Here is a 68,421-nt window from a genome sequence, read left to right on the forward strand (position 1 = left end):
AGGTGAAGTTTAATCTGTTCTTCTGGGAAGCTGAAGACCAGTTGAACACTGCTACACCTTTTGTCCAACCAGTGTCCAACTAATCAGATGCCAACCTGAAACACATTTGTTTAAGCGTGAGGGAGAACAAGTATGTCCTTTGTCAATGACTCAGATATAGGTGCGTTTGTGTTTTGAATATTTACCTTCAATTCTCCATAATAATTTAAGCAATTTTTAGTACCCTTAAAGGTCTTAAACATCTTACCACGTCATCATGTATCTTCTGGATGTGGGGCAGGTCAGATGCTTGTTTATTCACATTCGATGCAGCGGATTTCTGGCAGGTACAGCTATAAGGGGCTTGGTGTCTTCAGATCCTCTCCAGAAATAACGTGGGCCGAGCAGTTGCGTATTTAGCAAGCAGGCTACATGTGACTTTGTTTTTCATTGTAATTCTGCTGCAATCCAGCGACCCAAACAAAGAGCCCAAACACTGAAAACAGGCTGGGAATCAGACTGTGAGAGAGCGGTTTGTTCTGCGAGAGCCAGCTCTGCATGAGATTATCCTTCAGCAAAGTTTGTGTTTCTCTTGGATTCTCCAGGTCAAGCCTCATACATGTACCTCTAGGGAGGAATTCATACAGCCATGCAGAAAATCAATATTATCAAGTTAAATTAGTTAAAATAGAGTGCTGTACCCCCCAATGGACATGCCTTGCCGGTCTCAGAGGGGGAAGCTGTAAGTGGGAAGCATATTCTCTAGGCTGAGGTTTTACACTTAGTGTGGATCTACAGTAAACCACGTGTGGTGTATCTATCAGATAACTTCTCAGGAGAAAAATGTTTTACGGTTCATTCACTGTAGCTCTTTGAATGAGCTCAAAGAGTCAATTTATGAAGACATATTTACTGAAGATGAGTCTTAGCTGAGAACATGGCAGAATGTCATTGGAATTATGAAAAGCTACAGCTGTTGACATGGATCATTCTTGCTTTCTATGAATCAGCTCATATATATGATGCTTTGTGTATAGGTTAGGGTGGCTCAGTGGATCGTACCATTGCTTCCCAGCTTGGGGGGTATGAAACCTACTTCCGATGTGTCTTTGGAGTTCCCAGATCCTCCCCATATTGTGTAGGTTTCTTCTGGGTACTGTGGTTCCCTCTCACAGTTCAAAGACAGGAAGTTAGGAGAACTGACTTCTCTAAATTGCCCTGGTTTTTGCATGTATGTGTCAATGTGCCGAGCTCCTGCCCAAGATGTTCCCCCTGCCATGTGTCCTGTGCTCTAGCAGAAAGGCTTCTGGTTCACCACAACCTAGACATCCGTATAGTAAACAACGAATGGATCGCTTAGAGAATTTAAGAGCAACTAAATCTTCTTTCAGAACCCTATGTATACATCTATACATTCTCCACCAACTTTTCCTAGACAGCATCACAGGGCAATGTACTACATTAGGTGTGATATTAGTAAGAATGCATGTTACACTCAGGCATTTTAGGTAATATAGTGTGTCTGAAACCTTCTGCAGTCAGTCTCCAGCTGGTGACTCCGATGTTATGAGAAAGTGAGAGTGCCAGGGATCTCGCTCGTCTATGTGAAGCCGTGTGCTTCGGGAAACATATACTCTTGGATCAGAACTTCCTTACCAGAGGATGAACCCTTCCTTTGTTCACTACCCTGCCGGATACATTATCTCCCTTTGTCATTGTTTGACGCGTTCCATGTTTTCTCTATTCAATCTGATCAGAATGAAATCAGTTTTTACTGGCTTGATAAACTGTCAGTTAACCTTTTCTTCCTTTTCAAACTACACCTAAGCATTATTTCATTAGTGGTGGCAAAAATGATGCCTCATGAACCTTTTGATGTATTTTCTGACCCCACCTAGATGGTGCTGTCTGTTAAAAAAAAAAAAGACTCAAAGCATGTGCCAAGAGCGCCATCTAGTGGGCTTAAAAAATACTGCAAATGGTTCATGGGAAGTCCTTTTGGCCATCACTACAATTCACAATTGATAACCGCTTATCCAGTACAACATGGGGTCTTGATTAATCTAGAACCTAGGTGCTGGACCCGAGGCAGGGGTCACTCAGCATGGGAGGCAAGTCTACATAATCAAAGTGCTCTGAATTCTTTAATAAAGACAATGTAGTAATTTAAATATTCTTAGTTTTTTTTGTTTGGTTTGGAGTATTTCTCAAATGACAATTAACATTTGCAAAACAGTAAGTGTAATCCCCACGCCATAATGTCACGTTTGCATAGTAGAACATCATTACTCGCTGCCTCACACAAATTTCAAAATGTTTCGGTACTTGTATGCAAATTGTTTTGTACCATTGTCATCATTTTGCATGATTTTAAGTTGCTTTGCTTTTGTTGGTGAAAGTGGATTATGTACTTTTCCATTGTAATAATTTTGCACCCCAAATTATATATGTAAAACTATGAGCCACCAAATGCAAAACGGTTAACCCAATTTTCAAAAATATAGTCCTTAAATTGTAGAGATGCAGGATTGTTGTATTTCTGGTTCTAACTGTACATGATTTAGTTTTCATTATGCTGTTTTTGTGTTATACAGTTCTGTGTGACTACTTTGCTTACTGTTGTATTATCTGGATCATCTTAAAAATGCATGCAAGTGCTGTTTTTTCCAACAGTGAAATCTACATACTGTAATTTGGAGCTTATCAAAGAACGATCAGTCGGTGACAATGAGAGAGTTGGAACGGACTATCGTTAAGCAATGTGGAGCTCCGGAGCATACTTACGCTGACATACACTGACATAGATCTATGCATTTTGACTCTCATGGGTAAAGCAATGAGGACTGTACTTTTCATTTTGGTGGCACTGACTATTTCATTGGTGGAATTATTTGCTTTTCAGACATAAATCAATTGTTTCGCTGTATTAATGGCTTTGGGAGCGTTATGCTATATGCATGAGCTGTTTTTAGAAATGCACTTATAGTCTTGAGAATGTTAAGTATGTTTCATGAAATGTGCCAAAGCAACCGAGAAAGACTGTAAATTGCTTAAAGTATCAGATTTTAGCCATAATGCAATGCTAGCTGCATAAATAACTAATGTATGGGGAAAAAAAAACACTTTAGAAATGTAACATATTGTACTGATTTTATTAAAGATTTATACAGCACGACGGTGAATCGCGTGAGGTCAGCGTATTTTATAAGATATAACCGTCTTCTCCGCCAGATTTGATTGCTGCCGAATTAACGTGAGAAAAATTGAAAATATCAAGTATGCACGTGGTCCCAGTCGGCTGAAACCTTGTGCGCTTTAAGCACCGTCCTGGGAGCGATGCGGAGTGGATGCGGCAGACTGACGTGTGTGGTGAGGGGTTAGGGGCGTGCAAGTGGGGGTGGGGGCATATGTTGACTGCTTCAATGCCGCATGGCTGACCTAGTTTTTTAAATTCGATTGGCAAAAGGCGAAGGGCAACAATCTTCCGAGGGCATAGATACTACATCCATACTATATATCCATTCATTTTTCCAAACCGCTCATCCTACTGGGTCGTGCAGAACCTATCCCCGAAGCAATGGGCACGAGGTTGGGGGAGCAGTCAGGCGGAGACTCGAACCGGGGACCCAGAGGTGTGAGGCAACAGTGCTAACCACTGCACCACCATGCCGCCCCTCTAACACACGAATCCATGAAATAAACAGTTACTTTATCAATGTTATTAATGTTATTGATATACTTACTGCTGTTTCACACGTAGTTATTTAGGTCTAAACACACCAGTGCGTTAGGGATTCCTCACTGTGCTGTCGGGGCCCGGGGGACATTAGTGCCATTGTTGACATAGTGAGACACATGGCGATGGCATTAATTTCGCTGAACACTGGAATCCCTCGAGCTTATTATAGCCGTGGAGTTTCTTCTGGAAGCATGCAGTGTCCATTTTTGTTTCAATCGCATCCTTTCACCAAAACTATTTCAAACGATCAGCCAAGTAATTTTACAAACAAACCATGTGGATCCGTCTGGTACCTGCCTTATATTTTATTATATTATATTATATTATATTATATTATATCAATCATATCATATCATATAGATAGATCGTAACGTTATTAATTACTACGAAAATTACAGGTTAATAGTAGCACCACAAGAGCATACAAACACATACACAATGCACAGAATGTAACAAAGTCTTTGCACCAAACCACATATTTCCTGAACTGAACGTCATGTCAAGGGCTGCTGGCTGTAACGTAACACTGATTTCAGCTGTCATGTTTCTTTAACCATCGTTAATTAACGGGGTCAATCAATATGCCATTTAAACACATAATGACTGCTGAAGCATCATTGAATCTTGTAGCTAAGTTATACGTTTTTGTTTAAGAACATGGATGTTTTAAAAGGGCCTCCAAAGTCAGCTGAATTTCAGATGTTCAAAAATTATTAGTTGTCTAAACCGGGCTACGATCCATTAGCATAACAGACTTAATAAAAAATTACGGCGAAGCTTCCCAATTAAAAGCAATGTATTACTAATTTGTAATTAATCTATTATTAACTTGTAATTAAGTAATATTTACTATGTCAGCTACTTTAATTAACGATATAACATTGCAAAAGTAAAAATGACATTTTTTTCGATATCTAAGCATCTGAAAAACTAGCAGCAATCCTCATTTGACAGTAGTTCCTCTGCACATGGCTGTGAATGTCCTCCGAGATCTTTATTCTTTTTCTTCTTCTTCAATAAACTGTTGTCGCAAATTTACTGATATCTCGGTTAAATGATTTAGCTGCGATGAACACATAGTGGAAACATTTTTAGTAACCGATGAGCCGCATGTAGCAGGAGGTAAAACGGATGCCGCGGCTCATTTTCCATTTGTTTTGTGTGCATTTGCACTCCTCGTGTCCCCTCCCGCGGCTCCCTTGGCCGCCCCGCTCCGCCCCGGAGGCGTGACTTGGTGCCGATTGGCGTGTTCGCCGGAGAGCCGCTCAGGCTCCGCTCCCCCGGTCCCGTAGTACATCCGTGTGAAGCTGAGATAACTGGCCGCTCCGGCCCGAGCAATATGAACATCTGCCAGAGCCGCGCAGGTCCCTGCGAGTGAGGCGGCGAGGCGACGCGACGCGACGAACAGCGGCGCAACGGTGAGTTTCCGGAGGGGGCGTCCGGTTCCTTTCCGCCCCAGAGACTGATTTCAAAGGCAGACAGAGGCTGGTGTCCGTGCGGTGCACGATGGAAGCGTCTGGGAGGGGTGTGTGCATGCGTGCATGCATGTGCGTGTGTGAAAGTGAGTAAATGTGTGTGTGAGAGATAGTGAGTGCATGTGCGCGCCTGTGTGTGTGTGTGTGTGTGTGTGTGTGTGTGTGTGTGTGTGTGTGTGTGCGCGCGCGCGAGTATGCAGGGTGTAGGGGGTGGTCCACACTCTTACCTCCCTGTTCCCGTAGCGCTAACTGTGCCGTCTCTATCAGACAACTCGTACGCCATGCTTCCCGGGCCAGATTCCCCAGACAAGGCGGGACAGCTGTTGCAACACTTAGGATAAACGAGATTCGGGCAAAACACACAAATAATACAGTGAAACGGCCTCGGGTGGATGCAGGGGTTTCCATCACGCTGGTTAAAAGTGAGGCGGGATGCATGTTCGCTTACAAGCGGATCATTTTGCGAAGATCATCGCGTGTCAGTTTGGCAGGTGTGTCAGTCGCACGCACCGTGCACGTTATTACACAGTGCTGGTGAAAATCCTCCGAACTGCGATCGAGTTAAAAAAGCGCCACAGTATTTTTCCATCTTGAACACCGCAGCAGTTCTTTAATCATCACTGATCTGTTTAACATGCTTACAGTATGAGAAGAGGGTATATCAGTCTGCGTTTCTGTGCTCCTGGCGGGACGCATTTTCTTAAAATACTGCTGGTCTTTGGATGACTTAAACGCCAGCTTGTGAAAACTCAGAATATGTTTCCAGGAAGGCCCTTTTTTTCGTTGACGATCAGTTGACCGCTTTATTTTCTTACTTGACGCGCAACCGGGGAAATTCAGTTTTTTGATGACTTGGTGTCTCCTGCTAAGAAAGCGCAGTACGGCAGAAATGCGAGGCGCTTTTGGCGGCTCAGATACAGGCGTGCAGGGAGCACGATGCCTCCTTAGCCTGGAACTGGAGTAAGACGGTCTCCCAGCAAATGGCGTTACTCTTCCCCTACTCCGTGTTTACGTGTGCCCCGTTTTACAACCGCGCTGAAATTTCACCCTGATTTCTTATCCCTGAGCAGCACACGAATTATATTTCTGTAAATATACGAAATGCGTAGGGGTCAACTGCGTTTCGTGTCATAATACATGTAACTGATTTAAAACTGACGTCTGTGGAAATGCATTGTTTTTTGATCGCATTGTTGAAAAATGACATCCTTGAGTCATACCGGGATGTGATGTGGCGCCCAGGCTTAGCGGCAAAATGGACTTAATATCTGGGTGATCTGAAATTAAACTTAAAGCCGACGATGATGGTGGGTAGAGCTTTTTAATTCCCCTCTCTGTGCCGTTATCTCTAATGGAGGTCTGGGGGCCGGTAATGAGGTAGTTCCTGCTGGCTTCGGGGGCTTGTGAGGGATGGTCTGGGTCGGTAGCTGTGGAAGGGCCTGATCGTCATGCCTCCTCCAGTCTAGTGACACACGAACACCATGACACTTGCCGTCACTGGGGCACTTTCCATACATGCTGTGTTCACTCTCTGAGCATATATGGTGTCTCAGGGCATGGATCTGATCTGAAATGGACAGACACACAATGACATGAATGCTGAATATATTACAATACTCTCACTGCTATGAATTTTTTTTAATGTCTGAAACTGAATATTGTCATTTTACCGCGTAGTAATTGTGTAACATGGTTGTTTTGCTCCCGCTTTAAATATTTATGTTGGCAAAGAAACGAGTGTGACTGTGGCTCCAAACATGCAGGGGATCCTTTGTACTGGGTCCTGCTTGCATGTCGTATGTCGTACATCAGTACACCGGCTGAAATGTTACCATCGCACCCCGCTGGTATCTGAAGACATCACTGTGGCAGTGGGTGTCGGGGGTTGGGGGGGGGTGGGTGCGTGAGGTGAACAGTGGGTTCCTGACAGAAATGCCCGCCTCCCCTCCCTTGGGCTGAACTCATTTCCATGTATTAACTCTTATATCCAAGCTAACCTAAATCGCTTGTCCGCTCAGGCGAATGTGAGCAGCTGCTGGTCTTCAGGCTTTTTCGACTTGGGCTGATTTGAGGCAATCTTCCCCTCCGCCAGCATGATCCGATGACGGTCTGGATTCCCTCTGCTGCCATGAGCCAGGCGGGGGAGGGGGGGGGAAGGTTGGATGAGATCTGCTGTGGTGTGTTTTTTACTTTTGTAATCGGCGCAGGGAAACACCTGCCCGCATTCCACAACTTTCGTTGCCCCCCCCCCCGGCATGCTTGTGTCCGTTCCACACGTGAGGCGCCATGGTAGTTGTGTGAGTACGTCGCATTTCCCTACTTCCGTATTCTGCAGCACGTTTCTACACAGGTGGCGCAGTGGTTAAGGTCCCGTCAGCCTGCATTGTTGCAGTGCGGCGGCTCGGCGAAGCCACAGGAAGCTGCATCACGGAGCTGGCGGCATGAGGTCTAATAGCAGGAAGGCGCTGGCTTCCAGGGGCCATTGTGAAGGCCTTTCCCTACATTGTGGTAATGAGGAACAGCCCCTGTTATGACTGGGAGATGTTCCAGTCCCACCCTCACCACGTTAGAAAAGCCAACAGATCCCAGTGGCAAATGTTACCTGTATGTGTTTTGGCTGTAAGACTGTTTTGAAGGTTGTACTGACTGATGCTATTCAGAAATGCTGTGTGGGGAGGGGCTTGTGATGTTTAGCCCCACCCCCAATAGCTTGTGGGGAGGGGCCTGTCATTTTCACCCCACCCCCTCCAATCAGTTGAGGATGGAGCATGTGGTATTTTACCCTCCAGTATCCTACGGAAGGGGCCTGTGAGGTATGCCTCCCCCCTGATCGCTTGGGGAAGGGGTCTCTGTTTATCCTGTAATCAGAGCTGAGAATGGGCTGTGGTTCTTGGTGGTACCAGCAGGACTGTGTGTGTGTGTGTGTGTGTGTGGGGGGGGGGTTTGATGAGTCCATAGTGTTACACCAGCTTTATTTCTCGCAACCATTATCGGCAGACACTTCCTGTCTGCACAGATGATAACATTTTTAGATGTGGCACCCTCCCCCCCTTGGATAATCGCTCTGTTTTTTGTTTATCTTTGGGAGGGACTCTTATTCTGTTATTTCTTCTAGCTTTTCCATTATCCACCCACCCCTCTGTAACCCCCCTCCCCCCCCCAACCCCAAACAGCCATCTTTGTCTTCTGAAAAATGTACAAGAGGGCGTTTGGGATTGAAAGGCGCGTGTTTCGAGTGACCTGACGGGGCGGCTGGCCCACATTCTGACTCCACGGCGCCCCCGTTTCCTGCGACCGTCCCTGCATGCGTCGCACCCTGGACCTGCACCCCCCCCAGTTCCCCTAAACGTGTGGCACCCTTTGAAAGGTGTCGAAATTCATCCGAAACACCCTTCACGACTTTTTTTCCTTTTTTTAAAAGCCGGCTCACAGTGCCGCGTCTCGTTAGCTGAGTGTTTTAACAATTTTTCTTCATGTGTTTTTTTTTTTTCTTCTCTCGCCATACAAAGCAGACGCAGCTTGTTGATGTTTCATTAATTGAGCAAGAGTCGTCTGGAGGCTTCCGTCGAACCCTCTGAAGTGAATTTGGGAAGCGGAGGAGGGTGGGGAAAAAAAAGGTTTTAATTTGGAGTAAAACAAATTCACTCGGCGCAGAAAAATGCAGATGTAACTGGCCGAGGGGGGAAACTGAGGTGTTCAAAAAGTGCCTGGAAAGAAATGTGCATGTGTGAGCATCAGTGGGTGTGTGTGCATGCGCACCCAGACACACGTGTTGGCGGGAGTTGGCATGACGCCTCATCCCTGGATCTCTCTGAATGGGGCGTTTCACACTGTTTACACCCAAGGGCCAGCTGGAAATGAAAGCGGACATTAACCGGACAATGGCACTGCCACATCGCGGGTCACACGCCTCCTTTTTTTGTTTTCACCCAGAATCCTCGGAGGTGCTCTGTAATTTAAGCGGAGGCCCTTCCGTAATGGGTATTGTGATAGCCGTACTGTTTGCCCTTTTATGCCGCTGACAGATTTATTTTATGTCTTTAATGAGTACGGTCTGGAGGTGCTGTTGTCTTGCCGTGTGCGTTCATGGCGATGACGTGTTTGTGTGGAGCTTCCGGGGGTGGGTAGGTGGGCGGGGGAGGGGTGTCTAGGATATTCCAGCCATAACTGTAAGTGTCAGTAAGGTTGTGTGTTTGCAGTTTCCACCTGCTGCATTTAAAATAAGATAGTTAACTGATAGATGGTCTGCTTGGTCGTCTGGCTCTATGAGGCAGTAGAGCAACGGCAGGGGGGCTGGTGGGTAGCTGGGCGGCAGGAGCTGGGTGGCAGGAGCGCGGCGGGTGGAGGGGGGGTCGAGCACGTGGCGCGGCTACGCTATAAGCAGCTTGTGGCGGCGTCTTTCTATAGCTGCCCCGGTTTCGGAGCGACGGCTGGGGAGATGATGACCCAGAATTCGGCCTGGAGCGCTTTGCCGTCAGAGGAAACATGCTCCCGGCCCCCCCCAGGAGGTGGGGGTGTTGGAGGCTACCGACCGAGTGGGGTTGTTCGACTTGGGGTTTGGGGGTGAGCCAGCACCTCGTGGCTGAAGAGGAATTGGAGGTCTGCTGTTGCCGTGGGGGTTGGTGGGGGTTGGTTTGTTTACCCGCCATGAGTCACCTGAGACAAACACAGATGAGCATTGGCGTGGAGGGTCTTGTAATCCAGCACCCCCCTCTGCTCTCTCCCCCCCCCCAACACGGTTTAACTTGTAAGGGTTTTTTCGTTCATGTTCGTTGCCGGAACCTCTGGAGCAGACGGGTTTGGTTCTGTAGCAGTCGTGCTGAAATCTGGGGCGCGTATTTAAGGAGGAATGACGTGCAGGAGACGGTAAGAGAAAAGAGGAAGGAAGGGAACTAAGAAGAAAGTGTGAGGTCTTCCATTTTGGCGAATGAGGAGCCGGAGTGATACCCTGTGTTTGAAGATGAGAGCTTTGGTTTGCGGGAACTTTAAAGGTGCCGCAGTTTGGTCTGTTGCAGCGTAACGCTTTGCTGCTCAGATGGTGGGATGGAGCCTTTGAGTGTCTGCATGCTTCCCCGATATCCTCCCATATGGCCAAACATACGGCATTCCCAGTATTCCCAGTATGCGCGTCTCGCTTTCCTAAAAGGAGGTGATACTCCCCAGGCTTTCCCTTTATGTGTCTGGTGCAAGTTGGGGGGGGGGGGGTCACATGCTCTCTGGCCATGTGAGCACTGGGGCAAAGGTTAGAGGTTGAATTTCAGTTGACGTAAGTATCCTTAGGCCGTTTTTCGTGTGGTTGTGTCCACCAAGCCACTGGTATGTCAAATTGTAGCAGACCGGGGGGGGGGGGGATGGTTAATGGTTATAGATAGATAGGTAACCTTTATTGTCTTATAAGGATATTTGTCTTTGCAGTCTGTTCCAATACAAACAGAAGTACATTACCAGCCTCTAACATGTTGGGTAGAAACATATAAAACGACACACACAATGTGCACCCAGTCCCGTCATCCCAGGTGAGGCTCCTCTGGCCCCCGTGACCACAGTACGCAACCTGGTTTTCTCTGTTTAAAATACCTGCCTATGAGGAGGCAGGGGCAGGGGACGGAGTCCCATGACAGCGCTGAAGGCAGACCTTTGTGATGTCATAGCGGCTCTCGTCATGGCAACGCAACTCTGTCAAGCGTCTGCACTGGTGTCAGCATAGCATGTAGAGAAATCGAGGCCCGTACGCTTTGCTTATTTTCTCATAATAAGTTAATAGTCCTTTAGAGCGAAGCCAAGAGTTGACCAGTCTGAGACACGGACTGTAATTCCACCCCCAGTCCTGCCCCCTCCTACTGCTGCTCTATCTGTCGGCTGTCAATAAGTGTCTCAGGATTCCTCTGTCATGATCGGCTTGCCCCGCTGTTGGTTAGACAAATTGGTGGGACACTGTGAGCCCGGCTATGTACTGGAATAGGGCTGTTTGTGTTGTCCTGTTTTTTCCCACTGATTGGGTGAGAAGTGTGGAGCCCGCTTGGGGCCCGCTTGGGGCCTGCTTGGGGCCCGCTTGGGGCCCTGTGGTTCTCTGTTTAAACCCTCTAGCTAGTCCTGCCATGTCACCGGTGAGGTTTGACACCAAGCAGATAGCATCTGCGTCCCTTATGCTATTCCTGGAATCCATTTGGCTTCCAAAATAAGGAAGAGCGAAAATGGTCACTCAGATTCCGCGTCTCACTGGAGACCATGTGACTGACGGGGTCGTGAACCTCGGAGGGAGGTCTGATGCCATCGGAGCCCCGCGCCGAAGCTGCCTGCTTCACAACATCAAAGCCTGCGACTAAACAGGAGCCCTGCGCTGTGATCTGCCCGCGCTGGGGACACGTCCTGTCCTGCCCAGATGTCTGATTTCTCCAAAATGCGACAAAACGGAATTCCGTATGCCCTCATATCTCCAGCTCGTCAGGTCCTGAGACATTTTATGTGAATATTGATGCTTCAAATTGGTTACCAAATAATTCATTATGTAGCATGAATAGCGCAGTGTTGCATTAATTTTTAAAATTCTCAGAGTAGTCTGTTAAGAACCTGTGCAGGTTTCATCTGAGATTTTCTTTGATTATCCCATTGGGCCAGAGCTGACACTTCTCTCAGTATCTCTGCACTCTGTCTACCTCAGCTTTGATATTCAAAAAAGGTTTTAACGCAAAGTTTAGAAAGATTTGCTACCTCCTAAACCTTTCATGCCGTCATACCGTCCAGGCATTGTACCGCAGTATATGGTATTTTGGCGATATTTTCAAGAATAATGTTATTGTGGCATTTTGAAATCATGGCGACTTAAAATTTGCAGAGCAGAGGGGAAGTCCCTCAGGGTAAAATTGGCCGGGGGACCCTCATGATGAAATATCGCGGTATATCCATAATTCCAGAGTGTGCCGGATTACAGCGATGCAACCCAAACTTAATGGGAAATCTGTAAAATGGCGGAGCCTTGTTTATTTCTGCAGTTAAATTCGTCAGGTTGGGAGCAGCGCATTATCGAAGAGTGCAGTCTTGCTCAGTAATCAGGCGCATTTTCTCGCAGGTTAAAATGCAAAAGTAAACAAAGCACTAATGCCAAGATGCCAGATGCGATAAAGTGTCTTCCGGGCTGGTTTTAACCCGTCGTACTTTGCGGGGGATGCGCACACCGGGCCCTCGATGCGAGCTCTTACAGGAGCACTCTGCGGCGGAGATCCTCACGCACTCGGTGCTGCTTCGACGCGCTCTACGACGTGCTTATTTCTGCGCGTTCCTGTCCTCCTCCCCCTCTCTCTCCCGCGCTCGCCCAGCAAGTGCACGTCTCTCTGAGAAGCAGGTCTCGGTTTTGATGGATTATGCATCAAGTGGAATATCAGAGTTGTGGGGGGGGGGGGGGGTCGGGTTTAAGTAGATGGGAATTAGGGGCTGTGAAGGCACAGGGGAGCAGAGGCATTGTACTATCAGCCATGGCTGAAATGGCTTGGGGTTAACTGTGAGAGACTGCCATCTCTGCCCCCCTCAGGTCGTCAGACTCTCAGAATTCTCTCTGACTCGACATATGAAGTGGCAGTCTTGCCTAATGTGGGGGGAGGTGGGGGAATAGTGCTGGAGGGTGCAGCCCTTTTTACCCCCCTGTGCTCTCTTTAAGGTTTATCCTACCCTGGGGTATTATGTCTTTAATCCCAGGATATTGCTGAATTCTGGCTCTCTCCCCAACTTCACTTTGCAAGTATCATGACGTTAATTGCCGTTATATCTGCCACTGCAGTAGTTACGAACTCGGGTCGGGTTTCCTCTGCTGTGTGCATCCTGCTCCCGCAGCCTCCAGGGAGTCCTGTTGGGAAGGGCTCTGTGTATTAAAAAGAACCGCACCGTAAAGCGATGCGATGCGGAGTTTGGACGCATGCCACCCGGCTAATGCGGCCGCATATGAATTGACCAGGGCTGAGGAAATGGGGAGCTCCTTAAGGGCCGGATTGAAGTGTTTCCAGGCATTAGAGGATCCTCGGCCTGCCTGGCTTTGCTTTTGCGGGCTGATTCGATGGCGGAGTCGCCTGCTGACAGGATGTCGGTTCGCTTCGTCCCGCTTTTGCCGTGCCTCACTCCATGCGCGGTTTATTAGCATTTCTGCGTGCGTTAGCCTTTTCGCCCTGGGCATCCTGATACCGCCTCGGGGCTGAATGCCGCCCTGTACTGGATCATGTGCGGATTATTTATTATTATTATTATTATTATTATTTATTATTGTTGTTGTTGTCGTCATCCTACTCACGCCCCTCCCTCCGTACATCTCTTCTGACTGCCAGCGTCATCTGGATCTACGTCATTTTGACCTGGAAGTTCCAGATTTATTTGCAAGCACACAGTGAAAATGACTCATCACTAATTCATTGTTGTTATGTTATCTGATCTGTTTATTACAAACTTAATACTTTGTTAAATAAACATACCTCCTATATTTAATATTACGACAAAAGAATATGACTTTATTTTTGATGACTCAGGTATAATGTGTTTTTTTTCACAGGTGTACACCACACTTGCATTATCACTTCCCTTTTTTTGAGAACTGATGAGCCAGCCCTCTTTTCCTTAAGGTACACGGAAGGGTCCATGGCCCGATTGTGGGGGTGTGCTGGGACCAGGCTTCTGTAAACAGCCTGGCCGGCGGTACAGTTTGCTGCATTTTTTACACAGCCCCTCTCTGGCTTCTTGGAGGTGGTCGCTCACCGGGGGCTCTGGGCTTCCTGCTATTTCATTCCGGATACCTGTTTGGGGTAAGAGTAGCGGTGGCAGGGGGATATGGGGGGTGGAGGAAAGGCTGGGGGGTGGGGGGGGATTCCAGTCGGCTGCATGTGACGAATGCTTATGATGTCACACTGCAGCCTCCCCCCTCTCTGATCCAACCCCTCACCTTCTGGTTTTGATTTATCTCTCGTCTTCGTACGGCCTGCTGCCTGGCACAGGAAGTCTGCTTCCTTTCTGCATGCTGGAGAGAGTCCTCAGGTGCTCAGTGCCTGGTGCTCAGGGCTGCTATCATCTTGGGCTTTGCTTGGTTCCTTTTCTTGATGACCGACCATTTAATGACAGTGACGAGACGAGTGGCAAAAGGTTCAGATCTCAGCACAGAACGGTCCACAGCCAAGTGGCCGCGGTGTCTGCGTGGATTAATGTACCGATCAGGAGTTATTTTAGATCAGGCGTGTAAAACATCTCAGCGATACTCCTTTGGCGTCTTCGTGGTCCTTGCTGTTTTATGCCGGTGTGACAGGAGGAAACCGATCGTCTCTCGTTCATTTGTTTACGCCTGTCGTCCCACGTCTCCGTAAGCCTATCATCCTGGGGGCATGATGACGCCAATGTGGTGAGGTCATCGGGGCGGCTGGGGGGGGGGCGTCTGAAGTGGAATGTGCGGGGGAAAAGCGACCGCACTGACTCTTGACTGTCAGGTGCCCTCGCTGCTGGGCCCCTCGCCTCCACTGCGTGGGATATTTTATGCAAATGAAGCCTCTTCACGGATCCCGTCTGACATTCCGTGAATGCATCCCCGTCCTTCAGTCTAATATAAACCCGGCTTTTCTAACACGCCTCGCAAGTGGATTAATTGGGACGCGTAAATACAATTACCCTCGATTTCTGTAATTGCAGAGGTTCACATATTTTCCGTCAGTGGCCTTGATTATTTCAGCCATTTGTCTAACAGCTATCTGACTATGTCAAATGTCTGTCTTATTTGTTAAATGGCACTTTTTATTATTGTGACTGTTGTCAGGTCAGAATACATTGTAGGAGCAATTCATAGAGAAGTCCAGAGAATTCCACTGACTGTTTTTCTCTTCAGTGAATCAGATTTAATATTATATAGCAGTTATTAGGAGCAAAGGGTGGCTCTGTGTTTAATTTATAAAGTATAATACAATGTCCTCGGGTTTCAAAAGGCTTCCTCTCTTAAACGTCGAAAACTTACCAGATGTATAATAAATTATCTGGCAGTTAGGCGTTTGATCTCAAGCAGAGTTTATTTCCTTTTTTTAAAATCTTTTGTCCAGTGGACAGCCCCCATGCCAGAGTCAGTGGATTCGTGAATGAATGCAAGTAAGCAAACTGTTTGCTAACAGTGTTACTGACACCCCTACACTGCTTTAGTTTCAGACTTGGGTGACTGACAGAGAATGTGATGTAAATTAATGAAATCTTTCGGGTACTAGATGTCAACCCTGGCAAAGACCTCCGTATGAATGCAGAAACATTGGCTTCTACTATAGAAACAAATTCTAGACCAAGTTGAGGTCAGAAAGGCGGATCTCCAAACACATGCTCTGAAATGCACTTCTTTTCAGTGGAGAGCAGAGAATTTTTATTCACCCACTATGATGTAAACTAAAATTCTCTCTCTACTTGTACTGCAAATATCCAGCCAAGTGACCTTGGTTGACTAGTAGGGAGGCCTAACATCTCAGATTCAGGATCCCCAAGGGAAGATGTTTGTTTGTCATCCAGATACCTGTCCTTGACATGGTGAGCTTGTTTGGAGGCCAGAGCTGAGTTTGCTGCTTTGTGAGAAGCTGCGGTTACAGGAAGTGGTTTAGCGGAGCATCGAGTGCGAGCAGCTCTGCTCTGTCCGGTTTCTGCAGAACAGTGTAGCAGGTGAAAAACTGCCTGTGTGAGCAAATGGAAAATTTCAATGCAGTCAGAAAGTGTCTGAGGCTCTATAAGAGGCGTCCGTCCTTTTCGACGCTGCTAGACGTATAAAATTCCCATCCACGGTTCTACGGGAATGGTGGGAAAAGTGAGCGGGTGATGTTCGTTAATTGTGACGAATGTGCTTTCTGAGGATCGCAAACCGTTAATTTGCTCTGAAAGAAAAAGCCCCACCTTGCTGGCAGTGTTTGGTTTGGACGCTCTTATGTATGGGAGGCGCCATCCGCGATGTTTAATCCGAATGAGGCCCCGACGGGTGGAAAATGACGAAAATGTCCGCGCAGGCTGGGCAGGACAGGCGCCCTGAATTAAAAATGATTGAATAACCAAGGAATGTAAATTCCGAGGAAATATCTCCGAAGAATTTCCTGTTTGAGGGCAGGACCCCCCACCCCCAGCCTTTGATGTTTTTGTGATACGTGAATCGCCGCAGTTTCACTCAGCATAAACAAACTTTCTCTTGAATGTCAACTGGGGATGTAAATTTAAGCAGCTGATTTTTAAAGTAGCCTTAAAGAAAGTACCCAATGGACCTCGTCTGCTATCTGACTCCTGACACAGGTGTCGGGGGGGGTGAAGGTTCAGCCTGTGGGCAGGATGGGAGGAGGCTGTGTGAAGAGAAGCAGGCCCCGCTAAGACCCCAGCCCGCCCACCCCCGGCCCCAGCCATGGCCAACCACCTGGAGCTTCTCGGTGAGCTGCAGCAGCTGGAGAAGGTGCCCAGTCTGGAGCGGCTGCGGGCGGCGCAGAAGCGACGGGCTCAGCAGCTGAAGCGATGGGCGCTCTACGAGAAGGAGATGCAGAGCAAGAAGCGGCGGGCGGACAAGCGGCGTCCTGCCGCCGCCTCCGCCGGGGCCTGCAGACGGGTCTGCTTTGCCGCCAGCGTGGCCCTCCTGGAGGCCTCCGCCCGGAACGACGCCGACGACGGTAAGCGTCCGCAGGCCGTCCTGGAATATGGACCAATCACACTGCACGCTCTTGACCACATGACAGCAGCATGTAAAAAAAAACAAAGTGACAGGGTGTTCATCAGCATGCGTTCCATTGTTCAAGTTGGGTTCCTACACTCAATAACAGAAGTATGTAGGCCGGTGAAAATCCCCGGATGTTGTTCTTTCGCTGCCCCAAATATCGAGGATACAGCTGAATCCTCACCTGTGAGAACGATCCCACGATTCATTGCATCCTAAGTTTTGTTCATTTTTTTTTGATTAGCGAAAACACTCTGGCCAAGAGCACAAGTGCGTTCTTTGCAATCTTGGTATTGACAGGCACCCGCCGTTATTAATTAATAGTCTTAGACATGCTTGTTATGGTGGTTTTGACCAAACCAGCCCTAATCCGAGTGACGGCTATATATGGAATAAATCCACAGCTGCTCTGAAAAAGGATAATTTTTTTATTCCCGCACAGACAGTGCTGAAGGAAAGGCTAAGGATAATTGTGCCTGTCAGTGTGTCGGAAACGACTGGCAAATAACCGGCCTGACTGATAAAGTGGCAGACGTCTGTGCTGCGGGCGATGCAGGTTCCCCCCATGTCTGTAAGGAAACAGGGGACAGCGTGGACCGGGTCCCCCAACCCCCCCCCAATGGTTTTGCGCTCAGTGACTATGTGTTGGTGCTCTCGCTTCTTGCTGACAGACAGACAGCTTTACAGTCGCTGCCTGTCGATTTGCTGCTTGTGCTTGGAGCGAACGCTTTCTGCGTGTGTGAGTGCAGGCCGGAATTTCACGTTGAAATCTAGTAAAGACGCACGCAGTGGTGGGGGAGGCTTCCGAAGGTGCGTTAGACTAGCTGGTCGCGGTTAAAAGGAAACATTAGACTTTCTGGGCATTATCTTGACTAATGTAACCCGAAGTGTGATTTTGTCCTCGGATGGTTCATTTCCCTCTTTAAAGTCAGTCTGACTGCTTTTCATTGTCTAGCTTTGGTCAGTGCTTGAAGGGTGAGCAAACGGGTCCCAATATTCACCTTGTTATAGATACTTTATTGATCCCTGTGGGGAAATTCTCTTTACGCCACCCCCCCCCCCCCCCCCCCCCCACAACTTGCTCTCTGCTGGTGAGAACAAGCTGACTGTGAAGGGCAGCCACCTGTGGTGGGGCCTAGGGAGTTGGGGGGTTAAGGGCCTTGCTCAAGGACCCACAGATGTGCCGAGGCTGGGCTGGAACTAGCGACCTTCTGATTATGAGAGGTGCCAGTACGCAGGAAATGTTCCCGGTTCCCTGGAACAAAAACAAAGGGACCTATGTGTGTGTGTCGGCCTCCTCAGCCCAAGGCTTTGGCCAAATGAACCCACACACCTGACTGTGATCCCTGGACCCAACACTTACGGCCACGGTCCGGATCCCTCACTGGGATCACTGGGAATTATCCGTCTTCTTTTTTCTGATCCTCTTCTTCCAGGACATTTTCCAGCCCCTGTAAGTTAATGTGGTTTATGTCCATTAAAGCAATCAATCTGCCCACAGGAAAACATGCATTTTAAAAAGTCTAGCTCTCCCCCTCCTTTTATATTTACATTTTACATTTATTTTATTTAGCAGATGCTTTTGTCCAAAGTGACGTTCAAGTGATGCAAATATCACACTGCAAGCATTACGGCCGTTACGGGGATGACAGACATGAGTGAAGCGATGCTGAGCTTCTGATAAATTCCCAGGTGCAAGTGTAAACAGCAGAATGGTGTGTGAGTGTCCTTGCGATGGGCTGGCCCCCCATCCTGGGTTGTTCCCTGCCTCGTGCCCATTGCTTCTGGGATAGGCTCCGGACCCCCCGCGACCCAGTAGGATAAGCGGTTTGGATTATGAATGGATGGATGGATGGATGTAAGTGTAAACAGCAGAGGAGCCGGAGCTGCATGTCATCTAACGAAGGGAGAAGCTAATATGATAAAAAAGTGGAAATGATTTCAGGTAGTAAGGAGTGATGTTGGCCGCTGGTAGCAGAGAAACGTGTCGTTTTGTGTCCTTCTTCCCTGGTAAAGATGTTCGCATAGCAAGCTTGAGTAGGGTCTCCTTTCTCCTTTAGCACAGCTTTGTTCACACTCTGCTGGGAAGCCAGAACTGACACTATGGCTCTCGGCCAGATGACTAAGCTGGTTTAAAGGCCCTGAAACACCCTGCACTGAGCTTCACATTTCCTAGAAATTAGACCTGCCTGTCTGTCTGTCTGTTCCACCTGCCTGTCTGTCTGTCTGTCCCACCTGCCTGTCTGTCTGTCTGTTCCACCTGCCTGCCTGCCTGTCTGTCTGCGTGTCTGTTCCACATGCCTGTCTGTCTACGTGTCTGTTCCATCCATCTGCCTGTCTGTCTGCGTGTCTGTTCCATCCATCTGCCTGTCTGTCCATCTGCCTGTCTGTTCCACCTGTCTGTCTGTTCCGCCTGCCTGCCTGTCTGTCTGTTCCGCCTGCCTGCCTGTCTGTCCATCTGCCTGTCTGTTCTGCCTGCCTGTCTGTCTGTTCCGCCTGCCTGCCTGTCTGTCCATCTGCCTGTCTGTCCATCTGCCTGTCTGTTCTGCCTGCCTGTCTGTCTGTTCTGCCTGCCTGTCTGTCTGTTCTGCCTGCCTGCCTGTCTGTTCCGCCTGCCTGCCTGTCTGTCCATCTGCCTGTCTGTTCCGCCTGCCTGCCTGTCTGTCTGTTCCGCCTGCCTGCCTGTCTGTCTGTCCATCTGCCTGCCTGCCTGTCTGTCCATCTGCCTGTCTGTCCATCTGCCTGTCTGTCCATCTGCCTGTCTGCCTGCCTGCGTTCCGCCTGCCTGCGTTCCGCCTGCCTGCCTGTCTGTCCGCCCATCTGTGTGTTTGTCCGTATGTCTGTCTGTCCGTCTGTCTGTTTTCCCATTGTCTGTTGTGTTTGTCCGCCTCTCTGTCACCGTCTGTCTGCATTAATTGCCTTTGGCATTCAGAAAGCCAGCATTCCTGTTTGCCGCTTTGCCTTGGCGGGTGTCCTGCTTCGCAGTGTCCCACCTGGGCGACACACGTTTTATTAAACACCAGCCTGTGCTGATGTTTATATGTGGGGGTGGGGGGCATTGAACACTGTCAAGGACACGAGTCACATGCGAGGTGAAACGCCTGAGCGTGTCCCCACTGCAGAGGCAGCTGCCTGGCCTTGGGCTCCTGTTCTCTCTCCATGCCTCGGAGCTTCCCAGATCAGGCGGAGGTTGCGGAAGGGTTTTGCTGACGAAGATCATCGAATTTGGGCCGCAACTGATGACACTCAGGGCCCCCGAGGAGGGGAACATCCAGGCGGACATAATGAAGCTCACCTGCCAATTGTACATTTTAACACGGAAATCGGAATGTTCCACAGCGACATTTCCCAGGGCATCGTCTAGGCCATTCAAGGCCACTTGGTCCTACACGGTCATGGTAGATTTTGGGTTGCGTCAGAGAACTATCAGCTGCCACAAAGCCTTCTGGGTATTTAAATGGGGAAAAAGGACATGTGTGTGTGTGTGTGTGTGTGTGTGTGTGTGTGTGTATGGCCGTCCTATTTTAGAATGATCTATTAATATTCCTGTCACTGTAGAATGATCTACTTTTGAAAGCACCTGCTAGAATGGTCTCAATATGGTGTGTATGAGAGCCAATGTCCCAGTACTGCTGTGACCCTCAGTACTGCTGTGACCCTCAGTACCGCTGTGACCTCCGGCACTGAGAAGCGCAGACACCCCCGCTAGCCTGGCTATGCAGGGGAAGCCGGCCGGCCGCCGTTCGGTGGAACTCGCTGCCGCGTGTTGCCGACAGAAACTCGGAGGGAAATCCTCGGCGTTCGCGGGGGGGTTCACGTCCTCGACACCAACACCAGCCAGCTGGCCCTCACCTTTGTTATCACTCTTCCCGTTTTCTACTCCCCCTCCACCCAGATAATCTCATGATAATCAGCCAGAAAGCCGAAGTAGCGGGGAAATGAAGCTGAAGAGGGATATTAACGTTCTTCTGCTTCTGCTTCCATTGTCCGAGCTACAGACGTACATTCTTGCATTTTATAAACAGAATTCCAAAGCGGTATCTGCCTTGTATCTATGGTGCATGAACACAAGCGTTTAAGGTGTTATTTGAGATGGAATTATCACCCAGATGTGGACAGTTGGATGGTGATCGTAATAATTGCTTTGCTGTTATTGTAATTGATAAGAGCGTTTTAATAGTGGCAGTATTGCAGCAGCAGTAATAATGTTAGTAGCAATAATCACACCTTTTTTTCTTTTTTTTTCAGGTGTTCTGTTGCATATGGCAGCCTATGGCAGGTTGAATCCATTGCCTGTTTGTTGACAGTTATGCTAATCTGTGCTGATTAATGAGGGGCTAATTGGTGCACTTCTCTGGCCAGCATATCTGAGAATATCCTGCAGTTTGGCACCAGCGTGTCCCTGCTGTTTATGGACACCCCCCCCCCCCCCCCAGTGAGAGGATCAGCCCCAGGCCCCCAGCTGGCCATGTGCGCCGATTCATGTGTACGTTTGGCCGTTTGGGCTGCTGGCTTGCCTGGGGGGCTGGGGAATGACTTTTAAGCTCAGGTTGCCATTGTTCATGGGTCTAGATGAGAGAAATCAAATCAGTGGTAGTGCTGTGACCACAAACTACACCCATGTTGCCTTATCTGGAGGCTGGTGATGTGTCCCTAATGCTCTACGGTGCCATCCTGTGGTTGGAGGCCTCACTGCAGTTTTACGTTCTATTCCATGTTATTGTACCTTCCAGGGAGTCCCAGGTCAGGATAGGGCATAGGACTCTGTCACAGTAATGTCCCATTTAATTATTAATGATAATTATTCTCACTGTATGATGGTCCTCAGGGCTATTGGGCTATAACCGTTTTTATAATCGCTATTTTCCGTTGACGAGGTTTGGTTCTTGGTACGGAGCCCCTGGCTGAGAAGTTTGACATCTGTTTTCGTCTTCCCCAGATGAAGGCGCTTTTAAACGTGGTTAATATTTCCTGGCTTGGGACGCCGTAGGCGGTATTTCAGAATGGAATTGCTGAGGTATCGGTGAAACTAATAGTAGCCATAAACGAAACCGTAAACTTCAGATGCGAAGTAGCCGAGTCAGTCTTTGATGAATGCGGCTTGTTCGTTTGTTATAACGGCGTCTTATGTTTTTTTTTAATTTTCGTTGATGCTCATTGCGATGCATCACGCTGTGTTGGAGCCGTGGTGTAAATCCTGCGTCTTAATACGACACCTTTACAATCTCCAGCGTTTTCATAAAATCGAAGCAAATCTCCCTGCGGCACTTTATGTTGAGCTAGAGCGGTTAGGGGTGGGGGTGGGAAAAGCTGAAGTCGTCCCCCCCCCCCCCAGAGGGGGAACGCTTCCTATGAGCTGCATGAGCTGAGAGAAGGTCAGATGATGGTACGCTTTGAAAAACCAGACAGGCTGTAGTCTAAGCAAGAAGGAGCCAAGTCTGTGAGGACAATGTGGTTTGTGCTCTGGGATCACACGTTACATGGAGCTCTTTATTCAAACTCATGCAGATTCTTCTGGGTCTCGGAGATGACAGATGAGTTTCTGGGGGTGATGTGTTCCCAGGAATCTGAGACCTGGTGTGCGAGCAGGACATCCTACTCATAAGTTCAGATGTACATAGTAATTGGTCAGATGGTTGTAGATAAAGCTTGATTAAGTGAGAGAACGGAGGTGGGATGTTAGGTGGAGCTGTGTGGTGGAGGATTGTGGGAGATGTAGTGCCATGTAAGGATAATCGATGCACCCCGCTTGGGGTCCTGCCCTTCTTGGCAGGGATTCCAGGTTGATCGTGGTCCTGGCCCAACCCTGGAATATCGATTCAACGGTTTATCCAACCATTACTTATCATGCTCTGGGCTGTCGGGGATCTCAGGCAGTAAGAGATGGGATGATGTGGATGTGGTGGATGTCATTCCAGCACTCAGTCGGAGTCGGATCCATCCTGGAGCGGACAAATAAGGAAGTTTACAGTGAACGGGGACTTGGAGGATTCTTCGGGGAATGCACATGGAATACCGCCCTGAACCCCGTCCCCTTGACCGGCTTCCCTTCGGAAGGTGGCGCTATGACACCAGTCCGTCATGCTTCAGGAATTAATATCTAATCACATTCCCCAGAAACTAGGCCAAGGATTTTTGACAGTGACACGCGCTCCTTTGAAACTGGGACCTTCTGATCTCTGTGTCTCCTGCCAGACGCGCGTGAACCCTGCCTCAAGCAGCGTGAGGCCCGAGAGTCACTTCCGACAACAAAGGAATGAAGAGTCCTATTCTCTCGCTAGCGTTGCATTGAATGGAAAGGTTGGTTACATTTTTAAAAGGGCAGTTCGGTGCTTCTAATGGAGAATTTGTGAATTTTTTTTTTTCCCCCATCTGAAAGAGTAATTATCTCAATGTGAGATAAATTACGACATTACAAATTGCGGGTTTCTGGGATTGCAAATCCGTGTGTGGTGCACTTGTTCTGTCGCTGCAGATACTAGTGGGACATGGCTAATTATAAGGCTTGTCTTGCTTTTACTGTCCTACTAAAACCAGCATCTCCAGCAAAAGCCAGCCCGCGTTGCAGCTTATTTCAGGCATGGCTCAGGGGCATTGTGTATAAATACAAAAGGCATTTTAAAAACGCCTATGCAGTCTAATTTTAGGATCCAGTGTTTCCACTGGAACTTTGTGTGTAATTATGCAGTTCTGCTTTTTGCAGTGTGCCCGTTCCTGCTGCGTAATGCGCACCATCGGGTGCCAGCGCTATAGCTTTCCGTGCTGCTGATTATCTAGCCCTCATTCTCGCTCCTCCTCCCCCTCCCAGAAAAAGACGTCATTTTGAAAGGGGGACGATTGCGAGTGTTTGCGCTCATGGCCGCCTCGAGTCGCTGCCCTGCCATCCTGCGCCCTGACAGCCGTAGCTGCACTTTCGGTGTTATCGGCTTCTGGTCATCTGAAAACCAGAAATGCTTCCCCCCTCCCCTCAGAAATTAGAGTCCGGCAGGGTGGGGCCTCTCCGCTGTTGTTTTTTTTCCCCTCCTTTACTGATTGACGTCTCGGTTATCTGGTGAAACCTCCAGCCAGACGCCCCCCTAACCCACCCAATGTAATTGCCTCAGAAAACCATTTCAACAAATTGTTCCTTTTTCGTACACCCCCCCCCCCCCCCCCAACAAAGACTTGCTGGAGATCAGATTATAACAGTAATGATGCTCGATCTATAATGGCTATGATAATAATAACCGCTGTAATCATCGCGGGGAGCTCTCCTGGGACCTGCGGCTCATCTCAGACACAGATACGAATCGCTTTGAAGGCAATTGCATCATCTCTGTCTCACTCTGTCCCTCTTCGAATCTGCCCTCTGAATCTGCCTCTGCTTTGTTTGCTTATTCCTTCACATTAAAAGGAAATGAGGACTGATAAGGTGGACTATTGGCAGTGTGCGCTGATTGGCAGGTAAGGTAGCGGACAGGCACGATGGTAAAGAAGCGAATCGCTCCACGTGGCCCCGGTGCTGACCGTAAGGCCGAGCTGTAAATGGACTGGATGTGTGTCACTCGAATGAATTATTCAGACTCCTGGAAAGAGTTTGCAAGGGAAGAGGATGTCCTTGTGGTCGCGAGCCCATCTTTGTGGGGGATTTGCCGAGGACTGGCGATGTGGGTGGTCATCTGAGATCTTCACAGTTCCGCCTGGGAGTTTTTACCAGTCTGATCCGACCTGTCCTCAAAAAACTGCAAAACGCCTGGTGGGCGTGGGCCTTATTTAGGCTCCGCCTCCTTCCTTCGATCGCCCTCACAAAATCAGCCTACGTCATGTATACTCATTCTTTCTGGTTTTGATGCTGCACACTTGTAAATTTGTTCCAGTCCTTGAGGGGGCTGCTTTGGCCCTTTTTACATCCATGGATCTTTGTATATTTACATTCATTTTTATTTAGCAGACGCCTCTGTTCAAAGCGGAATACAAGTGAGGCACGTCGCAAACGTGCTAGTCAAAATGTTTATTTCTACTATTTTACATTTCAAAATAATTCTAAAGACATCAAAACTATATATATATAAAAAAAATAAACATGCAATTATTCACTGACCAAAAAACCCATTAAACAAGAAATAATCTTTGGTAGATGGGGCAGCTCTGTGGGTTGGGACTCAGACGTTTGCTGGTTCAAATCCCATAATCAGCCGAGTGATCCCACCATTGGGCCCCTGAGCAAGGCCCCTAACTCCCATTGCTCCAGGGCCTGGCTTCTTTCTCCTCTACACCAGTTCCATGAGGTGGCCTCCTGAGATGCTTTTCCAGCTGTCCTGAAGGAGCTCCCATACCTGGGCTAAGCACTATCTTGCCGCTTTCCTTCATTCTCTGGTTGAACACCTTCAGAACTATCTCTACTGTGTTTAGGTCAGGTGGCCAGGTCATGTAACGCGGCACTATCCCTCTCCTTTGTAGGCGGCCTGGTGTGTTCAAACTTTTGACTGGTGCTGAATGTGCTGTCAAGGAACTAGGTTGAACCTCTAAGAATGCAGTTACTAGAATAAGCAGCGTAGAGCAAGAGCAGAAGAACACCTTCCGAACAAAGGAAGAAAGTGCAACATTACTAACATTCAGGACTGTTGTGCAACAAACTTCCAATTTACTTTTAATTCATACAGAAAATCCAAAAAGAGTGATTTCATCTCTGTCAGTTATTGCGCAGCATCCTATTGGCTACCTCAGGTAATTGACAGTGCTAGATAAGCCCGCCTACCCTGGAGTACTGGAGGCCTCCTTTCCTTAGCATGCATTAGTGACTTATGTATCATTGTTATGTATTTACTCCTCCCTTTTCCTACCCTCCAGCCTTCCCATCTAGTCGTGTGGCTCAGGCAGCCTGTGGGCGGCTGATAAACTGACAGATGACATTAAGTGTCCCTGGGCAGCTGGAATAACCCATACCAGTGTTTGGGAAGTTACTCGCAAAAGTAATCCGTTACAGGCAGTTCAGGTCCAGAAGGTATAAATCCAGACCAAGGTTTTGTTTCAGCCAACCAGTTGAGTCCTCTGTGACTGTAACTCTTTATGCTCAACTGGTTGGTTCCAGCAACGCAGCATACTCTTCAGGAGGTTTACGGCATCAGGCTGTTGTGTGTTCACATGGCATGTGTATCCCCAGCATTTGAAATGAATTGGTGTTTAGTACATCGTCATCTCCTCCCTTTCTCTGCCCTGCAGGAGGGTGGACCCGTTTCCCGGGGGTGACTGCCGTGATCAGCGATTCAGTTGCACAATTGCACATGCAAATCGGTGAATTAACCTGGAAAGCACAAAATTTTGTATCTTGCTACTGTTAACCTACACCGCTGCTATGATGTGAAATGACTCGATCGTTACTTGGGAATTTAATGCGAGATATTTTAAGGGATTTAAGAACCCATCCAGATGTTCTCTGATGTACATAATGTCAATACGCATCTTCAAACCAGGTTACAGCTTAATAACATTCAAGGTCTTAATAAAACAAACATCATGTCCCAGCAGCTGACTATATAAATAGCCAGTAACTGAAGTGGTCTCCTCTGATGTGGGCCCTGATTGGCTGTTTGTAATTTCAGGGGGTGTGTCTGTACCATCTGTTGGCTGAGTTGCAGTGTGCTTAAATACTCAGAGGATATCCATCCCTGGAGGGTTGGGGCCATCTCCCAGATTATCTGGGAGGGGGTTCATTAAGCCCCCGCAATGGCTTATTATCAGTCTCTGTTCTGTGTATGTCTTTTAACAGCGATATAGTGTGTGACGTTAATTATTTGGGGGGCGGTCAGGGGGTTGCTGACGATGGCAAAAAAAATACCTCTAGGGGGGATGTATGTTGACATAAAGGATCATGGAGGGGTTAGTGTGGGCAGAGATGAAAGTGGGGTGGCTGTGGTGGTGGTGGTGGTGGGGGGGGGTTTTGTGGGGAATGTGGGCGGCTACTTCACAGGGACGGCCATGTGGAATTTGCCGATGACCATCCCAAATCTCCAGGTCTAGGATACAGAGCTTCTCCGAGGAACCGAGCAACGGAAAAGCACGGCAGGAGGCAGGAGGCAGGAGGCAGGGAAAAGCTACCCGCCATATTTACACTGTGTTCGCTACTCGTGCAGCCCTCCTTGATGAGGGGCTTATGCTGCCAGTGGGTGATGATAATTTATAAATTCCCTCCCACACGCTCGGGGTCTAATTCTTCACATTTGGCACAGTGAGAGCAGTTTTCCCAGAAATGACAGATATGTGTTGAATTTACGTTTAATACGGCTGGGGAAGCGGCAAGCCGAGGGAAGCGAGCAGGCAACAGCGGAGGGCAGCGTGTAGGGAAGGGCGTCCATTTTAGGAAAAGGTGGAGACTACGGGGAGAGCCGAGACCGAAGGATTTGCTGTCATTAAATTACACGCGACAAGATTGTGTTGGTGAATTCTGAAGCTGATGCAATACGAATATGAAGTAAATAATATATAAAAGACATAAAGATATACAAAAGGGTAAATTATACTTGAATCACACACATTTTTAGATAGTAAAACTATAAAAGACAATAACGAGGCAATGCAACTACAACAAAATGATCACAGGTTCTTGCACACTGCACAAGAAATATTATTGTTGTACTGCTAGTGCGATGTATCCTCCTTCGGGTCTTAGAGTTCGGCTCTGAGGTGGTCCTGGGAAAGAAGTGCAGGCATCTTGGGGGGTTTCGAAGGACATGCGTGTAGACGGAAGCCCATGTACGCTAATGACGCCCTTAATGCAGACCGATGGGGCAGAGGAGGTCATGCATCTCCCTTGGCTTTCTGTCGTTTAGGACAGACGCTTCTACTACATAAATGTCAATGTCGACTCCAGAATAATGACGTCTGAAGGCGTCTCTGTGGCCGAAGCTCAGTGTTTCCTTCCGTCTTCCAGTCCGATGCCTGCTGAAGGACAGCGTCAGCCCGGACCTCTGCAACGAGGATGGACTCACCGCCCTGCACCAGGTAGGAAGAACCCCCCCCCGCCGCCCTGGGCCCGCTTGATCTGCTGACCCACGCCTTCCGGATCATCTGGCACACGCGCATCACCATGAACGTTTCCGGCAAGACTATTAGTCTGCGGTTTACTGAGCTTAGAGGCGAAGTCATCAGACAGTTAAGGGACCTCAGAACCACCGTTAGTCACCTTCCTTTACTGCTTGGACCTTGGTTTTGATATGACTGTTCGCCAAAAATTCAGGGAAAGCATGTGCTGTGTCAGGCTAGAGGCCGGGTGCTTGCAGTCGAGGGGCCATCTTTCGCTTCCTGTCGCATTTCAAGCTGGCACGATCTTCCTCCCCCACCCCCCTATCGAGGTGTATCTTCATGTGGGTGCCTTCCCCCCCCCCCCCCCCCATTTGATGGGTAGCTTGATTGTTGTCAGTGTCGTGCATGTGATGAGCCATTCAGGTGCTGCCATTGTGTGTTTGACTTCACCGCATTTACTGCGACATGCAGAGGTCCCCGGAATGGGCCCGTTTAGCAAGGTGACGTGTTAAAACAGGCAGGCTAGGGGCAGACGAGCGTGTGCTCCATCCGATTTTTATCTCCCGTGATTGTTATCATCAGGTCGGTGTCCTTTTTAAAATGAATTTCTATCAATGAAGAACCCTGTCTTTTCATCATCACTGAGGATTAGCTTTGTACTGCGTTATGGTCGACACAGTCGGTCATCCTTAGTAGCTTACGGCGTCTGTAAATCATTATGTGTGTAAGATGTACAGGAGCTTTTTTGAAAAAGCCCCATCTGGGCGGAATGTTGAGTTCTGGAACGTTCCCCCTGAGCGAGGTACTTACCCTTCTGCTCTTCAGTGCACGTCAGTGGTAAAGCCTTCCACTGTATTAAACGTTTCATTTCCTAAGGCACATTTTGACCAAGGTAAACATACTTTTGCTGTATGTGCCCCAGTCGAGCCCCTTATCAGGGTTATCGTAAACCTGCTTTTGCGCCGTAAATTAGTTTCGCTTCGATTCCTCAGCTTGACATCCCCACGGTAAACATATACCGTACCGATGGCCTCACTATCTGCCCTTGTGACGTCTGCATCGTGAATTCCACACCCTACAGTAACCAGTAACCAAAAAGGTGAACTTAGCCCCTCCCCCGTTGCTTATATTGCACTTAATGAGTGATTTTTAACGAAGGGAATACTTTGTGGCCCGACCGTTGTTTTCAGTCGGCGTGAAAACATTGCAGGGTTTGTTACTCTCGCACGAGCCAAGACGCAACATTGCCTGCTTGTCTGCCCCCACATGAAGGCGTAATGGGCCTCTCCGTCAGTCCCGCGTGTCCGAATGCTTGGCCAAAGACTCCATGAAAGGCTGCCATTATTTACTACTTTATTTCATTGTGTTTCTTTTCCCCTCCAAATGGGTAATCACAGTGGAGGGAAATAGATTAATGGCATGTGTGTGGGAGGTGGGGTTTGGGGTTTGGGGTTTTGGTTTGAGTCTCGACGGCTTGCACTTTTTAATCTGCTCCTCTGACGTTCCCGGTGCTTATCTAATATCGTTCTTCATTTTCTTGATCCTTAAGATTACACAAATCCCGCCTTTTGCTAGTCCTGTTTACTTCTGATAAACTAATACGGCAGGAAGTATGTCGCACGTACCTTTTCATGTAAAGGTATTCTTCCTTTCAGACTGGTATTCTGTCGTTATTTTATTCCGTCTCGATGTGAAGCGTTAGATTCGTATCAGTAGAATGCAGGATGTATTTACCGTCAACTGTATGACCTTATTTTAAATAGCGCTCACTGCTAAAAATGCAGAACTCAGCTTCTCTCTTTATGCGTCGTCATGCTGCTTTCAGCTTCAGTTATTTAGCTTGATTTCCCTGAAGCACTTGCCTTCTACCATCTTGTTTTCTCCACATTTTCTCAAATGTTTCTTAGGGACTTTGTTCCTTTTGGGTGGATGATCGTACTTGACCTATTTTTATTTATTTTTTCCAATATTGCCCTTTTACAGGACTAATAAACTGCTAAATAATTCTGTGTTGAATTTGTATTTGGCTGAAGGGTCACCAAAGGTTAATTTAAGCAACGTTTTATTAATTTATTAATGATTCCTGTTTTAGCTTTTAACCGAACACTGGAACATTATCAGCATTAGTGCACAAGATGCCCTCAGAGCGAATATGTTTATTTTTTTTGTTGACTTGGAAATCATGCTTCCTTTTATAGTAGTGAAGCATACGCAGAAGTTAACTGCATTACGGAGCTGCAAGGATTAACTTGAATGCCGCCTTTGTTTTGACTTGATACAATACTCATTTTCAAGTGGCATTTATTTTAGTAACGTCGTCTTGTTTTAACAGAAACGTTACTAAATGCGTGCTTTCGCCTTTCGGTTCACGTCATGATGGTATCGTCCCACCTCCCCTGGAGAAGACGTGCCACGCAAATGAAAGTGGAGCAGTGTGTCGCATGCATCCTGAGAATCTCGTTTCCTAGAAAATGTCGATTTTTCTTTACAGCGCCATGGCGCACACCTGCCGTCGAAATCTCTAGCGTTTGGTCAGGGTTCGCCTCAGGATACGCGGGGATACAATGCAGAAATGTAAATGAAGTTAGTAGGAAATCAGTGGCGGAATGCATGCTGTGGTCAGACTTGGCGAATACAGCAAGTGTGGGAGATTGGGATGACATCGCAGGCTCGCCATCCATCCACACGCGCGCGCGCGCTCGCGGATGGGCAGATCTCACCCTGCTAATGGCTCACAGAGCTGAAGCGAAAGGTCGGGGGGGGGGGGGGGGGGGGGGCTGAAAGTAAACACAGTGTTTCTGTTTCACGCGCTCCACATTCATCTGAAGTGGGGCCTCGCCGAGCTCAGTGTGCGTGCTCATACAAGCTGGGCCTGCCTTTCCTCGCTGTCCCAGAATCCCTTAATGTACACGTCTCTACTGGCCTTTTCATTCGCCTACCCTGCTTTCTCTCTCTCTCTCTCTCTCTCTCTCTTCCTCTCTCCCATTCTTCCCCATTCTGTGCCATTTAACATGCCAGTGTAGTCATGCGATTATTTTCAGAGTGACTGAATAATAAAAATGTCCTCTTTTTTTTTTTTTTTTTGTTTTTGTTTAATGCTGTAATATTCAGTCCATTAATTATAGGTTGTTTATTTTTCTTTTCCCAGAATCCTTCAGCAGTCTCTCTGAGTGAAAGTGTGTCCCATTATTCAGACTTGGCCTCACGGTGTGGCCTGATTCACTCTGCCTGTCATTTCGGCTTCTCCACTAAAATGACACATTAGGTTCGTCAAGTGGCACTAAGCTGGCAGGGAGGACATTCGCCTCGCTGCTTCTCTGTCTTTTGGGTCCGGGGGTGGGCGCCTAACGGCCTTGTCGGGGGGGTGCACTTCCTGTGTCGGCGGTGGGGGGGCGGGCACCCCCTCCTTCAGATCATGCTGGCCTCCTGCCTGTGTGTTGTGCTGAGAATAGGTGATTTGCATTCCCTAAGTTATAGCTGGCTGTAACCAATTAGTAACCAGGTGGTTCCTGTTTATTAATCTGCCAACCCCCCTCCCGCCCACCCCTTCCAGTGCTGTATCGACAACTACGAAGACATGGTGAAGATCCTTCTAGCTCACGGCGCATCCGTCAACGCGCAGGACAATGAGCTATGGACGCCCTTGCACGCTGCAGCCACCTGCGGCCACGCCGGCCTGGTCAAGATTCTCATCCAACAGTGAGTCCGTTACAAGCCGCATCTGCTCGCTACTCACAGCATGCCTGTGTTCTGAGGTGTTAAGACCATGGATATCTTGGAGTTTTAAGGCTTAGGGACACCAGGCTGTGGTCAAATACCTCATTTAAATCATTCCACTGCCTTTTGGGTCCAAGCATCTGCAAACCAATATAACATACGTGAGAAAACCCCCAGTGACATTAACACGTGGTGATGAATCGGAATCCTTAGTGCCTGTTTTCGGAGGGGAGATGTTGGTTGCCGTCTGGCTGTTTGTGATGAAACGTTCACATCTCCTTTCAGTCATTCCTTTCATTTTCATTGAGCAGACCTGGTCTATTCACGAGATCCTTGGCTGTTTCCTCCTGTGTTCTTACGCTCCTGTAAACATCTCGCTTCATGTAGCGGGGCAGACCTGCTGGCCGTGAACTCTGATGGCAACATGCCCTACGATCTCTGCGAAGACGACCCCACCCTGGACATCATAGAGACGGCCATGGCTAACCGTGGTGAGTGGGCTGGCGGGTTGCCAGGGTGGAGCATTACAGGCTTCCATATACAGAAAATAATGAGAGGAAAGGAACATTAAGTAATAATTGTGTGGATGACTGACTAAGTGGGCTCAGTATTTTTGCCTGTATTGCTCCTGTGAACAGAAATAATGCCCTGTGATCCCGTTAACATTCTGAAAAGCTGCAAAAACCCTGTTGTATATGGGAAACGTCACAGCAGATTGAGGGGCGGGGGATTTCCGGGGGCCCACGGGCCTTGCTCTTCTGCCCGTGAGGACGTCCCCCTGCTGCATTTTACTGCATGTTGTACCTGAAGCTCCTGCAAATAGCCCCACTCTTCCATCAGCAGATCAGTCGTCTCCCTGTCCTTCTGTTCAAAACCTTCCTGGCCTCGCAGGTCTCAGGTGATCAATCGGTTGCCATATCTGTCACCTCCCCCCCCCCCCCCCCCCCCCACCACCACCCCCACCCCCGATGGACAGGGATCACGCAGGAGATGATCAATGAGACTCGGGCATCCGTGGAAAGGAGAATGCTTGGAGATATCCAGGACCTGCTCCGGGACGGCGTGGATGTCAACCAGCAGGACTCTCAGGGAGCCACACTGGTGAGAAACGCCTCAGCTGACCTGGGATCAGAGGACTGTGCTGGTCGTGAAACTCTGCCTTAACACGCGGCAGCGGCGATCGCTAAGTTCATGTCCGTGTAAACATTCACGCCGGGGCCTCTGCATACATTTTGCTTTGTAATTGTTGGATCAGTGTTTAGGTTCAGTACGACAGTAAAGAAAATAAGATGTGAAATATGAGATTCGCCTTTCCGCGAGCGCTTACACCGGCTGTTATTGTTATTGTTCAACACTGCAATAAAAGCATAATGAACCGGGATCACATAATGCGCAGTCATGGAGATAAACAGCCCATTTCCTTCCTTTCTTATCCATGCCACCAAACGTCTGTGTGCCTAATCTCCCTTCCTGCTGTCGCAGTTGGGTGGCAGAATATTCTCCTACTGCTCAGTTTGCCTTAAGGACGACAAAAGCCGAAGTGCCTAAAAACATCTCATCGCGTATTCAGGTTTTAGCCTGGTAGCCATAGCTGTACCCGGTAATCTTCTGCGCCGAATAATGTCTGATGCTTTGTTTAGCTAATTTTGTTAGCTTTGTGGTTTCACCCGGTATAAAGAACGAACATACGGGGATGAATAGAGACTTAAGATTTAACAAGCACTTTGCTCTGGCTAACAGCCGGTGGGGGCACTGGGGGCAGAGAGATTACTGCTCTTACTGCAGGGCTGTTAGACCTGAGCTCCACGGGTGTCATGGCGGATCTGCAGGGCGGCATTGAAATTGACAGAATTCCACTATTTTCAGGCAATTTATGCATTTACAGCCGACTGCTGGCTCTTCTTTCATCCGAGCATAACGAAATATCAGTTCACCACTACACTTAGTTTCTAGATCACTTAATGTGATCACACCTTGGTGGAGGGCTGGTCCTGTATCCTGTATTGTCTGTCGTGTCACTAGTTAAGGGAGCATTAGCGTGTGACGTGTCATTTGGTAATAAATCCAGGGCTTGGCAGCAACTGTACGACGCAGTTGACACTCTGCGTATCAGATGACAGTCTATGCGTAACACGTCCGTAGCTGCTTATTGAGGAGTTTCCACGTGTCTCGGGTGAACGTCGGGGCTTAGAGGGGCAGCCGGTTCTGTCCAGGAGCTCAGGAATCTCAGGCCTTAGGTGTGGACCATGGAATCTCCCAAGCAGTCGTGTTCCGCAGGCGGCCCAGTTGAACGCGGTTCGGCCTCGCCAAAAGCACCCATGCCGCACGGCTGGAGCTGCGCTCTTCGGACTGATGACCCCGTTGGGTATCGGCATGGGTAAGAGCAGGCCCCTCCCCTCCCCGCCCCACCCCGGGCATCACCCAAAAGTAAACTCTGAAGGTTATGGAGTTTGAATGATCTCAGCATGGTGGTCTGTGTCTGCAGCTCCGGTGCTGTCGCTGTGAGAATTGGCTTTCGTAACTCAGCGGGGGCAGGATCATGATTAAGTTAAGGCCTTGATTGAGACAGTCTGGCCTGCTGTGAATTCAGTTCCCATACTCATCACCTGCACTCCCCCCCCCCCCCAATCCTATTCCAGCTCCACATTGCAGCAGCCAACGGCTACATCCAGGCTGCAGAGCTGCTGCTGGAGGGGGGGGCCCAGATGGATCTGCGCGACTGTGATGGCTGGCAGCCGCTCCACGCCGCCACCTGCTGGGGACAGGTAACGCAGGCATGCTCCGACATGCCAGCGCGCGAACCTGATCGCACGTGTTCATACCTGCGCATCCGCGCGAGTCGGCACTGCATGGATCTGTTGTTGGCTCCTCCCACAGATGCAGATGGCGGAGTTACTGGTCTCCCACGGATCCAGCCTCGGTGCCAAGACCCACTTTGACGAGACCCCAATAGGCAAGTGTCACATGACCACGTCAGTTTCTCGAGGACCCAAAATGCTCTTGAGAGACGGGAATGTAGAGGGTGTGGGATCCATCTCCTATAGGGAAATGCAGTGTTTATGAAGTTTTGGAAATGGGTCACTGTGATTGTAACAGGTCCACATATAGGGTAAGCCATACTGTATAGAGAGGTCTTCCTCTCTCACACACACAGGTTTGTAATTATATCCTTGTGGGGACTATTTTATTCTAGGGAGAAAATTCTAATCCCAACATGACAACCTTAACCCCCACCCAGCCCTAACCTTAAGCATACGTAATTTAACCAAAATACAGACTTTTCACATTTTTAGTTTTTTTTTGGTCGCAAATTTTTTATAAAATTGAGTTTCCCCTTGTGAGGACCGAAAAAATAGCAACACACATACACAAGCAGTCATGAATTACTTGCACGGAAAGATATACTGATCTTGCTTAAGGGCTACTATTCAGTGACGTTTTTGTTCTATTAATATCAAATGAACTTCTTATAAAGATGGGACCATCGTTATGTGGTAGCATTTGTATAGTTATTTGATGTCCTGCATCGTTAAGATTTATCTATATGCAAAGCAGAATGGGATTAAAATGGTATTTCACAGGGCTACAGTACCATAGTTAATGCCACTATGAAGAAGTAGGTATTACATTTCCTTAGTCATCTAATTATGGTCGTTTTGTAGTGAGAAGCTGCCTCGTTAGTTGTATTTTTGTCCAAATTATAACATGGCCGTTGTGCATAGCATGTGGGCGGCCTCACCGCGACCTCTGTGTTCCTGACTCTGCAGATTTGTGTGAGGATGAGGAGTTCCGTGCCATGCTGCTAGACCTCAAACACAAGCACGACATCATCATGAAGTCGGAGCTCAAGCAGAAGACCTCGCTGTGCCGCCGCACCTCCAGCGCAGGAAGCCGTGGGTAAGCAGTGCCCTCTGCTGGCCACACGGGGGAAAAACAAAACGCTACGCTCAGAGACCGCCAGGCCCTCCGGTGCCGTTCAGGGTTGCTGGTGGGGTTTGCGTGCGAGGCGGCCTGGATCAGAGCTGCGCGTGTTGTGTTTTGACAGCAAGGTTGTAAGGAGGGCGAGCCTTTCGGACAGGAATAACCTTTACCGCAAGGAATATGAGACGGAAGCCATCGTTTGGAGAGGTGGGCGGGATGAGGAGGAACGGGAGCGGGAATCGGACCAGGAGAACAGTCAGCCGGTGAGTATACTCCACACGCAGGAGCTCCGGGGTGGACCGAGGTCTTTGGGGGATTCCACACAGTCACCAGAGGTGTGACCTTAAGTACTTTGGCTGGAAAATCACCACCTCAGATTTCAGAAAACAGAAGGATAGTGAGTCTTAAAACACTGCAGAAGGGTCTAGAAGGGAGTGTGTACATTCGCAGCAAAGCTAGCTTTAGAAGATGCAATATGCGTCATTTGAAATGTTTACTATTCTTAGATACCCTGAGAAAATTATGTTTTAATGATCATCTTGTTGGGTGTAAAACAATGCGTGTCAATGTGTGTCACCTTAGCCATTTCAAAACCTCTGCTGAACCCCAGGATTCGCAGCAACCATCCAATACACCCATTTATTTTGACTACTGGTATACCTTGCTTGGTTAAACAGTACTGCATTGAGGGATTTAACTAATTAAAGTTAATGGAATTTAGCAAATACGTTGAGCGGCTGGGCTGCCCCTGAGGAGATGTTTGGGAACTGAAGCGACGTTTCCTCAAGCCGCCCGACAAGATATCAGTAACTTGGAGAACGGAAGGAATTTTATGTTTATTGCGTTACTGTCAGTTTGCTTACGATGCAGTTTTTGAGCAAATATATCCTTACTGTCCAGATTTATAGTTTTAAACCTTTTCTTTAAATTAGACTTTTGCGCAGTACTGTGTATTAAACGCGACTTCTTTCGTTTTTATTATATACATACGTGTCGTTCTGTATTCAGATTTTGGTGTAAAACCTCAACACCTTCATAATAGTAATTAAGATAGCGAGCTTGATGGGCCGAATGGCCTCCTCTCGTTTGTATAGTTCTTATGTTCTTATATGTTCATACTTAATATCCTTTGAGTGACTAATTATGACCTGTGGGAGGCCGGTGTTTTTCAGAGCAGTGCTGTATAAGCAGTATGTATGATGTATGAGCAGTGTGGTCTCGCCACCTCAAAGCGTCTCTGTAACTCGGTGACCTTCGACCTTTGCCAGGTCAGAGCTGAGGAGACGACTCCAAAGGACGGCGGGAAGCCCAACGGTTCCGTCTCCACGGCGACGGTGGCTCCATCCCCTCCGCCCTGCAACGGCGAGCCGTCGGCAGCAGAGCCTCAGAGTCCGGCACCTCCGCAGCCACCCGAGGGGGCCTGGCCCAGGGAGCGCGGCCAGACGCTTGCGGAGCTCAAGAGGCAAAGGGCCGCGGCCAAGTTGCTAAGTTACCCGCTGCTGAATGGCTACCTGGGTAATGGCTCTGCGGGGCTCCTGGAGGCCAAGCCGGGCCCCGAGGATTCCCGCGTTTCCCTGGCGTCCCCCAATGGCAGCGCGGTCTTCTTCACACCTACCAGCGGAGACCCACCCCTGCTCAGATTCAAGCAGCCAATCCAGGAGCCGGAGCCCAAGGCCAATGGGTGCTGCTGCATCTCGTAACGGGCGGGGCCGAGGGCGCGGCACCGCGGACAGGCCAGGGACGTGGCGACCTGCCCGTCTGCAGCTTGGGGAGGCCCCTCCCTGCAGAATCGCTCCCTGCCGGGATGAATGGAAAGAGCCATTCGCGTGAGGGAGTGGGGTTTGGTTTCCTGTGGGGAGGGGGAGGGGTCTAGCAGTTGCAGGAAGTGTAAATTACAGGTGGCCATTGTTCCACGTACTCTCCACAGGAGCTTCAGAGCCCCTAACTAGCCTAGAGAAGAGGGCGTGTCCTTTTTTTCTGGCAGCCCCAAGCCCTCGGGCTTTTATTTTTGTACCAGGCCGACCCATGCTGTTTTCAAACAGACCTGTTTGCACGGTAAATCTAAGACAAACACAGAAGCAGGGAGGGAGGGCGTGCAGGGCGCAGTGACAGACGCCAGGACGATTAGGACACTATGTTTACGGAGTGCGTGTGTCTGCCGAAGGCCTGTGGCAAAGCAAGCGGATGGAAGTTTTCTATTTTTTGTCTTTATTTTTCTTAGGAGATATTTGCTCTTGTGGAAGTACGTGCTCTGTGTCTGGGGAAGGAGCTTTAAGCAGCTTTAGTCTCACGGCATGCGAGTTTTTTTTTTTTTTTTTTGCCGAGGAGATTGTGTAAATAAACGAAATTGCGAAGCACTGAATCGTCGCGTGAGCGAGTTCTGTTACACGGCTGGACTTTTTACACATTTCACGGTGGCTATTTTTTTTTTTTTTTTTTTTACGTGTGACGCCAGGTTTAAAACGACTACAGGTTATTCGGGGAGTGGAGTGGATTGTATTGTAGTAGTAAGAAAACATCAGGTTTATTTCAGCGTCCTATATTACAGAATATCAGGTAGCACCTTTTATTACTGCAGAAAAAGAAGGAAAAAAACTGTTGTGTTTGTATAGTGTTATTTATGAACTTGTGTTATGTACAGAGGCTACTGTCCAGTGTAACTGGAAAAGGGTCCAAAGCCAGTTTGTTATTTATTGTTTGTTCTTATCTGTCAAGCAAATTGCCTGGTCTGTTTCTAGAGGAAGTATGAGACTGTCACGGAAGAAGCAGAGACCTTGGGTGACCGTGATTGTGTTCGTAACACGACGCTAATGCGTTTCCCCAGGTGAGATGAGCTGTGGCTTGGACGCCTTGCACCTCTGAGTCACGCTTTGTCATGTAGATGGCAGATAAATTCTCCATCCCACCCATGCTAGTCGCTCTACAATTCCACTCTCTTTCACAGAGCTGGAGGTGTAGCTAAAGGTGACAGATAATCGTCTCTGTAACTCACCTCCTTTGCATTTAAAGTGACATTCTAGAATATTCTTGGGCATGGTTCTATAGTTAAATGCACCCAGCTGTGGGAAGCTCAGAAAGCTTTTGCCGAAATAATAGACAATCCACTATGTGCCCCCCCCCCCCCAGCATATCCATTTTTTCTTTAAATCTACGTTTGAAAGAGGATCCTTTTAATGGACAGTCTTATCCCTTCGTGTTCTGCGTTAACAATCTCAGACCCGTGCACCCATGTCCCCATAGTCCCAGTGCAGCCTCCCACCCCCAGGCTGCCAAATGTGAACTACAGGCACGATTGCCAGTCTTCCTGTGGGCAAGAGTATGTGCTGGGGGAAGAGCCCGCCTTTGACACTGGCAGGAGGCGTCCAGTTCTGTCCCATGTCTTTTTGCACTTTGCACATCCCCACTCTATCGCGTGTCAAAGCCGAGTACGTCTGTATACCTGTGTCCTCTCGTCGTCCTCAAATGAGATTCTGTACTTAATGTTGTTGATATCATGATGGAGACGACGATGTCTTGCTCTAACTTTTTTTTTTCCCCCCCTTTGGTCACGTGCACAACTGTCAAAGTATTAGAATTAAATATAGAGATACTGTGTAGATGATAATGGGCTTTTTTTCAGTGGATAAGATTGCACTGGTTCCCATGGTTACAGTACCGTGTATGTATTTCGTAATTATGGTCTAAAGTTCTATCAAAGGAAGAGTGAATACAGCCCAGAGCTTCTGGGCTCCTCTGACTCGTAGTAGCACCATGTATCGTGTACCCTGATTGTGACCCATGGAAACAAAGGTTAGAAGTCCAGTCTTATTAGAATTAGGGGAAACTGTTACATGGTTTCGGGGCATCACCGCCTTGAGTCAATTCTCCCACTGTAACCTTGGCCTGTTTACGTTTATTGAAGGATTCAGTATCGACGGACGAATTCCTGACTACTGAAAATGAATATGTTTTCTCATTGTGTATTACGGCTTGTATTCTTAAAAAAATAATTTAAAAAGAACTACTGATTTTGTAATTATCAGAAAATACTGAAAGATACTGGTTGTATTAACCTATTTTGAATAAATTGTATATTTTGCTCAATTATGTAGTATGTTTTGTTCATTAGCTTGTAGGAGAGTTGGCACCAGCTTCTATATTTAGACATTAAGTAAAAAAAAAAAAAAAAGATCTTTTAGGGATGTAAGTGAAAAGCAAATTTGTGTGAACACCTTGTCTTTGGGGTTAGAAAGCCTGCTGAGCTGTGTGCCACACTGATCTCTATTATCTCTAGGAGTTTGGTTGGAAAGTTAAGAGGTTAAGAGGACAGAAGATGGATGGGGTTATGATTTCGGTTTAATTTGAATATTGGGTGACTAAAATGTTCTATGCAGTAAAAAAGTATAAATAGCACAAGGACATCAAGCATTTAATAGACCTTAATTATTTTTACCCCCATAGAAAACTGGCTCATGGCCCTTTCAGAAAACGACTCCATTTGCCTTTTCTCTCTCAGCAGAGGCAGCAGAGTCCCTCCCCATTGTCGAGTGGCTCTGAGAGACATGCTCTTGAAAGAGGTTATCCAGCTCTATTCTCCGCCCTCAGAAAAACACACGCTCTGCGGACGTGGGGTCCCAGGGGGCAAATTCTGGGGGGGAGAAAGGCTGCGTTGTTCTAGTATCAATCAGAGGGCCCCTGAAGGTCAGCGGGAACGAAAGGAGGAAGCAGAAATTGGGGGGGGGGGGACTGCCGGAATCCGGCAGGAACATGACTGTAAGCACGGGTCTGCCAAAACCTCAGTTTGAGGCTGTTATACTCACTTGGAATGACAAATTATTAAGATTTTGGAAATATTAGGAACACATTTTTGTGTGTATATGCAATTTTATGTCCCTTGCACAGAATTTCAAAAAAATATATGTTGGACACTGTAATGTGTCTCCTTGGTCATTTTAAGCTTAAGAGCTGAGTCGAAGTTCCCTGTAATGTGAAACTACACGAATCTTACTGTTTAATTTACTAAGGGGAAATATGCCCAACAGTGTCAGAAATCAAATAATAAAAATTAAAACAACCTCATTCATTAATAGGATTTATAGTTTTATGAGGGGGTTTGATGCTTGTGTTTAATACTAGCTGGTAATGGGGCAGCAAAGTTTGCTGTATCTAAGAACCTTCCCGCGTTCCAAGCCTAACACTGGGTGGGTCTCGTGAATGAGGCTATTATCTGCATCAGAATGTGGACGATCATGGCGGGAGCCCCTCACACGCATGAGGCGAGGCCACACAATGGAGGATAAATCACATGGCTGGAGACCGGCCGAACCTCATATCCCCTGGTCCAGCCTTCTTTTGTGTGTTCGATCCAGCATTCAGGCCTGGCCAGCTGGCAGAAACATCGCTCATTAATCGTCTTGGCCCGTTGAAAAGGTAGGCCTCATTCGTCCTTTGCTAGTTAGGAAAACCCCTGTAAACACACCATTTAGAAGCGACGTTGCAGTACAGTTCTGCCACCTGCAGCTGAAGTTTTGATAGATTTCCGTTCCTATCTTTTCGAAACTTCATCAACGGAAAGTCTGTCTGAACCAAAAACACCGCAAACAGTTAATTCCAGTAGAATTACGGGGAACCGACACTCGAAAGGGCATCATGACAAAGGCAGAGGTGCGAAGATTTCTTGACTGACCAGATGTTATCGCCACATGCAGATGGCTTAGTGCTAAAATACCACCCAGAGACACGGGCGCAAGACTTTTGGTATTATGGCACACAACGTGTGAAAATGAAACATAAATGAAAGAAATTCAGTGGAATTACCCTTTGCAAAAGCAGCCACCACCTCAGTGAGCCAGCACAACATATGACAAGTAGCATTGTGGTTTATGTCATGCAGAATGTAAAATTCAGATTGTGAATAACAACTACGAACTGACTCACTGCTCAGACATCCATCCATCCATCCATTTTCCAAACCGCTTATCCTACTGCGTCGCGGGGGGTCCGGAGCCTATCCCGGAGGCAATGGGCACGAGGCAGGGAACAACCCAGGATGGGGGGCCAGCCCATCGCAGGGCACACTCACACACCAGTCACTCACGCATGCACACCTACGGGCAATTTAGCAAGTCCAATTAGCCTCAGCATGTTTTTGGACTGTGGGGGGAAACCGGAGTACCCGGAGGAAACCCCACGACGACATGGGGAGAACCTGCTCAGACATACTGACAGATATTTGCTTATGAAAGTTTGCGCTGCATACTTAAGCACGATAAGACAATGCGATGCCATGTCAGTGACTAGTTTTCCATTAATGTAATTTTTATGACTTCACTCAGTAATAATATAGCCGTGACATGCTGATTTCCTGATCTGTCATAAAAATACAAAATTAACCGACTCCAGTTTTTAAAAGAGTTGTCTGCAATCTTGCTAGCACATCTGCATTTCTGTTACATATTCTCCTTATAGGAAAATGGGTGTAGAAAACGGATGGATGGATGGATTCTATCCCCATTAAACGCCGCACCAGTCTAAAAGTTTTACAGACCCAATTTCCATAATGGAACTATATAAGCACGCATTAACCCACGGCAGTTAGAGTGCAGTTATAAATTCGTCCTTTTGCCCTAGCAAACCGATAAATATTTCACCGTCGTTTTAAAATCGAAATCGCCCTTAGCGATTTTGTCCTATAGCCCTACCTGAGCAGCCTATACGGAAGGCTGTTCTTCAGACAAGTGTATCCAGTGTGGAGCGCAACAAACAAATTAATAAATAACAAGCGAAGAGATAAATGGAGGACGAACTGCCCATGACTTTTAATTTGAAGCGTATATCTGGCTCCTGACGTCATCGACCATGCTTTCAATGTGTCAAAGCAGGCATCCATTCTGCGTTTAACCTGCTATGTTTTCATCTCCGTGTAGTTTCATGAGGAAACTAGTACTGGCGCTGTTTGCAGTGGGATATGTTTCGTCTTTCACATGGTAGCCCTACCATTTTCAGTTTTATTTAGCTGACGGTTCCCCACATCGCGGTTTGAACTCTTGTTTCTTTTTTTTCCTGGTCTACAAGAAACTGTACTTTACCACGTGGGTTCCCCAAACTTTTCAGCCCAAGATTCACAAAATAACAGTGGTGCGGCCCCCATTTTGCGGGGGGCTGCCTCGGTAGATTTCCAAGACTGGCTGGAGGGGGATTCCCTTCTGTAGGTTCATGGCTGTGGGTTGATTTTTCACATTTATCCCACTTTGGGAAACCCTGCTTTAGAATTTGCTGCACACTTCCGTGACAATGTTGTTATTTATATCCTATGATATCTGGTGTGTAAATGAGTTACATGACTTAACATTGGTATTTTTATATAGTTCAACAGTGTTATTCGTTTTAGCAATAGGCCTATATGTTGATAATCCTGCTATTTGTTGCGACTGTTAAAATGAGCATGTCAGCCAGTATTGACATGTATGGACAAGAGGTTAAAGTGAGTTTCTTCGGAAGTTACTTATTATTATTCAATACTGTGATGTTACCGCCCAACAAACGTGAGCATGAAACAAAGTCTTCACGTTTCAAACATGCTACTCAGGGAAAACGGAAAACGACCTTTCTGTATGATTATGAACAGCAATGTCGTTTTCCTTATCGAATGGTTCACTCATGGGAGGACTGTAGATGTAAGATAACCAAATTTTTTCCCCAGCGTAAAACTGGAGCTTGAGATAGTTCAACGGTTACCAGCTAATGTTCAGACTGAGGTTCCTATGTAATGTAGTGCTGTCAAGCAATGGCGTTCCAATAACTATTCGTCATATTGGTATACAGCGTTTTAAATATTATAGCAAATTGCACTGCCAAAAATATAATCGTTATTATTAATATGAAGTCCGGTGATTTATATCTGACAGAATTAAGCCACAGGCATCCTCTTAGATTGTATATGCACAAGTAGTTGTGTTCAGGGCTAGAGTTACCAGAAATATCTCGTTTCAGGATCATAATTACACAATTGACATATTATTTATTTAGTATGATAAAAGAATACGTAATGCTATAGGCCATATGAAGTTTAATGACATAATTATATTACATTCGCAATGAAATGGATAGAATGTTATCTCCTCAGAGCTTTAATATATCACACAAAAGCAAAGATCGCACTATCCATATTTTTGCATTAAATCTGTTTCATAGTTACAATGTTGACCTATGTTAGTTACCATGTCTGCCAGCTCTAATATAAATATGTGGTCGTAAAGTTCAGCTATCTCCTTTTCATGGCTTAACCAATTAACTACCAATTTTATTTTATGGGCGTGGTTTCCCCCCCGAATCTTTAAAATGAAGGTCTGGCTTCTCAACACTTCATCACTAATAACTGGGCGTGGTTTGTCTCACCACCATATTTTAATTGGCGGCGCGCTTTCTCGGCGCTGTCATTTTAATATGGGGGCGTGGCTTCTTACTGTTGAGTTCCTCGCCATCTCGATCTACGACGGGATAGGACAGGAGGGAACGCCTGGGCAGCATGTAGCTGGGCTTGTTAGGCGGCATATTATTTCGTTTCCGAAACATTTCTGCATGTTAATACCGAACTAGGAGAGGGCAAACAACGATGTTATTGTGTAAGAGACCAAGTGGTTCGGTGATCCAGCTCATGAACTCTTGCGGAGGACTGCAAGTTGGAAGGAGGGACGTCACCTGGATATTGCATAATCGTACCTTTGCCAGATCAAGGTTTGATTATGGATATTCGCAAAGCCGTGCGGCTTTGTTTTCGCAGCCAAAAAGGAGTGAGATCCTGGACGGCGCGTTCAGCACTGAAGCCCGGGCGTTCAGTCTTTTTATTCCGGCGCATTTTGTGAAAATGACGCCGAAACCTCATCCCGCCGCGACCCTCTTTACAGGTGCTATGGGTAATCGCCGCGTTCAGCCTCCTATTATGACGGGACCCTTGCAAGCCGGGAGGCTTGGCGGGGTAGGTGCCGCAGGACCGATTGCACTCCCGCCGGGGAAGGGACCCAGCGCCCTCCGGTGCCCTGCAACCGGGGTAACACTGAGAGCGTCATCCGCCGCCGCCGCGGAGAAGCGCAAAGAAGGCGTAGAAGGCACCGTTGCAGAAGTAAACGCGGTAAATGCCCATCCCTGCACAAATGCAATAAAACGCACGTAATACACAAGTCTTCCGAAAGCTTCGCTTAACGCGAATGACGGGAGCTGCAATGGGTCTACAAATGCAATGCATTTCTCACGGATATATGCCCTGTGCCAGTTAGCTAACGGGAAAGGTACGAGTTCAACTGGTGTCGCTCATAGGAAAGACACGTTTTTCTTTTCTTTTTTCGCTCGCTGTATTTTCAAAGTGCGCGTTCACCATGATCAGTGGTTTTTTATCTGAGCAAGTAAACAGTCTTTCTGACTCCGTTATGCAAGCGTGCGTCTTGGCCCCGTAGGTGTCGGTTCATGTGATTTTGATGAATTCTTAATATAGACAGTAGTGTTCCTTAAGCAATAGACCAGAGGATGATCGTCGAAGCAAATGTCTGTCCCGTAAACATGTTTCTCACCGCCTGTCTAGCTCTGTTTTGTAAACTGTTTCTTGGTTAGACATTGCTCCTTCAGATGTAAAGCAGTCGTATTTTGCTATGAATAGCAATCCTTGGGACATATTTCTTTTTAATTATGCTCTATCGATGCCAGTCGTTCAGTAGTTAAACATTTTTCCCCCTAATACCCTAATGCGACGGCCGAGTTCGATTCATAATTAGGGTTTTATGTAGTCCGTCGTCGTTTAAGAATTTTGCGTTCTTTACCCCCCAATCACTAAAATGATCTCGAGAAAGTGAAATTTGGCAGAGTGTGCAGAGACTTCTGGCATGTGAGAACGAGGTATCTACTTTTGCTTTTTGTTGGTCATAGACTTTCTGTAATAAAACCAAAAAAGTAGTTGTAAAAATCACGTGAACATATATATCTATCTATCTCCTGGGGTTGTAAATTATTTTATGTTATGTTATTTTATATTTACTTGCTTAGTTGACTCTTGGCTTAATGGCTTGCTGTTTACCCAGGTGCAGCTGAACATTTTTACTGGAGATGAGAGATTAGTATAAGTACATTGTACTGCATCCAGCAGCCTTGGAGTTTGAAGGCCGCGCCATTGAACTCTGTGTTAGCTGCCTGAAGCTGGTTATTTATACCACTGCCTATTAAGAGTAATGTGTTCCCTCAGTTCCACGGCTGTTTCTGTCACCGTTAAGTTTTGTGAAGGAACTACAGTCCCCCTCTTACGCACTCTACCTTTAATGGTCGGAAGCGGTTAAAATCAGACAATTTTCCATATATTTACACTTTTCCAGTAGTGGCAGAGACATCCCTGCGAAATTCAGCCCTTTTGTCGGGTTTAATTAAACGTATAACAGTACCGTCAAGATGCACGGAGAGACGGAGCCGCGTCAGCTACGCTCACGCTACCGCCAGGTCCAAAAGCATACGGCAGATCTGCCCTTGTGCTTTTCCGTGGCGGAGAGCCTGATGTGCGGGAGGCCCGAGATATTAATAGCCGAAGCCCCTTCCGTTCCCAACGCAGCCACTTATCGGAGCCCCGGCCCCGAGCTGCAGACTGCACACAGCGTAAAGGCTGTTATCCGGCACAGCAGCCCCGCTGTTCCTGTACACAGTCTGGCACAGATCCCTTTCGCTGCTCACTCACATGACCCTCCCCGCATCTGTTCGCTGCCTGTTCCTCTCTTGAAAGCAAAAGCCGGCTCTCCGGCTTTCTGTCTATTGTTGCCTCGGCTGGGAATGTCGTCACGGGCACGCGCACCCGTGACCAGAGGCGCAGCAAAACAAAAACAGACCCCTCCCCCTCATGACAGGGCAGCTATGTTAGACGGCACATAGTAAGCAGCCTTGACCTTTTTTTTCCCCCCATAGTGTGGGTGGTCATTGTATTAAGTCTTGTGCTGGTCATGTGGAGGCCTGTATATTATGTCTCTAGTTTTTCCATTAAAACCACCCTTATTAACACCTTAACTCCTGTTAAACGCTCTCCACCTGGCCTACTTTTTAATGGGGTTAGTGAGAATGTTGCTGTCTTGCTGCGAAATCCCTTCGAGGAAACAAACCCCCCTTCCTTCCATCTGTTGTTGGTATCCCTCCCAGAACCCAACACCCAAACTCAAGCCTCCCAGTTCTTCATTTGCATTCCATTTGCATGCCGGAGCCTGGCATTCCGTTTAGCATTCTGTATTTATCACTGTCTGTTCCCATAGATTTCTCCCAGCATGCCCTGAGGACGGTAGTTTCCCAGTAATTGGGGCAGTTCTATGTTTGAAATCTGCATATTTCATAGCGTACTGTCAGCCTCTGTCATGCTGTAGATTAACTCTTTATAGCAGAGGGTGGCCAACAGGGTAGGTATGTTGCTGTGTACATTTGCAGACCACGTAGCTCTGTCACGGTTTAGCTGCGTCTCGCACTTAATCCCTTCATAGCTACCGCCATGACACTTGATTGCTCTTTATTTATTTGTGACTCCACGTTCTCCGTTGTTGAAGCTTTTATTTTGCTGCCGCTGGTATCAAACGCTTCTTGTGATGAAGGCAATTAGCACGTTGCCAAATTTTGCTGCTAGTCATCACAGTCCAAGGCTCAGACTGTGAATTCTAGGTTAAACACTAATTTCGATGCGCCGGCTTTTTCACAGGCCTCTACTGACATCCTGCCCTTGTGGTATTACCTATGCATTTATTTTTAATTAGACAGTGCTTTTATCTAGAATGCTTTGCATTATTTACACTTAAATGTTTGGTAAATGCTTCGGTCCAAAGTAACGTGCAATTGGTTACGAGCTCTGAACTGAGCAAGTGTAAAAGCTTCCAAATGTCAGGTCCTCCTAATGTTGCTGGTTTTTTTTTTGTGTTATTTTATGCTCTTTATTTTTAATTGTATCTTAATTTTCATTATTTCAAATTGCTTAGCTATGATCATTTCATTTTTTTACGTTGCTCATTGTGAAGCATTTTAGCTGCAGCACTATAGTTGCTGTTGTAAATGTGCTATATAAATACATTGCCTTTAATGCGTTTCCATTTTTGACTACCCCCCCCCCCCCCCCTCCAATCTAGGCAGATCAGCCTTCAGATGGCGCCCCCGGCCAAGTCCCGCAGGAGCTCAGCAAGGCCCAGCAGCTCAAGAAGGTTTTTAAGGAGTACGGAGCGGTGGGGGTGGCCTTCCACGTCGGGATTTCGCTTATGTCCCTGGGAATGTGCTACGTGGCCGTTTCCAGGTGGGTGGGGCTTCCTCCGGCTGTGCTGCAGCCCAGTGAGAGGAGACCTGAAGTCACAAAATGAATGGGTTATAATTGCACTCTATCGAGACGAGTCCTGTCTACATAGGATAGTGTTACCACATTATTACGTGGTTCACATTACCAGTGTGCTTTAAGCGGTGATTTATGGGTGATTCATTGGCTGCATTAATATTTCCATATTTAAAATATTGTAGGCCGTGTGTTTGCATACTTGTTTTGTATGTAACTAATTTGTACGATGAAGATTGTTTTTAGTTCCACATTACTGAGGAACTGCCATGCTGGCTGAAGTATCGAGGTCCCTCACTGTAGAAAGTGCTGCGGTTTATTTAAGGGATGAGTCCCTCTCTTGTGGAAGATGAGGTTGGCTTCCATGGAAAATGCAAACGCAGACGAATTCTGGTGGCTACATCAGCTGTTTAGGTTTAATGGAGTGACTGTTGTTGGGACCCAAAAGCTGTTCTTTGGCTGCACTCACTGGCCGCTTTATTAGGTACGTGTACAGCCAGCTGGATATTTCACTGGTGTAATTCTAGAGGAACACTTTGTTCAAGGGCACGGTAACAAAGCTCCCGGCGGGAGTCATTTTGTGGTTGCACGTCTGTGGTCTAAACACATCAAGGTCTGTTTATTTTGGGACTACATTCCCAAGTAAATCCCTTGGTAAGCGTTGAATATCAGGTTTTCTTTGGCCTGAGATGCAGTAAGAAGAACATAACCTGCCTTATGTTACGCATCTTAATTGTGTGAACCCTGAGAATCCACTGAATCAGCCAGATCAAAAATGTTCAGGAATTCACCCTTTGTGAATGAGATCTTCAGCACTGAGGTTCTATGCCTGATGTTCAGTAGAACCTTTGCTTGAAAGATTCAAGGAGTGAAATTTATTTTACACGTGTGTGCACACATTATATATCCACACACACAAACACGCGCACGCTTTCTCACAGCTGTTCACACACTGAATCCCGCAGACAGTGTGTTACATGCATGAGCTGCAGAACGCGTGTGGATTCGTAGCTACACACCATTCGCATTATACAACTGCAGTGAGGTCCAGTGCAGTGAGGTCCAGTGCATGATCATAGAGGTTTGGATGAGCTGATGCAAATTACTGCCGCTGCATGTCGGCTCACGTTTCGTCTGCGTGTCCGGCCGCTTCCGGAATGTTCCTCAGTGCCCGATATCACCGCTGCTGCTATTGAATTTAGGCCATTTTATACCACGCTGGTCTGGCCCTGCACTCTACCTCCCGTTTGTGTAACCGCTTAATTTGTTTCCCATTATCTCTCATTGGCGGTATGGGATAAATGCTTATCTTTGACGGTCCAGGGCATGTGGCTAATGGCTAATGGTCTTCCCTGTTCAGCTGAATCAGGCAAATCAGTTATACAGGCCAGCTAATAACAATTATATGTAACCAGTTAGAGAATGCTTTTATCCAAAGCTCTTAGAGTGCGTTACTGATATATTCATGTGCAAGGCCTGACAATGAAGCAGAGGAGAAACTAGTTAATCTGTGTTGTTTGACACCCACCCCACACCATTAAGGAAATTGCATTAGAGGGCCAGTAATGAACTTTTAATAAAATTACTTTAGTGGTAATCTAAAGGCTTTTATTTTTTGGCTTAGAAGAGGAAAATAGCACTAAAGTGGTACTTGAAGGGGATAAAAATATTGTTCTTTTTAAAGGTGGAACTGGAGGGTCACCCACCATTCAGAGGAGACAGTTGTGAACTGGGATAGACTCCAAGTATTCTAACAGCTGAATGTGCTTATTTTTGTCCATTTGCTTGCTTGGCATTACTGCATGAACAGTTCACACCGAGTAGCAGTTGCTCTACATATTTGGAGAACTTGTCACTTTTAATACAGCTTGCGCTGTTGTTTTGAAATGTGTAAACAGTTGTTTTAAAACGGTCTTCGGTTAAATTTTATTTAGCGAGCTGGGTAAACAAATCTGTATAACAGATGGGGATTGAGACCCCTTAATGCTCTAAGGGAGAGGAATGATTACTTTGGCCCTTCCATCCTGACCATGCGTGTGTGTGTGTTTGCAGTGGGATCGACGTGACAGCCCTGTTTTACAAGCTGGGCTTCGCAGAGGCGCTGGTCCAGTCCAAGGTCGCCGCGGGAACGAGTACGTTCGTATTGGCGTACGCCGTACACAAGCTTTTTGCACCGGTGCGCATCAGCATCACACTGGTGTCCGTGCCCCTCCTCGTGCGCTATTTCCGGAGGGTGGGCCTCTTCAAGCCACCAGCCTCCAGCCCCCGATAGATCTGCCCAGCACTTCCCCCCAATGCCCCGCTGTCCTGGCAGCCGGGTCCTGGTGCCTTCTCGCCATTGCACCCTGCCACCTGCAAGGCTGTACTCAGGGTGTCTTATTTTCACGATTCACTACGGCAGGATTGGTATCTGTGCTTGTGACAGGAGTGACAGTTCTACCCCCTCTTTCCTCCAGTCCACTGGCAGCATAAACGCCTCTTTTTTTTTTTTTAAATAAATGTGTGAGTCCCTAATGCTTTCGAAGGAAAAATGTGAAAAAGCACTAAAGCTACATTTATAGATAATTTAAAGGATATAGACCATAAGAATCTTTAGTAACCAACGGAGAACTGACTCTGCAGCTGAAAGAGGACCGTTTGCCTTCTCATGCTGACATGAGACACTTGACCCAGAGACTTTTTTTAACAAGACAATGTTAGATAGCCGACAATGTGTGTGGTGGGGGTGTCTTGTGTCTAAGGGCGAGAAACTGACCACATCCTTAAGGGCGGAGTCTGACACTAACGTTCTGCAAAGCTCCTTGGTTTGTTTTTGTTGTCATTGAATTATTCAAGTTTCTTTAATTTCTCAGTAAAACAATCCTGATTTTGTACTTAAAAAATTATTTATGAGTTAGAAAGGAAAAATATAACAGGGCCACAGTGATCAAACATTCAGGACCTTAGCAGTGACCAAATCAGATTACAGGAGAGGGAGCTGGTGCTCAGAGATGGACCGGGGAGGGGCTCCTGAGTGTGATTCTGACTTAATATTTTCAAAGACTTCAGGGCTGTTCTGTTCTGTTTAATTCATGCACTGGGTTTAACTGGTTGATTTGAACCAGGAAATTGTCAAACCTTGGCTCTTAATTGTTTAGTTAGGAACTAACCATTTCTGAGAAGAAATTCAGTGCGTCTGCAATAAAAAAATGGACTTTACAAATGTTTTGTCAGTCTGGATTCTTTTTCAGCAAGAAAATTTGTCCTCACAAACTAAATGTTGAGCCACGCAGCTGGGCGCATTCGCTGACGAGCACGGGAATCGTTTACGAAGGGAAGATGAGCAAAGCCGCAGCTGTCTCTTCGTATCTGAGTCAGGTGATATGAGCAAAGGTTTCTCAGGAAAACGCAGAAAAGGAAAGTGTTTCCTCGGCCCGTTCCTCTGCTGTCTTTAGCTACCAGTCCCTTCTGATGGTTGGCAGCGGTGCCTGAGGTCAGTGGATCTGCACGTGTGATCTTCGCACGGATCCCAGGCCTGAATCTGCGATCATGAAGCCCCGCCCATCTAAGAGCTTGTCTGACGATTTGAAGGCTTTATTTAGCTAGCTGCTTCTGCCTTATACGGGTGCTGGTGCTACAGCTGCATGTAAGAAATAAACTGTTTTAATGTCTGGTTATGTTTAACCACCGTTTTGCAGTATGAAGCCACTTAACGCTAAAAGTTTTTCTTTAAGTGTCAAGTAGCAGTAATTTTTTTTTTTTTTTTTTTTGTGGCTGGAGTTTAGCAGTCCCTTGGCTAATAGCTGACTAACGGCTAGCAGCTCACCTGACTGGACACTAAAATGAATTCTGTGGTACACAACCTACCAGCTGTCTGTGTGATGACTGAATTTTTTTGTTATATGCACAGACAAGTTCAGTGTTTTATAGTTGCAAAACATACAGATTTTTTTTCTCGATATACCCACACCTGTGACAACCACAGACAAATGACCACAAGCGCATTTTATTTTTGTATGTATTGGTTTTTTTAAACCAATAATACAAGATATTTGCTGTTCAAAATGTTGTGGCAGAGCAACGTATCATGAAATTCTACAAAATGTGATGGGGAACTTGCTGCGGGGAACCCTGCAATCTAAAGAAAATAAAACAATATTGGCTCCTCATACAGTCCTGCAAAAGCGAGTTGGTATTTCTAGTTTGCCCTTGAAACATGAATAGGTGCCTTGCCATGGACATTCATCAAGACATCCGTGCCATCCTGGCTGTCCCCTGCCTTGTACCCAGTACTTCCTAGGATGGACTTCATACTTCACTTTTCCAGCAAGGGGTCAGTGTGTCAAAGAGGGCAGTTGTACGTAGCTAATTTCTTAGCCATGTTAATTAATGGGTCTCAGTCCACTCAAAAGAACAAGGTTCAGATCCTTAGTCTGCGTGCTACGTGGAAAAACTGTTTATTACTCACAGACTTTCTGCACATCCAGACGTTTTTTGCCACATCATTAGTAGATCTTGCAAATGCGACTGAGCAAATGTCATAAGGCTTTAGCACTTACGTAATTTAGCCAGCGAAGCTGATTATGCAAGTCCCAATGCCTGTATGTAGGGAAGGAAACTTACCCCTTACACTAAACACCATGCGTAGGAGTAGTATGTACAAGAGGAACACACCCTGTACTTGTTGTCCAATACTGCCGGGAAAGGAATTCTGGTCTATGTCATCTGCAGGGCTGCTTCCAATGAAAGCGTTATTTTCAGATGCCATCATTGCTCTGATCCCTTCTTCCTTATCCGTCTTGTGCCATCTTTCACCATCACCCGGTTGTCCTTCTGCTTCCAAGTTAATCATTTCTTCCTGGATGGCGAGATTCCAAAATCTTAAAACAACAGAGAATTCCCAAACCATTACATTACCGCCATATTTGAATTTTGGCATGAACACCCTACTGCGGAATGCTGGCTTTGAGAATTTGGCAGACATCAAAAGGCCCGTACAGATCAAATGCTTCCACTTGTCGTGACTTATCTGTCTTTAGTTCTTATCAGATGATGTCAGCAGGATAAAGATGAACATTCCTGTCGATTCTACTAAACAGTGGTATGCACTTCAGCGGACTACCAAGTATTCTGTTCTTACCAGTGTCCTCCTGATAGAGGAGACATGAAATATGGCCGTAGCTAAGCAGAACAAATGTCTACTGATCCCTGAAAGCTGTTCTTGGATTATTTGTGAAAAGCCCGGATGGTGTTTCACTTCCTTCGTGGAGACATTTGGGGGGGGGGGGGGGCGGATGGCCACTGCCGAGAAGATTTACTGTGGTCTTAGGCTTACTCTCTCAGAACAGCACGACTTCTACTGTTCTGTGGTAGAACCACGGAGCCTCAATTATTTGGTGTTGTAACCTTGTCCAGACTGATAGGCATCAGCAACTTCTTTAAAATCTTTAAAGAGATTTTCAGGAATTCCTTTTCATGCTACATCAAAGATTAACAAGTGGGAGATGCATAGGACTGAAAACGCCCATGCCCTCTTGCCTGAGCACTCTGTCGTTTTCCACTTTTGTTTTAGAATGTGCGTGTTCACAACTTTGTTTTGTTTGTAGTGGCAAAGCCAAGTTGGTTTCCATTGGGCAGGACCGACTGAAATCTGACCTCACTGTTTACCGAAGCATTAAAAAAACAGACGGATCATTCCTTCTTTAGTGCTAGCTAGAGGGACACGTATTCTACTCCGTGTTTGATTGTTTAGCACACAAATAGAAGAACCTCCCATATTGCAAAAACCTGCAGTAAGAACTAAACAAATTCAACGAGAATGTCAGTGATAGTTTTCAGTGTTTACTGTCAGAAAGTCTAAAAAATGTAGTTTTGTTCTATGTAATGAAGAAAAATGTTGCAAATGATGACATACTGCATATAATTCTAATACAGTGCATTGTGCATTTTTTTAAATATTAGCATGAATTAGGATTCCTAGCCATAAAAATATAGATGATATTTCCAAGCAAATGCCCTGGTGAACATCGAATATCAGGCTTTCTTTGGTGTGAAGTTCTTTATTTACGGAACATGCATTTAAATGGATTAGGATACAGCCATCCATCCATTTGGTTGTGAATTTATTCAGTCATGTTCACTGCAATATGGATCCTCACCCAGAAAGTAAAGTACGAGGCAGGTTCTGCTTTTTTATCACGAGGCGTCTGCACTTGAAAGGCAACGTGCCACCGTCAAAGTCTTGGAAAACGCATGACGTCAGCTTGCGGCTGGGAATATAGGGGGAAGGCGTTCTGCAGATGTGGGACTCTCCCAGCCACCAAAAACCCTCATCTAGTATCCCAAAGGTCAAGTAATCTGTGGACCAACAGACGGCATGTGGCTGAATATAACCGATGGACTTTGACTTTGAAGTCAAGGCTGGAGCTTGTGAAAAATAAAATAAACACGAGATAATAATGCAAACAACAACAAACAGGCATGGTGGCTTTAGTGGCTGGTTCTCAGACTGTGTTCTATGTTTGTGTCAGGTTCCTCTAGGTACTGTAGTTCCTGCCCACAACACAAAAACACTCGGTTTATTAGGCAGATTGGTTTCTACAAACTGCCATTGACGAGTAAGTGTGTCTGTTCCCTGTGACGGACTGAAGTGCCTTCCAAAGTGTCCCTCTTGGCCTGTTCTTCTAGGAACCTGCATTGAAGGAAATAAAAGGGTAAAAAGAAATGTTTAACATATAATAAACAAAAAAGTCAAACACTAAGTTAATTATGTACTGCGGCAGCGTTCTATGTATGTGCCTGCATTGTGGGTAACCCGAGTCAGGGATTAGCAGCAAAACCGCAGAGACAGAACAGAGGAGGTGAGAGGGTACCGCAGAGTGACTGCGTGTGACTAAGATACCAAGAACTCGAAGGACATTGGCTTAATTCGACCAAAGACAATAGCTGACTAAGTGTCTAATTTTAAGGCGAATGGTTACCGGTTTTGTTTAGTTTCTAAGCTACACTGATACCCTCACTAGAAAGGGAAGTTGAGCTTCCATTGTGCAAAAAAGTTCACAAAAGCAAGAAGTCATCTGTACACCCTTCTGTACACATGCTAGAGCTGCAATTATATACGTGGGGCTTTGAGGTCTGGAGAGGAGGGCTGGGATAATTCTGTGAAACAAGGTGAGTGTCAAAGCACCCACAGCAGCACTGACAGCGTCTGTCCGGTGGGGGGGGGGGGGGAACTTATCAGCTTGCAGCTCTTTGGTCTTCTGGCATAACAGCCGGGGCGGTTTGATGATGAGCCGCAGATGTTCCAAAAGCCCGAGTGCGGTTGAAAGAGCATAACCATCTCACCAGCCCTCATTTTCAAAATGACTCCGAGCATGATGGGTACTTGTCAGGGAGACAGTTTCCATTTCGCTTTCACTACTGCGGTACTCGGTGATAATTAATGGAAGACACACCTGACAGTAAACAACAGCCTACCACCACCTCCAGCTATCAGGACCAAGATCCGAATGGTACCATAGTTCCAAAGAAGTTTTAAGATGCCACTTATATGCCTCAGTTTATATAAAGATAATTATTTGAGAGAAGCTTTCCAGCCTCAGAGCAGGGCCCCTGAATGCCTACATCCATTGTGGTCTTTGTTGTATAAATATTGTCGTTTAAGCATTCGGCATGACTGCACCTTGCTTGCCAGATGCTGTACAGAGGTGTGTTTTGGGGAGGGAGGGGGCGTCTGTTTCCTGTCAACACGTGTGCCAGCCCGAAAACCCGAAACTGAAACACTGAGAAGGATGGGCAGTGAGGCCTTTTGTGTCGGATGAAATCCCCATGATGTAATCAGTCGTCGGCCTCAACTTCCTGTCTGGAGCTTGAAAAGACATTCAGTCTCCATCCGAGTTTCCTGCATCGGAGCAAAGATATCAAAAGTGAAGTGTTCCTGAGGCCAGACTCCTGAGGTGCGTTTTTGTTAGATGTAAAAAAGGGCACGTGCATAAATGTACTACGGTGTAATATTATATACTCACATATAATGCCAAAATTCCAAAAGAAATATATCTTTAAGAAGAGAAGCACCAAAACTGCATCCACCCCAGAATTATTGGTAGATATCAGCCGGTCCAACACATATGGAATGTGTGCAACTACAAATGGGAATCGGTAATAATTTGTTAAGTATTTATTTATATCTTATAATGCCAAAGAAAGTTTTAATACTGAAACTGAAACACATACTTGCATGAATCTTTCTGTTTGCATATCTTTATAGCACTGAAGTAAGGTCTTCACTTCTGTTCTCACATTTTCTCGAATGAAAATTCTGTAAATTTAATATGGAACAATTGAATCAAACTCTTTGTAAAGCAATGACTCAAACGAGTATCCTGTAAGAATGCAGCCTAGCGTTTGCTAACCAAGCGTGGTATAATCTAAATTAGATAATTAGAAATGTCCAGAATCATTTTCTTCCTTAACGGAAGTAACCGAGGTTTAATTTTTTCACACACAAAAAAAAAAACAATGACCACTAGGTGGCCCACTTTGACAAAGAATTACATTTCCCCCGGTGGCCTAAATTCTTAAAATTGACACAGTGGAAAGAGTATAAATCCACACCCTTAGAATGCAAGAACATACATCAGATGTACTTGGTAGAAGACTAATTCTAATTCTGAAAACAATAAAAGGTTGTATAAATGCATGTAAAACGTTAATGGATACATTTAAAACATTTTCAAGTTGGTGAAATATGTGGTTGAAATATGCTGAAAATTCTGTTTACTATACTTGTGTCACTACCTTTTGAAAAGATAGTGGAAATGGGCTTTCATTGAAGAGTGATTGGCTTGGGTCTGTGGGGTTGTTAATGCTGAAGCAAACATGTCATATATATATGGCAGATTGAGCACACACACCTTCTCATTTCTCATGTGTGCATTTCTTGACCTGTGACACACTCTGCAAACAGTTGATTCAGACTCCTATACAGAAGAAAAACATTTGGTGTCGTTGTATACATTTAGTACAATAATTTTAGTTTGATTTTTGTGAAAACTGTTGCCGGTTTTAAATTCGGATAAATCTGACGGTCTGGTCAAGAACATTAAAAAAAAAACACAATACTTGTTTCGTCTTCTGTTGCACATCATTACATGGGAAATAGAAATTAGGTTTGTAATTCTGCAGCGGAATTTAAGAGGTGATTTTGGCAAATTTGATAATGAGTTTCTTGTTGTTCCTCATGGTCGCTGTCATCAGCACACACGGAACAGTACTCATGCCGTTTTCCTGGACGATATAATGAGCATTTTCTCCTTTTCATTTCCGAATGTGAGGATTACCACCAGCGGCTGGCAGTTTTATGCAATTCCCAGGCAGATTTGCCCCCCCGTCCATTATCTAGCTCTATTACCTTTTCATTGCACCCAGGTTTCTTGGGAAGCTTCTGAAATAGGAAAGGTGAGTGGGGAAGCTGTCTTTTAATGTAAATGTCACAATATAGTAATGTTCTTTTAAAAACCTGAGCACATTGATTCAGGGAGGACAGTGGCAGGTGTTGATATTGGAACAAGAAAAATACTGACAATTTGCAGCATGCAGTGATTTTAGCCTCCATAAACTTCAAATATGAACCAGAATAGAAATGTCTCCTAGTGATGTCAGGGGGTAAAATAAAAATTAAAAAAAGAAACTGCCAGTTCAGTTTGGATTTAATACCACAAATCTCCCGGATGTGTCGGACATCTTTTCATATTGAACAAATGTACCATTCTACAGTTTTGGTGAAATTCTGCTTTATTAGTCCCGGGTTTCACTCCGTGGTTCTGGCGTGCTTTCTGGTTTCTCCCTTCTTCTCTTCCAGCGGAGGTCTGCAAACCCTTCCCTTTTACACCAAATCACCTCGGCGCTTTGGCTCCTTCGGCCGCCACGCTGCTCCAGCTGGCTTTGCCCGGTTCCCGCCATCACTCGGGCCCCCCGATTCGCCCCCCGCCCATATGGAACCTCGATCGCCGCGAGACCGCACAATGCGGTCACGCCTCGCGCTTACGAGATTGATAAATAATTCCGGCTACAAGTGTTGGGGGGGGGGGCAAATAAATAAATAAATAATAAAATAAATAAATAAAGTGGGGACAGAAGCTGGAAGGAGATTTGATGTGTCAGGCAGCAGCCGTGCAGGACGATGGGACGGAGGCAGCGCGGCGTACTGCAGGTCCTCATTAGTCAGGATCAGGTCCCTTTATTGCCTTCACCTCCCTCTCCCCTGGATGTCCCCCATGGCTATGAACAAATTGGTGACAGGGATCCGGGCAGCTTCGCCAGGATATGCCGAGGCCTGTCAGGTGACGCCAGAGGCAGGGCGGCCATTTCTAGGTCCGTCCGGGGCGGGTTAACCCATTCCATGTCCTCGTGCCCCCGCACGTGCACACCCAGAGATTCGCGGGTTTTTTTTTCCTGGGGCGGAGAGTCACGAGACAGAAATGGAGGTAAGCCGATTATGCGAGTACAGTAAGAGCAGGTCGATAGAGCGCTAACCGCAGCTCCAAGCGGGACTCCACCAGGGGAATTTCCTTGCTGGAATTGGTTTAGGCTTATACGGTGCTTCCGCACAGGTGATAAATCAAAAGAAGACTGAAAAGGACATTATGCTAAATATGTAATTGCGCCCCCTCCCGTTTTTAATCAGGAACCGGTTTGTATCATACAAAACGCTCCGATTGGAAACCCCTTCCACCGCGCACCAGAATTAGTCTGATACAAATAGGGGCTGGAACTGATGTTGGCATTTTGCTGCTTTTTATTTTCTGTTGGTTCTCGCAACATTTTACCGCGGCAACAAAGTTGGAGGAAACAAAACAAAAAGAGCTTACGTTTGCGCATTTGGATGGAGTCAGATTGCCGGGACAACCAGATTATATGGATGAATCTTAACGAGATGTCAACTCGCCTTGCGATGTAAATGAATAAAAAAGTTTGTTATGCTTAAACAAACACTTTTCATTACTGGATCTAGTTGAGCCTATAAATTCTTAATTATTTCAACTCTACTTGTTTTGTATTATAATAATTTATAATTGTCATTAAATGAATTCACTGAAATTAAGGTTACTGTTACTTTAAGACAATTTCCGTTATGCTGTGAAACAAAACGTTTGCATAAATCTTTAACAATGATGTTGAGCTGAACTTAATAAGAGATTTTTGGAGTAGGACTGCTTGAACTATGATTGTGCTGTTTTGTACGTTGCAAACTGGGGTGTTTGGACACTTGATACACACACACACGTGTCTATGTATTTATATATATTTTCGGGGAAAATCTTTTAAGGAGACAGCCTTCTGAAAATCTTTTTAATTGTGTTGTTGTCAACATCTGTCACTCTAAACACTTTTTCAAAAAACACCCCAAAACATATTTGAACAAAAAAGTATGTTTTCAAACGGTCTTATGGTGGTGCTGATTGGCTTTTGGGGTTGGGGGGGGGAGTTATTTGAGAACTGCGTGAAAACATGTTGGTGTGTTCTGTTGGTTCTGGGGAGTACAAAACTTTCCCCTCTCCTAGTTTAGCTGAGCAGTTGGCGCCTGATGGCGCAGACAGCCAGGCAGCCCTGTCAGCCCTCTACCTTCATCACAGCTGCAGTTGCCTGAAAGGCTACAGGAAAGCTGGGTGGAGACAGACAGTACAGTGAACAAGCCGCATCTCATTAGTGTAAATGGCAATGCAGGTATAGCAGAGCTGATTTATTTTGCCTTTCGTATGTTTATATATATATATTTTCCCACTCCTTTTCCTGGGATTTCCTCTAAATATTGTATGTGGCAATTATACCTGGAGTGAGCTGGAGATAGAGGATATGGAACGTTCTGGAGGTGGAGGGTGGGATTGAAGGGGGCGACCCTTCGCAGCTTGTCTGACAGCTCCAGGTTCGTGATGTGGCATTACCTTCGTGTCTCCTCATCTCATACGCACCTGTGGTGCGTGAATACCGCACTTACAGCAGAGCTCGTTAGCTCGAGGGCTGTCCGCGTTCCCATCAAAGGAAATCAAGGCCTGATATCCAATAAGATTCTTCAGTGTCAACAGGGAGAGATAGGTCTTTGGTGTGCTGGTTTTATAAATGATCAGTCTTCATCCACATGAAGACTGAAGAACCAAATGAGGCAGACAGTCCACCTTGGTGACTTATACTAGAGGGTTCCAGTCTTGCATTCATTAGACCCCTATTATTCAAATCGAGGTCCGAGCACTGCTGGTTTTCCAGCCTTCCGTTACCTGTGAGCCAGGTGTGAAACCTCTGACCAATCAGAGTCAGTAATTATTAAACTAACTACCTGGGAGAACTGAAAACAAGGCCTGGATTTGGAATCAAGGTCTAGATTTGAACTAGACTAAATCTTCTTGGCTTCTTTGAAATGATAAACATTCTCTGGACCATAGGAAAAAGGCAAAGCTTGGAAAGTCAATTGTTCTGAACCACAGAACAGAAGAGAATCCATGTGGCACCCTACTATCCCCCCTAAGAAAACAACTGTTCTATGTCAGAGGCACCCTCATTCTGGCCACCCCCTCAAACCAGGATTCACGTACCAAAGGTGTTTAGTGAAAGACAAATAGAAAATATGGAAACCACACTGTACCAAAATCGAACAGGAGGCAGCAATTGTCTGGAAACAATTGGCTTCAAAGACCCATAACTGGCAATGCTTGCCGAAATGTTTTAATCTCTCAGCCAGCATCTGGCTAGGAGCCTCCATGTTCCTCGTTAACGGTGATTTATGGGTGTTAAGACTTTTATGGTAGGGAGGTGCTCCTCAAACGACAGAGTAAAACAGACGCAGTTGGGTCAGATGTACAGAGAAGATGCTCATTCTCTTTCTGAAGGACAGTGAGGTCCTGCTGAGTAGAGGACAACCGCTCGAACTGGCATGCGGAAAGGGGAACCTGCAGTGAAGCAGCTTGGTGGATGCATGCACTTTATAGACCACAGTGCAGAAAAACTCTGAATTCTCCAAAAAGGATTTGTGAAGATCCCCAAAAACATTGATATGCAAACTCAGTCCAAAGTAGATGTTTTGCAGCACTCGGTTTCAAATGTGACGCCAGGGATGTCATATGCCGCCAAGGATCTTCTGTTGCCTTTAGAGGGAGCCTGTCAGGTCCGAAAGGAGGGAGAGAAACCCAACGAGAACCGTGGTGAGACCTGCCACCGTGAAACCCATTCAAACTCCACAGAGGCTGAACAGACAGACAATTTCTTTCAATTAGTCCACCTAGGCTAGCTCAATAAATTTTAGTTTGTAGCTCAGACATGGGGCCCTGTTGCACGTCCAGGGAAAAATGAAGACTAATGGCTTCTGGGTACCTTGCTGAGCTTTTCTTTCACTTACTGCCTTCACAGCCTTTTTTTCATCTAACCGTCGCTCGGCACTGACCACGCAGCAAAATGTTAATTCTGTCGCCTGCAGCGTGCGTCGCTTCGCCGTCTTTTTCATGCATTATTTTGCCGTAGTTACGGGTTGCTGAGTGTTATTCATCACCACCAACAGTAGGCATGAACAAACAATCACTCACCCAGCCAAGGCTTCAGTGACAACAATTTGGGGGACATGCAACGGGTGACTCGGGGGCGAGGAGTGGAGATTCATCCCGCTCGATGGGTGGGGATTCATATTCAAAAGTGTGCTTCTGTATCCTTCATTTTTATGATCCTACGCAGTGAAGGTCTCGCAGACATACCTCAGAATAACAACAACGGCGGCAGTCACAGCGATGGCGGACAACCACGGGAGATGAAGCGGCACGATGCTATCCTGGTGCTGGGAGGCGGATCATACGGGGATGAGTAAGCGGATTGGAAAAGGAGCTGGTGTTTAGCACCATGGGACGGAACTTATGAGATATTTACACAGGTGCAGAAAAAGGGAAAAATCATTGTCCGAAACACGGGCCTCAATCAAACGGGGCTATGAATTGCTGTCACGGCTGATCTGCAGAAATAAATATATAAATACACACTGGTTAAACTAATTCAGTTTTTTTGCAGAAGTTTGCCAGCATGTTGAACAAAAAGGAAAAATATTTCATTGAGGATAAATTAGGCTGTGGCCACTGAGCCAACGCTACAAATCTTTCCTGCACATAATTTATATATGCAACTGAATATGAATCATTTTTACCCCATTTGCAACTCTTTATTTTTTATATAAATCTAAAATGAACATACGGTGTAATGAATCTTTATCAAGTGCTTTGGGGCAATTGTATTTGGCAGGGTTCTATATAAAAACAAATTCAATTGAAGTGATTAAGGGAGTACCCCTGACCCCGTACTGTACTGGATAAGTTGCAAGAAGAATGAATGATTAAGGTAGACTGCAACTGTATAAATAAAAATGTCAAATTAGCTTGGCAACTCACATTGAATGAATAATCGTGTTTTAACTCATGGGCAGTTCCATGTGAACATCAACTTTGCCATGGAGAAATAAAGTTGTGAGCCCAGAAACAGAACCTGTTTTTAAACTACTGGCTTATGTCTATATGTCGAATTTGTTAGTTTTTTTTCTTGGCTACTATTTCATTTGTTTCATATATAAAAAAAAACCATGCAAGCACGTGGATTCAATATTCTGTAAAAACGTCACATCTAACGTAAAAATGTCGCATTCTTAATGCTTACTTAGTTTTTCCTTAATAATTGTTTTTTTTTTCTTTCAAAAAACAACAAATATTTCAAATCTATATTTTCTGTGTTCATGCAAGTCTGTGTCATGTTACACGTATATTTTCCGCAATGAGGATTTGTCGATATTCAGCCCAAGAGGTGACATGAAGAGATATGCAAATTGAATCATTGATATTAAGCTTGTCCACGCTCTGAGGCATTTTATTTACCATTATGTCGAAATGTCACATCCATAACACTGAAATGGTTCAGTTTTTGTGTCCCTGTTTTCATTCAGATGGACATATTTTTAGAGACAAACATTAGTAGCTGCGACAGACTCTCATATGAGAGACCACAAAGTCAGACTCCTCAAAATGGTTCCTTTTCAGTAGAGAACTAGCAGACATTAAACTCAGATTTGAAAACGCTCAATATTTTCCCCCCGCGTCCGACTGTATATTTTCAGTTAGCGTGAAAATTGCAGCCCCAATCTCCTCTGCCTGCCGCGTCCACTCACCCATCAATAGGACAGCGCTTGAACGAATATATTTTTAATTTCCAATCAGCTTTGGAGGGACTCCTGCAGGCGCTTTCATTAAAACAACAATAAAATGTGCAGTTCCGTGTCAGTGTGGAGATGACAAACACTATTGCACAGGCAGAGGGAGAATGAACAGAGGAGAGTCAGCCAGGACCCCAGTTCCCCACCCACAATAATGTCCTCTATTCATAACAAACAGGAACAACAAAAAACAGAAGGACCCTTTATGTTACTGTTTTAATGCTGATATTATTATAGCATCTTAAGATCATTTCATTACGGTGTTGCCATCATTAGTGTGAGAATTTCGTGAAAGACAGCATGCAGATTCGGTAAGATATTAGTATCTAAGGTGTGTCCAGTGTAAATATAAAACACGCCTTGCATTCTTGCACTTTGTGCACTCCTAAAGTCTTCCTTTCCCCACTACCTGCCCAGTTTCGAGCCTGGGGGCTCTTTAGCCCCCAACCTGTGAGCCCGACCCCCCCTCGGCACCTCACGCAAAGTCCCGTTATCCAACTACATCCGCCAGCATGTCGACATGCACCTCTGACAAACACGGGCAATTATGGGTGACACGCACAAAAATATAAAAACACAGCAAAATAACACCTCGTGTTATGCTGAGCTCTTTTGACAGCCCAACGTTTCCTTTCACAGGTGATCTTCTGACAGCGCCGTAGAAACCCAGGCAAGACAGGGAGCAAGAGGGGAAAAAATAAAAAATGTGAGGATTTTTTTTCCCCTCCTCCGGTGAGGATGTAGGCTCTTGGTCCTCGGGATGATCTAACCCAGGGACGAGGCACGCCTCTTCTCGCCTGCTTGCCATAGCCCTGGAGAGCATCTGGCCTCTCCACAATGTAGAACAAGGGGGAAATGATCGTCTGGACAGCTGAGAAATTGAAGGGATGGTCGGGGGGGGGGGATCATTGGTGAACAAACAGGACAATGATGCTGACTGGGGTACCTTCTTGAGGTCCCTTATAAGCAGAGGCCCCTGGGCTTCAGCCTGGGTAACCCCATGCATTGAAGAACCCCTGCCAGGGTAACATCAGTTCCAGCATTACCCCCAAATGTTTGATACATCTACAGGGTTTCTGGAGGGTTCCTGGCTGGGAGGGGTGGGTTCAACTTGTGTTATCTTTAAATAAGGCTGCTGTCCCACCTCTGCTGGGCAAACTCTCCTCAAGGGCGAAGGGTACCTGAGGTGTCAGCCCTATAGCAATGCACTGGTCTCTTTGAAAATTTATAGAGGTTGTGCACGGGGTCATTTCGTGCTCCTGGATAGAGGGGCCCACAGACCACCTGCGAGGAGATGGGGAATCAGGCCACAGAAGGCAACAACAGGATCCATTCTTAGGAAAATCTCATTAAAAGCACTCTTCCTGACAGCTGAGTCACGGAACAGAAAACACTTAAATTTGGATATTGCGTTCCGATTCCTCTTTGTGCCGGCACAGAGAATATAATCCTGCTGGGAACAAAGCAGGGAGACGGATGCGGAGGAGCAAATGTATCGACTAACGTTTCTGAATGCATCTCATTTTCCTGTCCTCTTTGTTGCGGCCGACCTTTCTGCAACCCGCGCTGGCTGCAGCCTGTGTTGAAAACCCCTGGCTTTTCCCCTGGTTATTACATACAGTGAGCACTGAAATTTTGTTATGCAGTTTTTTTATATTGACATATATTGTGGGCAGAATCATCACACTGATACAACCATAGGACACCAATGACGGCAAGAACAAGCGAATGTTAAATATTAGCAGTGGGCAAAACTTTTGCAATTCCTGGACAAACACCATTATACTCTTGATTCACTGTGTTCATCTACATTAGACAGAAGCTGATAATCACATGCATCGGTTCAGTGTTGCACTTTTGCGCTAATTACATCAGAGTTAAACTTCTGTTAGGGAAGTGAATGTATGTTATTACTGCCTTAATTTGTGATTAAATCCTCCGTGACTCACCCAGGTCATACTATTCAAGTGTAGGGATATGGTTTTAGAATCTTATGCTTGTTTTTCCTCTCAGGTATAGAGTACATGGCAAAAGTTCGAATTTGCTTTGAATGTATGCACTTGTCTATCGGATTTATGGACAAATGAGTCAAAGTCTGAAATACTTCTGACCAGCCACACTGTATTTGCAGGACAAATGTGACCCGTCGCCACGGAATGAGTCTTAAGTTGCACTTGTGAAACTTCACCCATAAGACTCATTTCGTGGTGAGGGGTCACATATACAGGATAGGAACATTATTTCAGTATTACACCCCACTGAATGGTCAGTTGCCCTTCGAGCAGTTAACTCCTCTTATAGGACGTCTAAATAGAGACTATGTCTAATCTTGCTCAGGTCTCAAAAATGCATTTTCCAGAGGAGCCTTTTGTTATACCATAAATGCACAGCATTAACCAGTGTTTTGGATTTGTTTGTATGTTATTCCTGGAATGCATGGTGCTTCCTTTCCAGTAGAACCTGCAAACGTAATGGTTTATCTTCTCAGAGCATATATAAAGGAGTACCTAAGTATCATAGATATATAACACTTTACAAGAAGTATTTTTCATTGGTACTCATTAAAAAAAAAAAAAAAACTTGCCAATTTATGATATTTTTAATAAGGTGAGTTGATATTTCAGATATTTGACCTTATGTGCTTCTCAGCTGTGGCATTTAATAAGTGAAAATAATTACTTTTCTTTTTAGAAAAACCATATAGGTAAATCACAGGTGAAGTTTACGAATGTTTTATGAAATGTGTGCTCAGAGCATGTGGTGGCAATTTTAGAAAATCAATAATTTTTTTCCTGGTACTTTTTTTCTTACTGTTACTTTCATTTCCGCCAACAGCAATCACCCAGGAATACCAAACATTATAGTTTTCATGCCTGACGTCTTTTAGAAAATAAAATGCGTTCAATGTGAAATTATTTCTATTAGAAAAAAAATATTTGTCCATCCTGTTGTGTTGTCAGCTGCGGTTAAACAGCACAGCAGAAGCGATGATACCATCAGCATGTGCATTGATATCATTGTTTGGTATTCTAAATGAAATGTACCGATGAGCATCGCGATAAAAGCATGCTGCTGACACTTAAGATCTCATTTGGAATAATAATAATAATAATTGTGATAAATCACGTTTTTTTTAGTACATTACAGTTAATACCAAACTTTTGATTAAGTAAAAACAACACAACAATATACAGATAACTTACAAAATTTAATTTATAAATTTTTTTTTCAAATTTCAAATTTGTTTTTTTGGCAAATATTCAGTTGATAACTCCGGCAAAATCAGATTTCAAGTTTCAGAGTTAAACAAAGTCATGGAATGGATATAAGCTTGGATATATGATTGGATATAAGTTTCTTATGTTAATAGTCTTTAAGTACTGAAAATTGCAATAAATATAGTACACACACAAAATTAAACATTTGTAAGATGAAACCTTGGAAAATCCCAGCTAGACTACAAAACCACCACATCATTTTCACTTAAATTTAGCCCGACTACTTTAAATCCGACAAGGTGCCCAGCTAAGTAAGAAATCCTGCTTTGTGATACGGGCCCCTGGAAAATCATGTACAATTTTCCAGTATTCCATTCACGTTACATGAATACATTTCAGCTTTCCTCTTCTTTATATGCCCTGAAAGGGATAACATCACGGCCTCTTCAGTTTCGTCAAAGTTCAGCAGAAATTCCCTTCAAGCTGCATTTTTTCTTGCTGGTACAGAGTTGAAACCTGCTTGCATTACCTGACCTGAATACTGTGTGATGAACTGCTTCATGAATTGACCAGGTAGCGCCTTGACAATGGACAATAACATGGAGGATGTCATCAGTTCAAGGCCTTCCATCATTGGTCAGCATCATTGTCCTGTCTGTTCCATATTCCTCCATACCAAGGCACTATCAGCTGGTACAGGGCAGTGTGCTTAAACAGGTCAAAGATGTGATCCAATGACGATATGAGCTCATCATGACCCCCGTATCACTGACGTATTATTTACGAGAAATGCCTCAATATGTTCTAACTTCATCTTGCAACCAGTGGAACTTCTGCCTGCTGTCCACAGCGTCCCATGAAGGGAGGCCTAAAGAAATATGCAAGAACTTATTGACAAGCACATGGAATGAAAGGTGCTCCAGAGTTACAAGGTGGCTCTCGGAGAACAGAAGACAAACTCGCTGGCCCTGTGTTTGATGCGCCAGAGACTGAGAGCCCTTATGAGCGTTTGAACCAGAAACGGACTTTTACCGAGTAATTCTTTGTTACACGAAGAAGTGTAAGTCTTCAGGTGCCTCTCAAGTATGAAAAATATTGCAAGCAATAAGTGTTGATCTACGCACAGTTATTAAATGGAGGGAGATAGCGCGGCATCGAAAGGCACAATCAATTGTTCCTCTTATGGACTCCGTGACGTCTCCCTCAGAGAACTGCAAAATAGGTATTATGGGATCATTTGCTTGAATTGACATCTACTGCATTGGCCAGTAGGGTATCATTAGCTATGATGCAGATCCTCACGATGGAATCATTACAAACACTGAAGAGCAGCATTCAAGCTACAGCCAAACCAAAGATAGTGCACAGTCTGCTGTGGTGTGGCCATGAATAAATTGTGAGCATTATTTCACTGCCTGTGAGCATGCAGTGTGTCGATGTGGAGAAAGAGCATCTGGAACTATCTAGACGAGCATCTGTAAAGTGTTCTGGAAACTAACAACTCAAGCTTTAAACCTCACCGACTTGAGATTAAATAATCAGACCTTCCATGTTGTTAGTGAAAGATATTTAAACATGGTTTGGGGCAGCTAATAATCAACAAATTATATAGTGTGATGACACTTGAATTAATGGAGTATATTTTATAAGTATAAGATGTTGTGGTTGTATCTTACCACAAATTTTCCCCATTGTTGCAGGAATGCCACTTGTTATCTCTATTACATACAAAATCCCATTACTTAGTAGGAATGTACAGGTTAAATATTGCGAAACATGGGTGTCATTAGAGTTGGATAATTCCGGTCCAGAGAGTATCCTGTACAAATCCAGACCGGGGTTTTATTTCAACCAACCAGTTGAGCATGAACAGTCACAGAGTACTCAGCTGGTTGGTTGAAACAAAATCCCGGTCTGGACCCGAATTACCCAACTCTGGCTGTCATGCAGTTATTCTTAATAATAGGAGTACTTTGAATGAATTAATCTATCATTAGAGATGTATACTTATGGAGTATCCTTTGCTTTGCCTTGCAAATTTATTTCTAGGACTGTGGATTTGATTGCATCGTCTGCTCCCTGGTCGTGGAGTTTTCATATTCTCCTGTATCTGCCTGGGTTTCCACATATGATTCATGTGCATTAGTGTGCAAAGTGCCTGTCATGTTTGGTTGTGCATCTCAGG

General features: G+C 46.1%; 2 protein-coding genes across 2 annotated transcripts; both read left to right on the forward strand.

Annotated features, from left to right (window-relative positions):
* The first annotated feature begins 4,981 nt into the window (after positions 1–4,981).
* On the forward strand, positions 4,982–39,592 carry ppp1r16b (protein phosphatase 1, regulatory subunit 16B). Its single transcript, XM_049021818.1, has 11 exons — positions 4,982–5,136; positions 16,462–16,826; positions 27,780–27,850; positions 31,425–31,570; positions 31,976–32,079; positions 32,565–32,689; positions 34,228–34,353; positions 34,466–34,541; positions 35,356–35,485; positions 35,634–35,772; positions 36,778–39,592. Exons 2-11 carry the CDS (start codon positions 16,568–16,570, stop codon positions 37,207–37,209), a joined length of 1,608 nt encoding a protein of 535 aa, XP_048877775.1. The 5' UTR covers positions 4,982–5,136; positions 16,462–16,567; the 3' UTR covers positions 37,210–39,592.
* A 4,343-nt stretch (positions 39,593–43,935) lies between these two features.
* Positions 43,936–51,012, forward strand: fam210b (family with sequence similarity 210 member B). The gene is made up of 3 exons (XM_049021821.1): positions 43,936–44,618; positions 47,617–47,777; positions 49,863–51,012. Exons 1-3 carry the CDS (start codon positions 44,103–44,105, stop codon positions 50,080–50,082), a joined length of 897 nt encoding a protein of 298 aa, XP_048877778.1. The 5' UTR covers positions 43,936–44,102; the 3' UTR covers positions 50,083–51,012.
* The last annotated feature ends 17,409 nt before the right edge of the window (positions 51,013–68,421 follow it).

The sequence above is a fragment of the Brienomyrus brachyistius genome, chromosome 8 (genome assembly GCF_023856365.1).
Source record: "Brienomyrus brachyistius isolate T26 chromosome 8, BBRACH_0.4, whole genome shotgun sequence".
Classification (NCBI taxonomy): domain Eukaryota; kingdom Metazoa; phylum Chordata; class Actinopteri; order Osteoglossiformes; family Mormyridae; genus Brienomyrus; species Brienomyrus brachyistius.

Bases quoted from the DNA above. Each gene is read 5' to 3' on its own strand.
- ppp1r16b (XM_049021818.1), top strand. From the start codon at position 16,568: ATGGCCAACCACCTGGAGCTTCTCGGTGAGCTGCAGCAGCTGGAGAAG. The intron at 32,690-34,227 runs GTGAGAAACGCC...ATCCTATTCCAG, and splicing joins ACTCTCAGGGAGCCACACTG to CTCCACATTGCAGCAGCCAA. The intron at 35,486-35,633 runs GTAAGCAGTGCC...GTGTTTTGACAG, and splicing joins TCCAGCGCAGGAAGCCGTGG to CAAGGTTGTAAGGAGGGCGA.
- fam210b (XM_049021821.1), top strand. From the start codon at position 44,103: ATGTTATTGTGTAAGAGACCAAGTGGTTCGGTGATCCAGCTCATGAAC. The intron at 44,619-47,616 runs GTAAATGCCCAT...CCTCCAATCTAG, and splicing joins CCGTTGCAGAAGTAAACGCG to GCAGATCAGCCTTCAGATGG. The intron at 47,778-49,862 runs GTGGGTGGGGCT...GTGTGTTTGCAG, and splicing joins TGCTACGTGGCCGTTTCCAG to TGGGATCGACGTGACAGCCC.